Genomic DNA, 71,491 nt, shown 5'->3' with positions numbered 1-71,491 from the left:
AACGCGAGTGGCATCTTCATAGCCAAAAGCAGAATTACAGGTTGGGTGACATTGCTCCCCGTTCCCAAAAGCAGATGCTGACAGCACGCGTTGATGCATATTTACATTTATTTATTTAGCAGATGCTTTTGTCGAAAGTGACGTACAAGCGAGGATCAGAGAGCAGAGGCAGCCAACGTCTCTGGGACAACTGTGGTTAAAGGCCCTGTTTACTGCACCTGCCATGGAATTTTACCCCACAACCTTCCAGAGGGAGGTACATGCAGATGCATACCTCACTGAACTATGCATTGTCCTACATCACAAGAATATATTTTAATTATGTTTGGATTTCCTATTAGAGAATGACACCTGCGTTGTCATCTCCTGACAAAATCTGGAATCTCATCTATACTAATGTGTGCAAAATGTCACTGGTTACTGCACTGCAGGGATGGGCTTCACAACTCAAAATGGGTGAAATTACAGTGGACTGTCAATCTCTGCCTTTAACCCAAAAGGAATCAAGGACAAAAAAAGATGAGTAGTTGGCATTGATGGAGAAAATGATGCCTCAAGAACCATTTGTTGTATTTTTTGAGCCCACTAGATGGTGCTCTTGGCATGCTTTGGGGCAGCGCTGTGGGGCAGCGCTGTGGGGCAGCGCTGTGGGGCAGCGCTGTGGGGCAGCGCTGTGGGGCAGCGCTGTGGGGCAGCGCTGTGGGGCAGCGCTTTGGGGCAGCGCTTTGGGGCAGCGCTGTGGGGCAGCGCTGTGGGGCAGCGCTTTGAGCCCAATTATGAATTGAATGCAATCAAATCAGCAAATACAGCAAATGGCTCATGGGGCATCATTTTTGTCCATCACTAGTTAGTTTAGTAAACTGGGCAATCGATAAGTCCCACCTCCTGCCAATTTTGAGGCTTCACTTCTCCACTTTATTCTATTTACAAATGCTACTGGCCCCTGTACAGCACACTGGGCTAACTAGAGGCAAGCCACAACATTGATGCCTTTCTACCACCAGTAATGCCTCCTCACCTTGATGTCCACGTTGTACTGGTCCATCTCCGACAGTTTTGCCACGGTATCCTTCTCCAGCACATCCAGCTGCTCCTTGAGTTTCCGACAGACGATGTCCTTCTCAGTCACGCCCCTCTTTACGGAGGAAAGTGTCGGACCTGTATACAGAAACACTACCTCTAAGCAAGACCCTTCACCTGCAATTGCTTCATCCTGGGACTGACAATCTACATCTAAGCCCTGCAAGGAAGTCCTCCAACTTGCAGGGAAAACTGCAAGGGGGTTGGTGGCAGGGTTGGCACTCCAGCCACCGGAAAAAAATGTACACTGTTCCATTCCATTCGGACTAGTGTGATGCTGAGGTGTCACCCGCTGCACGACTACACTCAGGTTCTCATCCCTGAGGTGGTTCGTGTGGAGGGTGCAGCAACGCGCTGTATCAGCAGGGGGCCCTTACATTAACAACCCTAAGTGCACCTCGAGGTTATATGGTAAGTATTTTCTTGTTGACATGTGAGAGGGAGGGCTGTGACAGATAACCTGGCCCCCACAATCCCCCACTCCACCCAAACCCTACAGAGCCGAGATGAGTTGGTAGCCGACTTGTGCCCAGAACTTCTGGAAACTCCTGTACTGCTGGAAAAGCCTTCCAGGGGGGGTTACATCTGAAAGCTGGCTGAAAGAACGCCAAGATTCTGCATTGCTGTCATCGAAGCAAAACTGTCGACTGCCTCCAAGCCTTTTACTCTAAGGTGAATAATGTAGCTAAAATATAAAGATGTATTACAAGTGGGTGCATCCAAACTTTTGTCTGGTAGTGTACACCTACATTTTAGAAGCACAAGAAGCATGTACCACCCATGTGCCACCATGACATTTAAGTACTTCAAGAATGACTGCAGGGGGGGGGGGCGCCAGGTAACGCAGGGAGAAGCAGGGAGATCAGACTCACCAGACCTACTGTTCAGCCCCATGTTGCATAGGATCTCCTTGCATCTCTGCTGCTCCACAATCAGCTGAGAATGTTTCCTCTGCCCCTCCTGCACAAAAACAGGCCAAACTCCCTCAGAAAGCTGGAGAATCCTGAAATAAACCCTCCCTGGAAACTTCACCCTATCTATCTATTGCTTTTATAGTAAATTCCCCCCCAAAAAAACTGCACATTCTCCAGGAAAGGTGTGAAGAACAGTCTCTCCCTTGGTTGCCAAAATCTGAAGACTGCTAATCAGACAGGAGTGGCACAGCTGTTGTATAACGCACAGCAGACATAACGCCAGATCACATGGAAAAAGAACCGTGTTGAATCTATTTATCAGTGTTGCAGCTGGTGCTCGTCCCATAGCTGCTGGGATCTTGGACGGCAGCGGAGGAAGGCCGCAGACCTCAAGCTGCCGCTGCAGGGCGTTGACCTCCAGCAGGCAGCTGTCCTGCTTCTGACTGATCAGTTCCAGCTCTCCCTTCTGGATGCTCCTCTTGCTCTGGACGTCCCTGAGTCGGTCAGAGATCTGCTTGTGCTTGTCTCTCTGAAATTAAACAGTGGTCTTATGAGTCCTGAGGGCGGGAATATTGTCGCTGTGGACACAAGCATGTGTACCATTGACATCTGAAAGGAAAACGTGCGTCTCTGATAGTGCGATTTCAACAGCTGGCTGTTCCTCGTTCCTGAAGGGGAATGCAGTCGGTCGGGGCAAACAGGTGCAGGACGGCCTGGTCCTCACCACAGCCTCCAGCTCCAGCTCCAAGCTCCTCTTCTTGGCCTTAAGCTTGATGATGTCCTCTTGTTCTTGGTTCCTCTGATTCAGCAGCTCCTGTCGCCTCCTCCGCTCCCACTCCATCTTCCTCTGACGCTCCAGCTCCTGCTTAGCAGCCTGCAGGGACACACACATGATCACGACCAAACACACACACACACACACACACACACACACACACACGCGCTAATCACAGGTCGCACACGTTCACACACAAGCTAAACCAATAACCAAATACATGCTGTCAAACCTTCCCAGCCATTCAGAGATGTACATAAACGGAGTTTCACCAGTAAACTAGTTTAATTAGTTATAATGCTGTATTTGCCCAACACAGGGTTACAATAATGAAGTTTTATTAACTTCCAGCCAATTATCACAGGGGGGCCTGGAGTCTATCCAGGACAGCACAGGGCACCAGGCTGGGGGGGTACACCCTGGACGGGATGTCAGCCCATCGCAGGGCACAAAACATGCACTTACACTAGAACCTCGCACTGCAGAGAATTTAAAGGCACCAGACCACCTAAGGGCATGTTTTTGGAGGAAGGCCACACAACACTGGGAGAACATGGAAACTCTCAAAGAGTGGAGGTGGGATTCCAACCCCCAGCTCTGAAAGGTATGAGGCAACAGTCCTGTCTGTAAACCAGTTTTTGATCCAGGCTGATACAGTTTGTAAAAACCCTGTAGCTTTGACCTTAAGGACTTCTGGAAATCTAATAATTCAATGAATCTACATGGTGGTGAGTTATTTGTGTTCTCTACTGTGAACACCCATGTACAATAATCATTAAATTCATTTACTATATTAATTTCATTTTCAATTATAAAGCCCTTACTATCCTGTAGATTAGTGATTTCAGCTTTTAGAGCTTTTTTGGAGATAAAACATTGGAAGAAACTTTTAATGTCATACTTGTCATTCATTTTTTAACTCAACCTGTAGACTCCTGCCTTATTTTGAAATCATTAGTTATCTTCCATTTGTGGAAGAGAGCCCTTCTCCCCCGGACTTTATTCTTAATTTCCTTAGTAAACCACCTTGGTTGTAGTTTCCTAGATTTAGTTCTGCTGGTAACAGGTATGAAGTCCTCTTGTCCTTTTAAAAAATTCCCATGCCTCTTCAACCGTTTTGCTATTTAACTTGTTCACAGTTTCTAGTTTCAGTCTCATACCATTAAAGTTTGCCTTCCTCACAATATATTTTTTTCTTTTGGATTTTACTCTTCTGACACGAAAATTAGCCTGAAATTTAACCATGTTATGATCACTACTGTCCAGTGGTTCTAAAACCTCTAATTTTTCAATCCTATCCTGGTTATTAGAAAAAAGAAGATCAAGAATGGCTTCTCCCCTGGTAGGGGTATTAAACTGAGTAAAAAAACAATCCTGTACCACTTCCACCATCTCCAGTTCATTTACAGAAGAGCCAGAGACTGTGTCCCACTGTATCCCTGGTAAATTAAAATCACCCATAACCACCACATCATTTTTATTACTCATAATCCTGATGTCGTCATACAACATTCTGCTTTCCTCTGCAGCTACATTAGGTGTCTATAACAAACACTGACAATTAGGCCATTTGAGTTTTTAGCATTTATTTTAGCATCTGTCATTTCCGTACTGGGCATCTTCCCAGGGCTACGGGGACCTTCAGAATTCATTATGCCCCCCCCCCCCCCCATTATGTACTGGGGATCCCAAAGTGGAGGGGTGGGTTTGGGTCCCATCTAGGATGACTCCTTCTCTTTATCATATTGATTGTTGCGATGAACCAAGGCAGTAGAAAGTGTAACAGGAAGCTTCATCACCATACCAGGTCTGAGGCTTAGAACGGCCATGTCCTCTGCTGGGTCTCACTTTGTCTATGGCCAACAGCTTTTACCTGCTTGTCATGGTTAAATCAGGCATCGCTTGAGGAAGGCTCATGCTGCACCTCACAGGGGCTTTATAACCTAGGGGTCTCTGAAAAGAAGCACTAAGTACCATTATGTGTGTCCAGAGCCCCTTTGCTGTTTAAAGTGGACACACTAAGAAAACACTCACCCAGCCCCGACTGTGCAGCAGAGTGGCGCAGAGGAAGTGTGCTGGGCCCATAACCCAGAGGTCGATGGATTGAAACCATTCTCTGCTATGTTGTCTCTCTTTTCTTATGCCAAGTTTAAGTGCTTCACAGCAAATTGCTGATCTTTCCTTCATTAAGGCTCTTATCCCCAGTGTTCAGAGGTTTTCAAAGGGAGGTGTTTTGCCCCCCTTTCCTCAGCTCTTCTTTGAAATTCTGCTTCTAAGGTCAGCATCCCAGACACCTTTTCACTGATGCTGATGACACTGATAGAGATGGTGAAACATGGCACCAAGATAGAAGAATGAGTGAAGCACCAAGTACTCTAAAGTGTGTTATGATACCCTTTGCTATTTAAAGTAGAAACACTGAGGAAAGACTCAGCTGGTCATTGTTCTACTACCTGCAAGCCGATCATTAGTGCATCTCCAGCCAACCGCCTCTGCTGTTTTACAAAATTCACAGCTAATCAGCTCAAAAATTTGTCAGACTTTTTCATTTTCTGTTGGCATTTATACCCCTGACCGCTAGATGGCAGTGATGTAATCTATCTTCAGCCATCTGACTCATCCACTCCAACGTAAACAGAGTCAAAAACCAAAATGGCAATGCATGCAGGCACAGCGGCCTGGAGCTTTTCAATGCTACGCTTTTGTTGTGTAATATCTGACAATGTGCTACTGGTTTCTTTGCTTCTAGCACCAGAATTTTTTCTTTATTTTTATTCTTTTTTATTTTTGGTCTATGTATCTTTAGCTTTTATATGTATTTTATCTGTATTTATACTCTGTAAGTGTTAGTCTGTAGTTTTATGCTTACTATGGCGTCTACAGGCTTGCTCCAAATTACATCTCATTGTATTTTCACAGTGACAATAAAAGCATCTCACCTTATCCAAGGTTGGAGGTTGGATAAGGGCGCACCGCTAAAGTTTAGCTTTAGCAAACCTAGCTGTTGTGTTCACTGACTTATTACAACCTTAGAACACTAGGTGGCAGTGTCGAAAGGCAGACACTGTAGAGACGAGAAAGGAAGAAGTGTGATGAGTAGAGTGAGACGAATACGAACATCCGTACTGCTGTGCTACCTTGATGTTTTTGATGTAATGCTTGTTAAGTAAATAGCATTTCGTTTAACAGCATTTGTATATTCTCTGGCCTGGTTATTCGAGTGCTACACTACATTTCTGGCGACGAGTTTTGTGTTTTCACCTCTTCTTTTTTTTGCTGACTCACCATGGCTGGAAACGTGCCTGCACCTCCGATGTTTTTGCCGTGCCCGGGAGAGCCCCCGATACCTTTCGACATGTGGATGCGGATTTTCAAGAACTACCTACTGGTAATTAATGCAACGGGAAATGCTTGGCCTGAAGCGCGCAGGAGAGCTACGCTACTCCACTGTCTCGGAGCCGAGGGACAACGGACTTTCTACTCGCTACCAGATACAGGTGACTCCTTTGACTCTGCTGTCACTGCTTTAGAGAAACATTATACACCTAAAGTAAACGTTGTTGTGGAACGACATACCCTCAGACAGCGAAAACAAGCACCTCACGAGACTATTATACAGTATGCGGCCGTATTGCGTGATCTCGCTTCAAAATGTGGATTTGATGATAAAACCGATGAGATGATCCGTGATCAGCTGATTGAACATGTGAATAAGAGAGAGGCTCCTGCTCGAATCGGATCTGACACTGGACAAAACCTTAACACTCGCATCACAAGTAGAATCTGCTGTTCAACAAGCAAAAACAATAGCAGGAAAGGACAGTGTCTCAGTGCAAGCTGTACAACCTCGTTCACAATTCACTAAAAAGAAATACACACAGCACATTCATCCTAATAAGCCATTCAATGCCTCCACTACATCTTCCCGCAGCTGTTTCAGGTGTGGTTCTAACACACATCTGGCTAATTCTTCTCAGTGTCCTGCAGCCAAAGCAACTTGCAAGTCTTGCCATAAAGTTGGACATTTTTCTCGTGTTTGTCGCTCATCCAAGACAAGTGATGTACGTGAGATTCAGCTACCTAAACTGACTGTGCTATACTTAAACAACACTTGCCATGCACCACATACACTTACATGCAAAATCAATATCAGTACTCCTGCTTCTCTTACCAAAGAGCATGAAATGGTTGTTGACACAGGATCAGGAGTATCTATTTTGCCACACCACATCTATGTTCAGTATTTCAATGACACACCACTACTTCCACCTGTTAGTCAGCTAGTGACTTACACAAGGAAGAGAATTCCTGTGCTTGGTTGCCTACAAGTCAAAGTGAGTAGAGGAGTTCTCACTGCCCCAGTTACATTTTACGTGGTGAAGAAGGGCACTTCTCTTTTAGGAAGAGATCTCATGAAAGCCTTAAGCATCTGCATTGAAGGTAACACTACCCTCCCTCCCGTGTTTACCACAAACTCTGCATCTGCTCCCTGTATCCCTACTGCTAGTGCTGTTAGCTGTGTGACTGTTTCAACCGCTTCCTGCATCCCTACTACTCCAGACATTGGTTGTGCACAAAACTTTGTGCATAAGGTGAAAATTGACCCCACTGTTAAACCAGTACGCCAGAAATTACGACGCCTGCCTTTTGCTGTAAGAGCTTCTGTCTCAGCTGAACTTGACCGCTTGCTGAAAGCTGGTGTGATTGAGAAAATTGATGCATCACCTTGGGTTTCGCCTATTGTAGTTACAGGACGGAAAACTGGTGGAATACGAATGTGCACAGATCTCCGTGAACCAAACAAGGCTGTGGTCACAGATTGCTACCCTCTACCTCATGTGGATGAACTGCTTGCAAATTTACAAGGTGCAAAGCTGTTTTCTACAATCGATCTGGCTAATGCATACTACCAGTTGCCTCTTCATGAAGATAGCAGAGACCTTACAGCATTCATCACACATGATGGTCTGTTCCGATTCTGCAGAATTCCTTATGGCCTCACATCAGCCCCCTCAGCCTTCCAGAAAATGATGGCTGACATTCTCAACGGTCTTCCAGGTGTTCAAAATTATTTGGATGACCTTATTGTCTATGGCAACTCCCCTGTTGAGCATGACCAGAACCTCAACGCTGTCCTCCAAAAGCTGAAGGAGGCTGGATTGGTTCTCAATGAGAACAAATGTCACTTCAGGAAAACCTCCCTACGCTTCCTAGGTCATGTCATTACTGTAGATGGCATTCTTCCTGACCAAGAACACATTAATGCTGTCCTGAAAGCCCCTCCTCCATCTGACGCTGTTGCCCTGAGATCGTTTCTGGGCCTAGTGTCCTGGTATTCAAAGTTTCTGCCTAACTTTGCGACGGTTGTGGCTCCTATGCGTGCCTGTGTCAGTGAAAAAGACACATTTACATGGTCTCCTGCAGCACAAAGCAGCTTTGAGGAAGTTAAGCAACTTCTTGTGGACAGTCCTGCGCTTGCTCTTTTTAACCCTTCTCTACGACCGGTAATTTCCACAGATGCAAGTGACTATGGACTTGGAGCTGTCTTTGCACAAGTACAACCTGATGGCACAGAGAAGCCTGTGGCTTTCGCTTCCCGCACACTGACTGAAACGGAGAGGAAATACTCGACTGTTGAAAAAGAAGCACTTGCTTGTGTGTGGGCTACAGAAAAATGGAGAACATACCTGTGGGGACGTCGTTTTACTCTCCGCACAGATCACCAGGCATTGACAACACTGCTCAGCACAAAGGGAATCGGTCGGGCTGGTATGCGGGTTGCCCGCTGGTCTGCACGCCTGCTATGTTTTGACTATGATGTTGTCTATCGACCAGGCTCCCAGAACTATACGGCTGATTGTCTCTCGCGCCTTCCCCTGCCTGCGCCTCCTGACTCTATTTCAGATTCAGAACCCGAGATGGTGGCACATATTTCTGCTGTCCTAAGCTCCCTTCCAGTGGCTGACTTCAACTCTGCTTGTTCTTCTTGTCCTGAACTGTCAGCCCTGCGCTCACAACTTGAAAGTGGTTGGCCTCCATCGGTTAAATCAGTAAGTGGTGTACTAGCCCTATACTATAAGATCAGAGATGAGCTCTCCGTCAAGGATAACTACATCCTCAGAGGCTCAAGACTCATCGTGCCACTCTCCTTACGACACGCACTGATCATGCTTGCACATGAGAGTCATCAAGGAATCGTCCGCACAAAGCAACGTCTGCGCGACCTCTACTGGTGGCCAAAGATGGACTCACAAGTTCAGTCTTGCATTGCTTCATGTATACTCTGCCAGGTTAATGATAAAACAGCTTCTATTCACCCTGCTCCTTTGCAACCAGTCCCGCTGCCTGATGGACCATGGAAGAAACTTGGCCTTGATATTGTTGGACCCTTTAACACTGCAGTTTCTGCTTGAAAACAGGCGGTATTCAGGGCTAACGGGGGTTTATTTGGGACGACAGGACCAGGAAACATTCACCCACGCCGAATCCACAATGACAGACAAAGGGAACAGGTCAGACCAGGACTTAAATACAACGAGACTAAGCAAAGAAATCAGACAACGCTGGAAACGATCAGGGAAGCACACGTGGGAATTCAGGGGGCGTGGCACACATGAGGAGCCGACGAGCAGGGCATGACACATACATACATACAAACGCACACCCACTGCCACCCCAGTCTTGTCTCTTAACGCACACGCGTAGGCCTTTTTGGAAAAAACATCAATCACCGCAAGCAGATACTTTAACCCATCATTGTACGTCGCCAGCCCTTGCATGTCGCATAAATCGGCCTGCCACTGACACATGGTTGTCAGTACAAACACTCTGTTCCTGGGGAAATTCTTTTTAACCGGTTTATGTGAATTTGTACATTTGTACATCTTACTTTGAAAAACTTTCATGTTACATTTTAAAACATTTGTACATCTTTCTTTGAAAAACTTTCATGTCACATTTTAAAACATTTGTACATCTTACTTTTAAAAACTTTCATGTTACATTTTAAAACATCTGTACATCTCACTTTGAAAAACTTTCATGTTACGTCTTACAAATATTTGTGTAACTAAAAACTATGGTCAAGTTATATTACCATTCTTTAAAGTTTTTAATGTGTATTTGCAGCATGGTGCTAAATGCAGCTTACTGGTTGCCATTAAATGTAATTAAATAATCATGTACACCTTCTTTAAAATAACAAGACTATATCCTAAATTCTTACACCCCTGCCTGATTCCACAGTTCCTACCCCACACTTATGTGTCCCCCATCCCACCCTTCCATGACTTGTGAGATAAGGAAAGCACACTTCTGCCTGCCTGGTCGGTCATTTCTAGCCACTATTTAGGTTCTTCCTCAAATCGTGTTGCCTAAATGACTTATATCCCACTCATATTAATTTAAAATTTCGCTATAACAAAACAATCCTTATACATTTTAATAAAAAACGTGAACTATATATGTTTGTTTTTTTGATTGAGCAAACTCTTTTGTGTTTTTGTGTGCGTGTCCAATACAACTGTAGTTTGTATCAACTTTTTTTTTTTTTAGTTTGACCTCCAGGGTGTGTGTGTTTGTCCGCATGCGCGTGAATAAACATTTACTGAAAAACGTATTTATTCAAATAACTAAGACTTTATTCTGTCAAAGTTTTTAAAAATGTGCTTAATAGTACCTAACCGGGGGTGCTCCCCCAGAGACAGTTGCTAGTCCATTTATTCTTTTAAAGACTACTGATTCCAATTTGGTGCCATATGCTTTTATCTTGTAGTCTCATTCTCTCAGAGTTTCTCTCAGACTCGCGCAGCACGGCTCTCAGCTCTCCGGCATCGCTCTCTCCGAGTCCTTTGCGGATTATCCAAAGCCGTGGGGACCTTACCACAGTACCGCACCAGACACAGCGTACGCTCACGCTCCATCAGGTAACCCACCCCGCTCAGCCCCGGCGGCGGCGCCCGACAAAAACCCCGACACTCGTAAGCACTCTCCTCAATATAAAATTATAATTTTTAAAATAAATAATAATGAATAATTAAATAAATTAAAATAATAATAAATAAATAAATCCCTCTCCCGTGACGTCACATCGTACCACCACAACCAAGCCCCGCCCACAAGTGAACTTTTGACCCGTGACCTTTGACCCAACCTGTCAATTTGATGGAAGCGGTATCCTCTATCTCTCTCTAGGGACATTTTTCACACAGTCAACAATGACAAGATGCAAACAGCGTGGGCTGCAGTGAACATAAAATAGATGGAGATACAGCTGGTCAGCACGCTCTCTATGGTGCCTCCGTAGAAGGTGCTGAGGATGGGAGAGGAAAGCTCTCTTCATCCGGCGCAGGAAGTGCAAACGCTGCTGAGCCCGTTTAACCGGTGATGTTGTTTGGTGACCAGTCCAGACTGTCAGTTATCTGCACCCCCAGGAATCTGACGCTGCTGACCAACTCCACAGCACTGTTGAGTGCTGAATGATTGGGCTGTTTCCTCCTGAAGTCCATGATCATCTCCTTGGTCTTCTCCACATTCAGGATCAGGCTGTTGTCACTGCACCATCCCACCAGTCTCTTCATCTCCTCTCTACAGGGCAGGTCGTCACTGTTCCTAATGAGACCCACTAATCTACTTTGGATTAAGCCTTCACCTCTCACCCCCCCATCACAGACTAACAATGCAACTTCTTCTCCATCCTGCGCTGCTTGCTGTACTGCATGGAGAAGGTTCGGATGCTGTCCTTCACACTCTCCCACCATTCGGCCACGGAGGGGAAGGTAGGCTTGTCCTTCTGCCACTCGGAGAAGTGATCTAAAAAAAGGTGTCTAAAATCTCTCTCCTCCAGGATCTGCAGGTTCATTTTCCAATAGCCGCCCCCATATACAAGGGCGTCTATGGAGACAGTGGCCTCCACTGCCAGATGGTCAGTGGGCCACTGTGGGGAGAGGGACACCTTTTTAAAAGCAACGGGGGGTGAAGCTAAAATGTAGTCGATGCGGCTGCTGGCTCCGCGACTATTATGCCAGGTGAAGCCCGGCATGCTGGGGTTGCATGTTTTAAAACCGTCCACAAGTTTAAAGGAATGAATAAAATGGCCTGAGCTGGCATCCTGTCTACCCTCCAACGAGAGCCAGGGCGAGCTGCTCCACCTTGTTCGGAGACCCCTCCTGCATTGGTGTCGCACTCGAAGGGGCCTCCTCCACCTCGACCAGGGCTTCTCCTCCTGCCCCCGTCGCCGGCTGTTCCTGCCCAGTCGTGGGGGCTAGAGCTCCCCCACCATTCTCCGTGCCGACTGCTCTGTTACCCGACAGAGCGTCGGCATATGTAGTCTTTTTCTGTGGGCAGGAACGAGCCAGATGGTCCTCGCCGTTACAGTGTTTGCAGCGACGGGGGCCCTTGCAATCCCTGGCCATGTGCCCCGACTCCAGGCAGTTGCGGCGGCGCAGGTTGGCGCATCCCTCCAGGGTGTGTCCAAAGCTGTGGCACTGCCGGCAGAAGGGAGGCTGTCCAGAATAAAAAATGTATGCCTTATTTCCCTGTAGGTTAAAATAGGCTGGGGGGTGGCTAAAACCGCCTGCCCCATTAGCGTCCGGGCGCAGGCGGGCCTGGAACTGGCGTCGGCCAGTCCAGATCCCCAGCTCATCCCGGATGTCCCTGTGGCCAGGAAGGAGGTCCACATACTTTTTTTTAAAAACAAGCAGACGGACTCGGCGGTAACATGCGGGTTAAAACAGTGGACAGTAATAACCCGCTTGTCGGGCCACCACAGAGGCTCGATGGTATACCGTCTAAGGAGAGGGTGCTGGGCCCCCTCCTTGCTCCGCTCCAGGACCTTGCTGCAGCTGTCATCGGTGGACAAGGTGACCTCAAAGAATTCGAAGGGGCCATTCCGCGGTACGCAAAGAACATCTTCCATACGAAGGCCCAGTGCTTCGAAGGCCACCTCCCGGATGAAGGCCAGCCGGTCGGGGAAGGTGCCCACCTCCCCCTCAGCCCTCCAGCAGAACCGGGCGGTATTCCGCAGGCCCCCGCCTGCTACCAGCCACGGCCCGCTGAAGGGCTTCCTCGATGGTCCGCCGGCCGTTGCCATCCGGGAAGGTCCACCGACGTCGCCGCTGGAGCAGAGTCCTTCCGCCGCCGTGGTCTCGACGTCCGCCGTCCGCCAATCCGGGATGAGTCGAGCAGAGCTAAACTATAAAACCAGCTAAAAATAAAAACACCAGTTCGCCCAGCAGGGCGGCGGACAAGCCACCAGCCACTGCGGGATCCCCAGCCTACTAAAAACAGTAGTAGTTATGACCGACTCGCGTCGCCATAATGAGATTTAGTCGTACTTACGTTAAAAACCAAGGAAGGCACGGGTCGCCCCGTGGCAGCGGCGGTCAAGCCACCTGCTGGTCACGCCTTAGGTTAACCGTGCCTTCCTCTAAAAAACCCGACACAGTCCGTGAAAACCGGTAAAAAGTCAGTAAAATCCACTTGATTTTAGCCAAAAGGCCGAGAAGCGATACCCGCAGACTGCACCCCGCCGACACAAAATCACAATCTAAAAGGCTGAAACACCATGCAAATCAATGCCAACCCAGTACAATAAGAATTTTATTTATCAAACATTTAACAAATAGAACTACCTGCAGAACTATTACCCTTAACACAGGCAAAAGAGCAATTCCACCAGCAAATACAATTATACACCATTAAAATCCAATTACATGGCCAATAAAACAATTAAAATGTTACCTTACATGCATGCCAATAAAAAGTTAAGACAAAAAGAAAAAGTTCAAAAAGGAACATACCCGCAGACTTCCAAACTCTGCACAAGGGTCGGGCTAAAACAGCATCATACACTTTCCTAAAACACATAAAATCAGTAACCTTAGGAATAAAATAGGTCAATCACAAAATAAACAGCACAACAGATAAAATAAAATGTTAATAATGTTAATATTGATGAATATGTGCCAACAGTGATCAACCAAAAAAGTGCTCAGTAAATTCTGTACATGCCATTAAATACAATCCAAACCAAATAAAACACAAGCACAGAAAAAGAAAGCAAACTTACATAAAACCCGAGGTGTCCTTTGTGTGCTTCAGGAAAGCACATCATGTCAACCCTGTAGGATGGATTGTCACCACCTAGACGTACTGGGGCAGCCTAGGATCAAGGCAGTTAGATGGATGTCAGCTTACCTCTGGGGGTAGGTCGTTTAGGTGGATGGCAGCTTATTTCTGTGATCAGGGTGTTTGGGCAAATGTCAGCTTGCCTCTGAGATCAGAGTGTTTAGGTGGAAGCGAGGTTACCTCAGGGGTCAGGGGGCTGGGTCAAAGGCAGCCTACCTCTGGGGTTAGGGCATTTGGGTGGATGTGAGCTTACCTGAGGCGCCTGCGTGTTTGGGTGGACAGCAGCTTGTCTGAGATCAGAGCATTTGGGTGGATGGCAGCCTACCTCTGGGGTTAGGACATTTGCGTGACTGTGAGCCAGGTCATTCTGGACCTGAGGGGTCTGCGTGTTTGGGTAGACCGCAGCTTGCCTCTGCGATCAGGGTGTTTGGGTACATGTCAGCTTACCTCTGGGGTCACAGCGTTTGTGTGTAGGGCAGCTTACTACAGCTAACTCTCAATTAGTTTAACTGAATTTATCCTAAAAAATAATATTCATCTCTATACCTGACACACAAAATACCGTGACTTATATATAATGTGGCATGTTGTAAATGCAACCAGTAATCAGAAGACATGTGAAGACACACAGAAGTGTGACATGTGCTGCACACCAGGGCAATTTCAGAATCCCAAATCAGATCTGTAGTTAACACCAAGCTATGGTAAACCAAGTGGCAACTATATACATGTATGGAAATCACACAACCCGAAAAACATATTAATACACAGGTATGTCTGACTCACTATCAAAAACGATGTAAACTTCTGTAGTAGATTAACAGACACAAAAAACCCAGAGGTACACCAACGAAAACACAGTTTTCCAACTAGCAAGTCGCAATTAACTTCTAAATTATCGAAACCCAGCTACATCGATAAGTACAAAAATTACCACGGAACATACATGTATTAGTTTAATAAAGTTTAAGCAGAAATTATCTAAATAAATCCGGCTTTAGTTTTGTTTGCCGGAGCTCGAACGCCGGACATGTCTTACTAAAAGGGCGCGAAGGGGGCAAAGTAACCATGACAACCGCCTGCGGCTGGCGCCACACAACGTCGTTGACCGCAGTCAGACTCTCGCGTGTTTATGTCTGACCGACTCGCGTCGCCATAATGAGATTTAGTCGTACTTACGTTAAAAAAAAGCTCTTACCAACCTCATTTCACTGTATCCTATGCACAGCAATTTATTTAGCTTTCAACAAACTTAATTTTACAGAACAGAATTTCGGTATTGCCTCATCATGAATATATATTCATTAATTTTCTCTAGTCAACGCACTGAATTACGACGGCCAATATTATGTATTATTTTGACAATAATATAAGTAGATTATTCTTTTACTATATGTAAATTCCTTAATTATATTCCATTGCTACTTTACAAAAGCCTTCAGGAAGTTTGGTGTTTTCATGACAACTAACCAAGTGTCTAACCAGTGTTTACCTGAATAATACAGAAAATTAAATGACACTTGTTAAACTCACCTGGACGTACCTTTTACAGTCGTTTAAACCGTCATGAGCAATGCTGAAATCACTGTTGCAAACAGTTCAGCGCGTAACATTGTCATTATTTTTCATCCTTATTAAACAAGGGCACGTTTTTGTGTAGTCTGTGGTGAAATGCATTTTATATTTTCGTTTTTTGAGACACTCTCCCTCCGCCGTGACGCTCCATGGAACCAATACCTTCGGTTCTCTGGGAGTTAAATAAAGGCCCGCCCGCACTGAAATATGATTGGCTTATATGGCTAAGTAAACCAATCAGGATGCTGTCTGTCTAGCACTGGCTACATGAAGAGTCACACATATAGGGATCCACACATACGCACGTTCTCTCTTTCTCTCTATCCCTCTCTCTCTCGCTCATTTACTTGCTCATTCGTGTGTGCTACTGTCTCGCGTGCATGCTCTTGTTTGCTTGCTCTAGTTTCCAGGATATTTTTTTTTTAATTTAGGGGCATCAGGGAGCCGCTGTCAATATGCGGGAGACTTGGGATGTCTGGATAACTGCTTATTTGTACTATCATGATAACTGATCATTTCCAGGGAGCCGTAAATGTTTACACATATTTATTATTTTATAATATTTCATGTATATTTTCAACTTATTCACACCTTATTGTACCATGCGTCCATGCATACTTTACTGTAAAATCAGACAGATAAACATTTAGAAAAATAATCGATTCTACAACTTAACTTGCAGCTGTCCAATTACACATCCATATTTTATTGCTGCAGATAACTGAGGTAGGTGTGGTATATAACGCTGAAGGTTAGACGTATAGTACAATAACATATGTACAACATGTGGTCATTTCAGTCAGACAAACGTTTAAAGTGGAAAACGAGCTTTATATTTTACCGGCAATTTCCATAGCACGTCTTAGTCGAAGTACTACACTGCCATCTATTGAACAAGTAGGGTTACTGAATCGTGAAATGTTTTTTTAGGACCACTAAAAGAGGATTATCAGTATGAAGGTTTATCAATAAAAATAATTTATTAAAATAAATATTACAGGACTCTCCCTGAAAATAAGGTGTTCTTAGCTTCCAAAGCCAAGGACACATTCTAGTGATTTTCCAGGAGACTGAACCTAACTAACCTGGGGCCTTATGAAAAACAATCAATCAGCTCATGTTGAAGCTCACAAGGTGTGGAGAACAAGAAAGACAAGTAAGGGAGAAAGGCAAGGTGCAGAGCATACACAAGCAATGTAGCGGCACATCAGTTATAGTGTATGATTAAAAATACATCATTTCTCACAGTATCAATAGTGGCCCATTGCTCCTACTGTAGCCTCACACCTCCAGGGTTGTGGGTTCAATCTGCACCCCTGCTGTAATAAACAGTGAAATTATCACAGTAACACTGTTTATCAGTAAAATAGTACAATACTGTAGAAAGTAGGGCAATATTTATGAGAACCTTGCCGATAAAATGCTGCAATGCACTGTAATTCAGTACGTAAACTGCAAATAAATAAACTGTAGAATTTACTCAAATTAAATGATGTAATAATTTGCACTCGCTTTTTTGGGTTGAATTTAGTATACGCAATTCTAGGAAATATTTTAAATAAATCAAGTTAAAGTCTGGGGTGGCATGGTGGTGCAGGAGTTTAGAATGTCATCACCGGTTCATCAGGTGTGGAGTTTGCATGTTCTCCCCATGTCGTTGGCACTGTTGCCTCGCACCACTGGGACCCGGGTTCGAGTCTCTGCCTGGGTCACATGTGTGTGGAGTTTGCATGTTCTCCCCATGTCGTCGTGGGGTTTCCTCCGGGTACTCTGGTTTCCCCCCACAGTCCAAAAACATGCTGAGGCTAATTGGAGTTGCTAAATTGCCCGTAGGAGTGCATGTTTGAGTGACTGGTGTGTGAGTGTGCCCTGCGATGGGCTGGCCCCCCATCCTGGGTTGCTCCCTGCCTCATGCCCATTGCTTCTGGGATAGGCTGCGGACCCCCCGCAACCCAGTAGGATAAGCGGTTTGGAAAATCGATGGATGGATGGATGGATGTTATTCCAAACAATAAGTAAAAAAAACACTTACCGTGTCAATTCTAGGGAAATTAGTTTCAGTAGTTTTGTGGTTGAGGTGACACTTCATCCAGTCCAGACGGTGGATAATTGCTAGGCAAAACATCAGGTCAGCAGGATCACCGCTTCGTTTCACAACTAACATTTTCCGGGCTCTAACATACCGGTCTCGCACTTGTTGCCACTTGTTTTTATGTAGCCCTACCTCTCGGCTCTGCTTCAAGTGGGCTCTGCCTGCAAGATTTCTGACAGAGGGGATAATCCAGATCTGGCAGGTTAAGAATAATATTGTGAAGTTGTTTACCAATCTCTACCTCAGTGCCCTCTCTAAGATGCCAAATAGTCTATCTGCTGGGGAAACCTCTGAATGCTTAGGTTCACCCATCCCTACTGCAGGCACAAGCAGACTGATGGGATGTGCCAGAGATGTGGTCAGAGCATGGCTGCATAGTAATGATACTGTCACTGCCACTGGAGATGTGGATGCAGTCCTTAGTGTCCTGAAGCAGCATTCTTATTTGACTGTGCATTCTGGGATGCCTCCAGCAGATTTTTGTTCAACCAAGTCAGATGCTAGGGAGGATCCTCTGGACTATTGGTTTAGGCTGAATAAGGCAGCAGATGATGCCAAAGGGTTTATTACATGAGATGTTAGGGCACTGCCATGTCTATTAGAAATTGCTCTGTAGGAATATCTTATTAATGCTTTTACATTTATCTGATGCTTTGATCCCTGCGATGGGCTGGCCCCCCATCCTGGGTTGTTCCCTGCCTCGTGCCCATTGCATCCGGGATAGGCTCCGGACCCCCCGCGACCCAGTAGGATAAGTGGTTTGGAAAACGGATGGATGGATGGATGCAACAAATACCAGTTACCATGTTCAGAAGGTCAAGTGCACTCACCCTACCCTTTGTTGGCATTAAGTGGATAACATTAGCTGGGTGATACTGTATGACCGGGGGAGGCGTTTGATGATGGGCATCTACTTTGATAATGCTTGGGTAATAGTACCATGTTTTGTTATTTAATATAAATACTTGACTGAACCAGCTTATGTATTTGGTCTTTAAGAAGTTTTTACTGTTGTCTGGTGTGCTGTCATATAACCTGTCTGACAGAAAGCTGTTTCTCCTCTCAGCACTAGGCGAATGGAAAAAGCCGTGAGCTGGGCTGATGACGAGTACTGGGCAGCCTGGGATAAATGGGATGAGGTGATCGAATGGGGAGATGAAGGATCTTCACTTAAAACACCTTCCTCCAACCAGGCTGGCACCAGTAATGGAGACATGGATGCTGGGGCGGTGAAGGAATATTATCAGAATAAAAAGAAAAAGTCAGACTTTAATCAGAAGTCAGAATTCAAACATATGTATTTCAGACCTTTTTTCTTCTGAGTTGGAGTCAGTCTGATATTAATTGAAACCACAAACTAAGTATTCAATGCTGTAAATGATTCTCACTGACTGAGCAACATTGAAATAATTGCTATAATCATGTTACAGTTTACTATAAAGAGAAATGTTTCTGTGCAACAGGTCAGCAAAAGAAATGGGTGTGCAGAGGCCTAACAGTGAGGATACGTAAATACGGATGACAGTGAACAACAAACCCCACTTCTGCCAACCATAGTTACCCCATCAGTTTGGAGGGAATCAGTGGCTGAGGGGATGAGGAGATCCACTGGGCGGGAGGACCCATTCTCTGTGGCTGAGTACGAGATCCACCACTGGTCCGGAGTGAGATACTGGTCACGAGAGGCAAAGAAGACACCTGTAAATGAAAAATCCATTCTGGACCTTTGTAATGCCCTGCAGTCATTTACTCTCTCTTGGGGGGAAGGCTGACAGGATGTCCAACACCCAGAACCATATTTAAACCTTTAAAATTATAAAATAAGTTCAGTCTGATATTGTGTCAGCCAAATGGTGTCATCAATGTGCATCATAAATATAACACCTAGCTGATGGTGGACCTAAATTTTCCAAATAAACCAGGAATCATATGAATCATGTCAGTGCACTTTGTACTGAATTGCTTTGGTATAGTGATGTATGCAGGGTTTCATCTATTCCCTTACATAGTCATGTGTGACGTATTGCTGTAATGCAAATGTTTTTTTTTTTTTAAACTCCCCATTCATTTGTGTTCCTGCCACTCTATAGCTAAGTACAAACATTAAATGATAAAGGCATAGCGGAAACTCAATGAGCGCATTTGACCGAGATCCATGGATGGATGTCATCTTCTCCTGAACTGTGAGTGATAATGTCTCAGCCCCAAGATGCATTTTACCACAGATCCATTCATGTCACTTTTGCAGGCTTGCTTATAATTTTCTGAGCTTCCATTGTGAGTCAAGTGTCCTGGTCATAAGCTCAGGTCTGCCGGTTGCCCCACTGGCCAAATTCCCACGGCCCTGACTTTCTGAGCTGGATATCGTGGTTTTAAGTCCCATCTGGGGTGATTCTTTTTTTACTTTTCCCAGCTGCCTTCTGCTTTGTGATATAATAAATATTGCAATAAGTTTCATCTTCATTTTCAATTAATCAAACTGTATGAAAACTATATTTGCAGCAATTACAGCTTTGCAGTCCTTTGCCATTAGAGCTGTCCGTTTATGACAATATTAGGGGAAATTTCAATCCTGCTATTCCCAGAGGTGGGACTGGCTTGGTATTTTCTCTGACCTCATGGTGAAGCTGGTCTCACATGAGCTTGATAGGCTGGAGATGTGATGATTCTGTAGGCCAGTCAAGCAGGACAGTTCTCTGGATTCCTCATCTTTCACCAGTGTGCTTTGAATCAGCCTTGCTGCTTGATAGAAGTGCTGACCACAGGGAGTGGCATGAGTTGTAAAACAGAGCGGTAACCTTGCTGGTTCATTGCACCTTGTACTCTGTGTAAATCACCCACCTTACCAGCACCAAAGCAGTCCCATACCGTTTTACTCCCTCTGCCATGCTAGACAGAAGCATGGCAGCTATTCTTTCAAGTTGTGCTTCTAAGGCCAGCATACAAGTTGTATTTTCCCTGTTGCAAAAAACACTGGTAGAGATGGCACAACGAGGCACTGAAGGTTTGAGCCTTTTTAACCATTGTATTGAAAACTGGTTCACTACGCGAAGACAGTGCACATGAGTGACATTTCGTGGTGAAAGTACCACTCCTGATTATATATATATACATGTATGAATGCATTTGACTATGTGTGTGTGTGTGTGTGTGTGTGTGTGTGTGTGTGTGTGTGTGTGTGTGTGTGTGTGCGTGCAAACTGACAGACTGGGAAAATGAATTCAGAAGTTTTGTTTTGCTAAAAGTAAGTTCATTTTTAGAGAAAATTAGTCACAAACGAAAACAAAAGAAACTGATGGATTTTTCTCTCTTTCCTATCAAGTGAAACAATAATAAAAGCAGACTTAGTTATTGAATTTATATAAAGAATAACAAACTATCTGCCATTCTTTACGGTCACTTTTGCCAAGTTTAATGCCCTTTCTTGTCAATGACCATCATGAGCCTGCAAGGTTCTAACAGGTCGAGATGCTCTTCAGCCAAATGGCTGCTTCAATATTAGTTTAAATACTCATGGCCATAGGTGGAAATTAGTGGGAGAACATTTTAAACTGAACTTGAGAAAACACTTTTACACAGCGTGTAGTTAGAGTATGGAACAGTCTTCCTGTTCATGTAGTGCAAGCTAAAACCCTGGGTTCCTTTAAATCAGAGCTAGATAAGATTTAAAAAATTCTGAGCTATTAGTTAAGTTCTCCCCAAACGTGCTTGATGAGCTGAATGGCCTCCTCTCGTTTGTAAATTTCTTATGCTCTTATTATTTTTCAGTCCAAACTTGGTACCTATTTGGAATAATAGATATATTACCCACAGAAATCAGTCCCCGTACCATGAACGTTGGGTAGAGAAGAACATCTGGTCAGCTTTGCATCTATTGGACATCACAGGAAATGTTCTGTTTTTTGAAAACTTTTGTTTAAAACATAATACAGTTTATTAAAAAAGAGTTTGATATTGTTCTAAAATCTATTCCAGCTGCACATTTAATGTTGGTCAGGAACCTTTTAAACAATTCTCCCCTTCTCCTATTTCATAGCCTCCCTCCTCTCCAATACAATGGTATTATTTTATAAGTAGGGTAAATTCCTAAATGAAATTATTAGACATAATATTATTAGACGTTGCTTATGAACTATTTCGTCACCTTTCCAATAAAAATTCAAATCAACCAGTAAACACATTTGCACTAAATATATTTATTATCCAATACCCCCCAAAGTCAGAGTTACACTTTAAAGTATTCAATGCTATATATACCTGTAATTAATTTCTTCATGCTAAGTTTAACTTTGATAATAATACTTGCACCTTTTAAAATAATGACATAGAAACTTTGGACCACTTGTTCTTCTCTTGTTGCTTCTCAACAAGTACAAAATTTCATTTTTTGACTTCCTTTACTTGTAATGATATTATCTTTGGTGTTGTCCTAAATGATGATACGCTTTATCTTTTACTCAATAAAATTATATTGTTGGGAAAATCTATATTCATAAAACAAGTGTCATGCCCGGCTCGTCCACTCCTCCTGTGTGCCACGCCCCCTGATTACCCACGTGTTTTCTCCCGATTGTACCCAGCTGTGTCTAGTTAATTTGCTCAGTCCTGTGTATTTCAGTCCGTGTCTTACCTGAGTCCATTGTCTGTCATTGATGTTAGTTAGCGTTTCATGTCTCCTGCTCCCTGTTTATTTATTAAATCCCTGGTTTACCCTGACTTCCGCCTGTCCGCCTGCTTCCTGCCCGTTCGCCTCGCACGATCGCCGTTCCGTCCGGCTTTGAACGTGACAACAAGATTCTTCAAAACTCCTCCAAACTTTTTTTTATCTTCAAAAAAGAACTTTCTCAGTTCTTCACAGCTTTGACGTTAATGAGGAAAAAAAGCTGCAGTGAAACTTTTGCAAAGGATAAGGGGCCAAACTTTTAGTCCGTAGTACGTGGCGATCGTCAGTCGAATTATGCACTGCTTTTTGGAGCTACAAACGTTCCTGTTAACTTTAGGGATAACAAAAGAATGATGTCATGAGATTCACTGTAATAAAATCACTTTCAAATATTAACGAAATGCAACAAATAAGACTTCTTTAATTCTTATACATGTAGTAAACTGACAGACTGAGAAAATGAATTCAGAAGTTTTGTCTTGCTAAAAGTAAATTCTTTTTTAGAGAAAATTAGTCACAAACGAAAACAAAAGAAACTGATGGATTTTTCTCTTTCTCGTATTAAGAGAAACAATAATAAAAGCAGACTTAGTTAGTTATTGAATTTATATAGAGAAAAACAATCTGCCATTCTTTACGGTCCCTTTTGCCAAGTTTAATGCCCTTTCTTGTCAATGACCATCATGAGCCTGGTATCAGTTCACACACACACACACACACACACTCACTCACAACCTCCTAGATGCCGCTCTGAGAAGTGTAATGTTTGTGATCGTGGTTAATCTTATGCTACATTAAGGCCCCATAGTTAATGATGGGGATTAAATCAGGCGATGAAGACAGCCAGGTTACAATTTCATCACCTTCCAAGCTGGTTTTAAGGTGATGTCATGGTCTGTGCCTATTCTTGAAGTTTCAACTTGTGAGCCTTATGCATTGTATTAAGCTGATGTCTGTGTCAAAGTACGCATGAAAGAAAATTAGACTATTTTGCTGGCTTAGGTCCTACAGGCTTGTTGGCTCAGGGTGTCGTGCTCTTAACATCATGGCTGAGCTCTGCATGTCATATGCATGTTCTGCTGCTTGTTTCCTTGTGCCTGTGTGTGTCTGTGTCTGTCAGTGAGTCCTATGATGCACTGACCTTCTTAGCAGAATATTCCACTTCCTTACAGTATGTCCTATTGTGACTCCCCTATGATCCTGTACTGAATATATTATAAAATGCATGGACATAATCAAATGCTACATCTTCCTTAACTATTCATTTAACATTTTTTAAATGATTTATTTTTCCACTTTTACGTTTAGTGGTCACTCCATAAGAGCTGTCCTTTAACGTGCTGCGCAGTGTCCCTGGATGCTTTGCAGTCCACTGCAAGGCTTGGACTTGAGGAGTCAATTCATTATGAAATGACTCCCAGTCTGAGCTGTGAGCTAATGCAGAATAACCAGAAGCCAGGTAGTGACTCTTGGTTGCTGTAGTTGTTCTCTTCTGACCAGGGAGGTGTTCCACTAAGCAGGATTTCTCAGTTAGCGGAGTTAACTTAAGCTAGAAGTCATGATTGTTCAATAGGAATGCTCCTTACCTCTTACTGGACAATTATGAGTGAGCCAGTGTCTTGTTTAAAAAGAGAAAATCTGTATCCATCTTCTGAATTATTCTGAATTATTCTACTCCTAAACAAACAGTTATCCTCAGAGGCAGCATAACATCTTGGCAGCTGCTCAATGCAGCATTGAAAAGCACTACAGAGAGTAATGAGCTCACAGATGTAATGAGCACAGAGCACGCTGCTCTCAGCAGTTGAGGACATAAATTTTTCCCCACAGAATACTCTGCTTGTGTAGTGTTTGTACTTGGCCTGCTACTGAAGGGGCATAAGTGATAATTAAGTGACATGATAATAAAGTGCATTGCTGGGTGTTTCTTTGCCAATCTCGCATGAAACAGTACTGTGATGCAAGACAGGGAGCTCGCACTCCCTCATTCAGAGAAGGGCACAGAGTGCGGCTGTGGAAACCAGCGCATGTGCAAAAAGGGCATCAGAAATTCTCTGCACCCATCGAGACCCATCCTGGCTGACGGGAAAGCATGGCATGCTGCCCATTTGGCCTCAGTACCCAGTGGACTTCCCCAATTTCCAGCCCTGCCAAAGACTGGTCCTGAAGGAACAGTTGAGCTTGGAATGGCCTAAGGAACTGGAAGCTGTGCAGCCAGGGCACACAAACCATCATCGGCTCAAGGACTATGGAACTTCACAGAATTAAACAAAGAAATGAAATGCATGTTCTGACCGTGATTTTCTGGTTAGAAAGAGATACCTTAAAGGAAAAGATAGATTCAGTATAAAATATATAACAGTTGTTCGTAGATCCTCTTACTGTGGTCCTCAGTGAATGGAACATTTCTAATTGTAATTGATTTCTGTTGGAAGCAAAACAGGCAGTTCATAGTGAAAAGGTTGTGCAGTTACAGGAAGGCACAAGCACAATGTTTTTTGTTGAACTTACATTCTATTTTGTCTGGGGTGTAATGACCTTATAGGAAGAAATGTTACAGGTAAGGCGTGTCTTTAATAGAATACAGTGCTGCTGCAGGAAGTAAAGGGGGGATGTTGCGTTCAGTTAGTAATTGTTCTGTTTTCCATATTACTGTATGGAACCTAAAGAGGGTGCTGTAAGGCTGTTTGATTCGACTTCAATTCCTATTCCAAGAGTCAAGAATGGATAGTATATCCCAGGCAGCAGTTTTCCAGATTATCAACTTCAAAAACTAAAAAATATGATAGGAAAAAAGTCTTTGTAAAATTAAGAAGTATATAATACTTGCTGAATTTTCAGCAAAAGGTAAGACGGACGGGAGGGTTGTTCTCGCGCAGTGACTTAGCGACAGCTCCGGGTAGCGGCTTCTCAAGCCAGTGGTTTAGCCACATGTTTGGGGCCACGCAAGACAGCTGCTGACCGCGGCTGCCCCCCCCCCCACTCCCACCCCCACCCCCGTCATCCCCGACCCTGCAGGGTGTGCTGACCTGACCAGCCTGGACACCATGAGTCCGCAGGAGAGGAAGCGACAGGGTTACGTCCACGAGCTCATTGAGACGGAGGAGCGATACATGGCTGACCTTCAGCTGGTCCTGGAGGTATGATCTGCAGTGGGGCCCCCGTGAGGTCTTTGCACTTCAGTCTGCTTTAAGCATTTGCAGTTTTGAGTTTTTATATTCTTGTCATGGATCTCATGTATAGGGCTTTGAGTGTAGGTTTTTGTGCCAGAACATGTTTAACTTATTTTCCCTAACATTTTGTTATCCCTCTTAACCTTTACTAACCCTTTCCAACTTTGCCCGTCTCTCATTTTTTTTTCTCCAGGTGTTTTACAAGCCCATGTCTGAGTCGGGACGCCTGACAGAAGTTGAAATGGCCATGATCTTCGTCAACTGGAAGGACCTGATTATGTCCAACACCAAACTTCACAAGTGTGTCTTTCCACAAGCTTGTTTCTTCTTGGTAGCTGAAATTCTTGGGAATGAAACGTGATCCGATGCTGCCACCTTGCTCTAGGAATACGAACTGCGAGTATCGTGTCCCACAACAGCAAATGTCATAGGCAGAGTGAAGTCCCAGAAATAGAGAAGTGCCAGGAAAAGGAATTATCTATGCAGTCGATGGATAATAACAAAACAGGCTGCACAGTTTTTGCACTTAAAGATCATGGAAACTGGAATGTTTGTTGAGAATGGCACTGGCCAGCATTCTGTTTTTGAAACTCACCTGAACTTTTACGAAGAAATTGCTTGGTACTGGACTTGGCGGCCTTTGCGGTTTTGGTGATTGTGTTTGTGAATGGCAGGGCACTGAGGGTGAGGAAGAAAACGGGTGGCGAGAAGATGCCGGTGCAGATGATTGGGGACATCCTGGCCTCGGAGCTCTCGCACATGCAGGCCTACATCCGCTTCTGCAGCTGCCAGCTTAACGGTGCAGCCCTGCTGCAACAAAAGACTGACAAGGAACCCGAGTTCAAGGACTTCCTCAAGGTGAGGAATGGTGGGCAGCAGCCCTGGAACAAATGGGAGGGGTAGATAGTTCATTGTTAAAGGCTGTTCCAGAGCGATCGGTAAGCGGGAGAATTGCAGCCGTCCAAATGTCCTCAGTGAAAAAGCGGTAGCGGGTTAAATGGATGTTGAACTGTTCTTTATTTTCTTCTGAAATGAATTACAAAGATATCTTGCGGGCCAATACTATGTTCTATGAGACCTCTGGACTCAACTCTTCTAAAGCACCTAGACTGAAATTTAGAGTGGTGCTTTAGATAAGGACGTAGGCTAGGGTTTCTGACTCCTAAGTGTGTGTGTGTCTCTCTCTCAGAAAATCGCTACAGATCACCGGTGTAAAGGTATGCCACTGTCCAGCTTCCTGCTGAAGCCTATGCAGAGAATCACCCGCTATCCACTCATCATAAAGAACGTAAGTCCTGCACATTGTCACCCGTGGTCCCTCCTTCAGTGTGCGATGTGGGAGGCATGACGAATTAGCCTCATCCAATTTGCCTTGGATTTAGCTCAATTTGGGTTGCTGCTACGTATGACTTTGCCCTGCCAAAGATGCAGTTCGTGTCAATTCCTTTGGGGACCAAATGATAATGGTTGTGACCATCATCATGGTCAGCAAATACAAGAAAGAATGTGCTGTTTTGCTGGAGTTAAATACCAATGAAATGCAAAAACTTCAGGCAGAAGAGTGAGTGTTGGGGAAAGCGCCCGGCGTTTCCACCCCAACTCCACATTTACGAGACACACACAGGTTACAGTTTTACTTGCAAGGGTACCCACACTCTCTGCAATGCAAACTACAGCAGAATGTGTTACAAAGGGTGGTTCCCCTTGGCTTCTTTATTTATAGTCAATGGGGGGCGCAAGAGAGGGAAGTGAGATTCTTATCTAAGTAGGCAGCTGTTAACCACCTACTTAGAGTACAATAGCTAAGAGTATGTGGCTAGAAGATAAGAAATAACGTATACATATATATTTACACTCATTGCTGATCATACAGAAATGATTAACAACTGTTTCTTCAACCTAACAGTCCCTCCTGTTTATCATGACAGTATGATCAGAAGCATCAACATTGTAGAAGTTGCAAAAGCACTTTAGGTACAACCTTCATTTAGACCACATTGTCATTATCCTGGAAAACATTTAATTCCGTTTCTTCAGGTCCGAGCCCTGCACGGGTGCTTTCGGCTCGGCCGTCATTATGAATTATATGTCTTCTTCATCGCCATCGCTGGAAACAGGCTCTGTCTCTATAGTTTGGGTAAGGGAGAGAAACATTGTACTGCGTGTCCGAAAAGCAGCATTAAGAGCTTGATTAATAAACATTTTCAAACATGGTATAACAGTAATAAAACAACAGAAAAATAAAATGAAAAACAAAAGAAGAGGTAGGCATGTTTTCATCAGTATTGACCACCATGTTCCTGTAATAAACCAGTCTAACCAGGATGAGGAGGACTGCGGTCGACTGTCCATGGTCATCACTTTTTGTAAGTTTCGGAGGCGGTCTAAGGCAGATGTCATATTGGGTGAGTGCACATTGTCAGGAATGTAAGTGCAGCACGTTTGGTTCAGGAGGACACATACTCCTCCTTGTGCGGCTGTCAGTAGGTCTAATGCCATACGATTCTGGATTACCATCTGTCTGGTTATGTCTAATTGTTCATTTTGTTTTTGGTTAATCAGTATCGAATCATTCATAAATAGACCTAGTCTATAATTTAGAGTTTCTACGCGTAGCATGAGTTTTCCAATTCCTAGCCCAGGGAACAGGGCCAGCATAACTTTACTGCCTGTTCCCCACAATTTATGTTCAGCGGGCACGTCGGTTCCCCACACACTATCATGGGGTTGTATTGATATCGAACGCCTTCTCCTGCTTCTGAAGAAAGTTTTACTTTCCTGTGCTATCAGGAAGGTGTGATCTGAAACAAAAATAAGAGCGCACACTCCAAACCAGTTCGGTGGTAAGACAAAGTATGCACGAGGTCCACACAACCATGCTACTCCGTCCACCCAATATGTTCCATTACTGGGGCGAAGCATCGAAATTGGAGATCCATACATGCTGTCTACATATGTTAGGTTACAGTTCGTGGTGTTTCCTCCTATCCATCGCGTACCATTATCTTGCTTAAAACAAATGGCATGCTGATATGTCAGTGGGTCTCGGTCCATCAAGACAGAAAAAGGAAGTGAGACATTAGTTTTAGCAACAGCGAAGTCTACCCAGAAATCCTGTATACAGGTACCATTTTGAAACCCAACGTCATCTGGGTAGTTTCCTGTAGCCTCCTGATACTTAATTCGGACCACTGTCATTCTATTAGTCCCAGGTATAGTTATGTTCACATCTTCCCCTGCTAGCGAAAATATAAGGGAAAGACGGCTCTGGTATCCTATTCCTGCGAAAGAAGCAGCGCACTTGGCTTGGGATATGTTCATAGCTTTACCATACACCGTAGGTCCTTCACTATGAGTGGGCATTACTGAACAAACATAGCAATTTGTCACATTTTTCGCTGTTACAGTATCATGTACATATCGGTACCAGTAGTTTTGCATAAATGGATGTGAGTGGTCAGCGGGCAACGGGCGTAGATGGAAGTCATCATGGGTCCATCGCCGTAGGTGCTGTAATGGAGCTGGTGAGAGCCAGGACAACCATACAAGTCCTACAACAAGAATGACCCCTAGAGTCACTTTACCACATCCCCACCCTATCAGGGCCATCCTAAATAGAGTGCAGCTCAGTTGTTTTCTTCACCGGGTTGAGACAACAGCACCCTATTGGTTACTGTGCCTTTGTAGCGGACTTCCACTGCTACTCTGTTGCTGAGGCCTCTGATAAGGGCTTGATGGGTTTACAGTGACTTTTGTGTATCCAGGAAGGTCGTTCTGCGATCTTTACTGCTGTTGGTGTTGTGAGGAGGACTTGATAAGGACCGTCCCACCGAGGTGTGCTCCAATCTTTCCGCAACAGGACCTTGACCAGGACCCAATCTCCCGGCTGCAAGTTATCCTGTTGAGTAGAAACAGAATTTACCGGCAGACTACTGGGGCTATGTTTTTGTTGTGATGTTAGTAGTTTACGCATCCAATCAGCCAGCGTATTTTCTCGGTCTGCTTTTTCTATGTCATTCATTTCAGTTGCTAGGGGAAATGGTCTACCATACACTATTTCAAAAGGTGTTAATCCTGCAGGAGTGGGAGTTATTCTCATCCATAATTTTACTAGAGACAAACATTCTGGCCACGGCCTTTTTGTCTCTTCCATTGTCTTTTTTAGCCTTGTTTTAATAGTGCCGTTGGTCCTTTCCACTAAGCCTGCGCTCTGGGGGTGATACGCACAATGATTCTTAAGCGTAAAACCTAATGCTTGTGAGCAAAGGGACATAGTCTGATTTACAAAATGAGTCCCATTGTCTGATCTTATAATATGAGGTATGCCATAGGTAGGGAAATAATGGCTTACCAAACATTTTGCAACGGTCATTGCATCACAATGCTTTACAGGGTATATTTCTACCCACTTAGAAAAGGTGTCTATAATAACTAGACAGTATTTCTTTCCTTGTGACCAAGATAATTCAATAAAATCCATATGTACAACTTGAAACGGATACTCAGCTGTGGGGAACTGGCCACGTTTTGGTCTGATGTTTCCTTGTGCATTGTGTTTACAACAAATTAAGCATGTCCTACAAAATTGTTTTGCATAATCAGAAAAATTTATAGCATAGAAATATTGTTGTATGATATGTACCATCCCTCCTGTTGAGACATGAGTATTTCCATGGCTCACCAAAGCAGCTGTTTTGTATAAATTTTTTGGTAGGATGGGCTTGTCATTCATATAGTAAACTTTCTCTCGTTGTATTGCTCCTCTTTTGATCCAACTTTGTACTTCTATTTTAGGAGCATGAATCTGTGCATCACATAGCACATCGCTATCTATAAAAAGAATGTCTGCCACTGATAAGGTAGGTTGTTTCAGTGCCGCTTCTTTGGCGGTTTTATCTGCAAAACTATTTCCTGCGGTTTCTGCAGAGTCATCAGTCTGGTGTGCTTTGCATTTGCACAGTGCAAAGTGAGTCGGTAAATGCACAACGTCTAATAATCTAAGTAGCAAATTCGTATGAGTAAGAGATGTGCCCTGTGATGTTCTAAAACCTCTATTTTTCCAGACTCTTGCATGGTGATGGACAGCTGCAAACACATATTGACTATCAGTGTAGATAGTAAGTGACTTGTTCTTGAACAGTTCACATGCCCTGATCACAGCATAAAGTTCAGCCGCTTGTGCTGAACAAGTAGAAGGGAGTGCATTGGCTTCTAACACTTCAGTAGATGTAACTACAGCATACCCAACTTTATTTTTTTCCATATCATTTTTTGATGCTGAGCCATCTACATAAACAACTTCTGATCCTGGTATAAAAGTTTGCAGAATATCTGCTCTTGGTTTTGTTTGTTCTTCTATTGTTGCTTTGCAAGAATGTGGCTCCCCATCCTCTGCGGTAGGGAGAAGCGTACTAGGGTTCAATAGGCCACACCGCTGAAGTTCAATGTTACGTTGTGAGAGCAAAAGTGACACTAAGGTAAGATGTCTTGTATGTGTTAAGAATGGAAGCGGTGTCTGCAACAAGATTAGAGACACAGAATGAGGAACTTTAAGTATGAGGGGGTGACAAAGTACCAATTCTGCTGATACCTTTACTGCTTCTGCAGCAGCTGCACAGGCCTGTAAACACTGTGGAAAGCCAGCTGCTACTGCATCTAATCGTTTTGAATAGAATGCTAACGGTCTCTCTTTTGCTCCGAATGGCTGTGTTAATACTGCTTTCATATAACCTTGATTAGCATCTACACATAGGGTGAATGGTTGTTGATAATCTGGTAGAGCAAGGGTCACATTGGTTTGCAACATTCTTTTTAAATTTGTAAAAGCATTTTCTCCGTCCTCAGTCCATTGTATTTTGTCCTTTAGAGTCATCTCCTTCCCGTATATTAAATTTTGCAAAGGTTGAACTAGAAAAGCATAATCTGGTAACCATTCTCTACAATAATTGCATCTGTTGTTTAGTCTGTGGTTTAGGTGCTTCCTGTATAGCTTGTTTCCTTATCTCTAGCAGCGAGCGACCTTTTTGTGAAAGGTTATGCCCTAAATAGACAACTGTCTTTTTGCAGTACTGCAACTTCTGTTTAGAAGCTTTATGTCCAGTATTGTATAAATGCTGAAGCACAGTTAGGGTAGTTTCTTTGCAATGTTGTTCTGAATCTGCTGCTATTAAGATATCATCCACGTATAGTAATACCTGACTATGTGATGGTATTTCACAGGTACTCATAGAGTATCTAAGGGCCATGGTATATACATGTGGGCTTTCAGAAAATCCCTGAGGGAGTCTAGTATATGTATATTTTTTCCCTTTATAGGTAAATCCAAATAAATGTTGAGAATCAGGGTGCAATGGTACTGAGAAAAATGCATTACTAAGATCCACTACTGAGAAGTAGCTTTTATCAGGAGTCAATGAGTTGAGCAATAAGTGTGGGTTAGGCACGTCTGGTGCTGCATGTTGCACTATGTTATTAACAGGTCTTAAATCCTGCACCATGCGCCATTTCCCTGTATGTCCCTTCTGGACTGGAAAGATAGGAGTGTTGCAAGTGGCTTCAGGAGCCTCTCGCAATATTCCTGATGCTAACATGTCTTGCACTACAGGGGCTATACCTTTCTCTGCTTCAGGTTTTAATGGGTATTGCCGGACGGTGTTCTGATTTCACAGTTACTTTGTAAGGTGGGAATCCCTTTACCAGCCCTACATCAGTGGGGGAGGACGACCACAACCCTTCTGGAAGGCGATCTAGATCTGGACATGATCCCTCCTCCAGGGTTGAAAAAATTTGTCAGGTTGGGTCCTTTAAGTGTGTGGTGGGAGTGGTTTGAACTCTCCATCCCAAAGGAAACCGCCACACATTGTGTTTCTCATCATAGCTCCAACAGGAGCCAGATACGGGTTGGTAGTCATTGTAACTGTGCATAGAATCTCGTAAGAACATCTCTACATCTCTCCACTGCATCTGGGGTGGTTTTGAAAGAGATACGTGTGGTGTTCTCTCTCTAAATACAGCTTGTTGCTTGTTAGATAAAATGACTGAGGCTGCTGAAAACCCAGTGGTGGGGTTAACATACATATATTATACAAGTGTCTTGGAGGGCATGAAACGTTTTGTCATAGACATAATCTGGTCCAAGGGTGTCTTTGTACCACATAGTGACGTGTAAGGCATCGTCAGGCATGAACTGGGCCTGTCTAGGGGACTGCTTTTCTCTAGTTTTCCGCAATAATTCTCGTGTCTGTGCAGTTCCCCCTAGGTCCAGAGACCAGTAATATTGTGGTGTTGTGGTTCCTTGCACAACATAAGCTTCCTCATTTACGATTGCTTTCATGCCAGTGGCTGTGGCAACCACGCTAATGCCCATTTGTACCATAAGGTCTCGACCTAACAAGTTAACAGGACAAGAAGGGCTTATTAACACCTGTGCTTGACATTCAAGTCCAGTTTCCTTATCTTTTACTGCAACTGGGTTTGTTAACTGATGTCTGTCTGTCTGACCTCCTGCCGTTTTTATATTTATGACTGATGAAGAATATGTGACTCCGGGAGGACTGGAGGTTAGGACAGTCCTACATGCTCCAGTGTCACACAGACATTCATATACTTTGCCGTTTATGACTAACTTCCGACTTGGCAAGGTTTCCCACTGCCTTTCTGCTAATAACTGACACACTGCTTGTAAATCTATTTCCTTATCTAAAAGGTCTTGTAAAGTGACCTCCGTTTCCTTTCTTAAAATCACCTCTGTTTTGCCTCGGATGGTGTCGGTAACAGGGGCCTCCGAGGGGGGTCATTGATCATTGTTTTCAATGGAGTTTGGGTTATATGGTTGTTTCCCTACTCTACAATTCCTAGCTAAGTGTCCAGGTTTCCTGCATGTCCAGCAAATGTTATCTTGCTGAGACGAATTCCTGTAATTGTTTCTGAAAACACCTCTCCCCCTTCCTCGGCCTCTTGACCTTCCTCTGAATCCTCCCCTCCCCGGAGGATTCATTTGCACTAACGCTACTACATCTGAGGCGCTGAATATTGTGTCTGTCTTTTCCTGTTTCTGCGCTCTCTGCGCGTGTTGGGCATATTCTAGTGCTTGTTGGACTGAACCAGTATTCTGATGTACCCAATGTTTGTCAAGATATTTTCGCAATTCGGGCTTTAGGCCTGCGACAAAAGCTCGTTTTAGCTGTTGTTGGTACACTCCTACTGCCTCTTCATCAAATGGGATCCCTGAGTTTCCTCTAAATACAACTCTCATTCTATCCATAAAATCCTCAGGTTCCTCTCCATCTTTTTGTTTACATTGCGCTATTCTGCCATAATCTGCTCGTCTCATAAACACTATCTCTATCCTTCCATGTAATTGTTGCATACTCTGTTTTCTACGTACATCTCTTAACTTACTTTGTTCCAACCATGCATCAGAAAAAACATATTCTTTTTTTCTGTCTTTACCTTCTTTCTTATTGGTAGTCTGTAACATCTCCAGTTTTAAGTTTAGCTTTTATACAAAAGTCTGTGAGCTTTTATATATATCTGGAGTGTGGAGTTTTCCTTCAAACCCATGTTTTTTCCTCCATCTACTTATTTGTCCTGATCCTGGCTTATATCCTTCCATAAACTTCTCATCTCCCTCTAGTTCCATTTGTTTACTTTGATTCTTCCCCATTGTTACCTTTTAATGGATACACTACAAAAAATAAAAAATCCTAAAAGCAAGTATCTGGCATGAGACCTCAGGAGGACACTAACACGGCCTTCTACTGCTCCCTATTAGAGCAGCGGTGTTAGTTTTCAGGGATGAAACCCGTCCTTGATCCTTCAGTCACCAGTATGTTGTTGCTTTTAGGGTGGATCGTGTAGGTTAATCTAAAACCTATAAAAACACATCCACATACATCAATATATATATTTCCAACAACGCCTACTTTCTCTCCCGGTTAATTTCGGCTAACCTCAACCACATGCATGTCTTGGCCACCTACTTATTTAGGTGCCGTATCTCTCACTTGGCCACCTACTCACTTAGGTGCCGTATCTCTCACCTGTATAGTGTGCTCTCTGATCCGTCACCGAGGTCCTTCAGACATCACCAGACGTCGAGCGCAGTTCTAACCACCGGCCTGATGACGAATTCACATCACAGGTCTTTCTTGCACCCGACTTCGAGTGGCTGTCGACAGACTTCGGTGTCGCTTCTCTCGGCGTACTGGAGACGTCTTCGGGGTTCCTCGGATCCGGCTCGAAGGACCAAATTCTATGTTGGGGAAAGCGCCCGGCGTTTCCACCCCAACTCCACATTTACGAGACACACACAGGTTACAGTTTTACTTGCAAGGGTACCCACACTCTCTGCAATGCAAACTACAGCAGAATGTGTTACAAAGGGTGGTTCCCCTTGGCTTCTTTATTTATAGTCAATGGGGGGCGCAAGAGAGGGAAGTGAGATTCTTATCTAAGTAGGCAGCTGTTAACCACCTACTTAGAGTACAATAGCTAAGAGTATGTGGCTAGAAGATAAGAAATAACGTATACATATATATTTACACTCATTGCTGATCATACAGAAATGATTAACAACTGTTTCTTCAACCTAACAGTGAGTATGGGTATTGTGAAATGTTGGATGTCAACTGTTACAAAACGTGCTGCACCAGTTTATTTATGGATGGATGGATGGATGGATGGATCTGATTAACATCAAACCGCCAGTAACTTCACTCTACCCTGAACTCCACAGTCCTTGTCCAAAGACAGAGTTCATTCTTAGGCAGGTCCCAGACCTATTTCCAAATCTCCTGCTCCCCAGATTCTCGAGAACACTCCAGAGAATCACTTGGACCATGGACACTTGCGGGAGGCTCTGGACAGGGCCGAGGAGCTCTGTCTGCAGGTCAACGAGGGGGTCCGGGAGAAGGAGAACTCCGACAGGTTAGAGTGGATTCAGAGCCATGTCCAGTGTGAAGGCATCACTGAGGTGAGCACATCTAATGCAACTATATCACGAAGCTCTTGTCTATAGCCTGGGTTTTATATAATCTACAATATTCCCTCCTGAAGTTCTTAACAAATGTTTGTTTACATGCACAGCCTCTAACAAAGTCGTCTACAGAGTTAATCCTACTACAAGTTAGGGTCTGGATTTTTGCAGCTTTCCTACAGTTTACTGGACACTTCCAATTGTTCCATTTCCCTACAGAACTTGATATTCAACTCCTTGACCAACTGCCTGGGTCCCCGAAAGCTGCTACACAGCGGCAAGGTCTATAAAACTAAGAGCAACAAGGAGTTATACACCTTCCTCTTCAATGACTTCCTGCTGCTCACCCAAGCAGTGAAGCAGTTCACCTCATCAGGGACGGATAAGCTCTTCAGTCCCAAGTGCAACATGCAGTTCAAGATGTACAAGAACGTGAGACTCTTTTTCATGCTGGGGAGTAATGGAGGGGGCTAGCAATACCAGACAGTTACATTTACGGCACAAAATCATACATTGCGTTTTAAATGAACTTTTCATATCCATACAATTCGGAGTAGAACTTTCTAGAAAGAGGTGCCATTTCCTTAGTTGTATGTTTAGCCCATTTTTACGGGCTTTCTCTACTGTGTGTACTTCCAATTTAATGCGAGTCTATGACCCGATTTTGGTCTTCTATCCAACCAGCCCGTGTTTCTAAATGAAGTTCTGGTGAAGATGCCCTCCGATCCGTCTAGCGATGAGCCAATCTTCCACATCTCCCACATCGACCGTGTTTATACTCTCAGGACAGAGAACATCAATGAGTGGGGAAGGAAGGGAGTTAGAGAAGAGACTAAGGAGAATTGAACAAGGAAGCTGTGGCTTCAGTCCACAAGGAGGCTCCCTCGGTGTCCTGTTCTGGTAACAAATCAGGTGTTTCTTCTTATTTAATCAATCAGGACTGCCTGGGCGCAGAAAATCAAAGCTGCTTCAGAACATTTCATAGAGACTGAGAAGAAGAAGCGAGAGAAAGCTTACCAAGGTGAACTATTTTATTTGCATTTAATCCTTTTCAGTGTCTTAGCATAACCCTTCAGTCCAGTTTGATTATGTAATGGTTTTATTCATCTGTCTACAAAATTGCTTGTCCTTTTCCTATTTAATTTAGTTATATGTATGTGTGTGTGTGTATATTTATGTATCTGTAATATAAAATCCTCTAAGTCACCAGTATATATTCATTACCCTATTCAGTGTTTCAGAACCCTGACCCCATGTTTTAGTCCATGTTGGACGTTTCACAGCCAGAACCTACAAACCCCATGAGCAAGAATTTGTTTCTTCCAACCAGTTGAGCATAGAGAGTCAGTCAAAGGCTACTCAACTGGTTTGTAAAAACAAAATCTTGGTCTGAGTTTGTAGCTGAGCACTGGTTTTTCCTGAATTTGAGTTTCCCTCTTTTACACAGCCTGTCCTTCCAGTGAACACATCCGTTGCAGTTTAAGAACCTACTACTTTCCCTTTTGGTTGCTGTACAGTCTATTTATGCAGACCTTCATTACTGAACCCTTGATAACCCTATCATAGACTGCAGTGCCCCATTAACTACAGTTTTTTTTTCCAGTTGCTGTATCTTATTTCTGCCAATTCCTTGGGAGTTCCTTGCATCTTAACTTCTTTATTATGAATCTTATTTATTGTTCCTTGGTCTTTCGACTCATGCATCACTTGCTGTATGCATTTCCAGCTCGTTCCCTGAAAACCAGTGGCATTGGCCGCCTGCTGGTCACTATTTTGGAGGCCACAGAGCTCAAGCCCTGCAAGCCCAATGGTGAGGGTCAAAGGTCAAGTCCTATCTCCCGAAACTCCAGCCGCTAACCCCCTAATGCCTTGTACCTCATGTATGGCTTGATGGTTGGGTTTAATGGTTTTTTTTGATGGCCTACACCCTCCAGGAAAGAGTAATCCATATTGCGAGGTGACCATGGGGGCACAGTGTTTCACCTCCCGGACAATAAATGACACAATCAACCCCAAGTGGAACTTCAACTGTCAGTTCTTCATTAAGGACCTGTACCAGGATGTTCTATGTGTCACCATCTTCAAGAGGGACCAGTTCTCTCCCGATGGTTAGTCCTTTCTTCAGATGTTTATTTCTCCTCTTTTTACACGTTGACACTTCCTGAAATTCGTCTTGGGAACAGTTCTGATGTTAAATGTGCTGATGTTAAATTTCCCTTAGAAAAATTTGGGTGTCATATTTGAAGTTTCGTCTTGTTTTTTTTTTTTTTAATTTAACTTTTAATTTATTTTTAATTTATTTATTTATTACACGTCATTTTAAGTTTCTCCATGGGGTATCACTGTGGTTTCATGCTTCAGGGTTCTGGTTCCATATCCTCCCCCTGGTTCTGTGTGTGTGAGTTTGAACATTCTCTTTGTATTTGTACGGGTTACTCCTACAGCCCAAGAACACATACAGATGAACTACGTTCTCTACTTTATGCCCTGGTATATTCTGCAGTCTCACTGCAACCCTTCTACTAGATAATTTCTTTTGTGTTTGACCGTTTATTTCTTTCCCCCCCCTATTGCTTAATTTCTTTCATTGTGCCACAATGGCCTGTGTTCTATTACTAGCGTTTGATGGTGGCCGCTTTCATCATGGCTGCTTGTATCATTGTTAGACTTCCTGGGCCGCACTGAAGTTCCTGTGGCCACCATCAAGAAGGAGCTGGAAAACAAGGGAGCAGCGACAAGGCGCCTGCTGCTGCACGAGGTGCCGACAGGCGAGGTGTGGGTGCGCCTGGACCTGCAGCTGTTCGACCAAAAATCTCTCAAATGAGGCGACGCGGATTGGTGCCATGCCATACGCCCCCCGCCCCGCCCCCGCCTCCACCCCGCTTCCCAAGACAAACGGACAGAGCTGAGGCTTCCTGACGAGATGCTCATTCCGATCCCCGGAACCAGCGGCAAGCATCAGCAGAGCAGGTTCTAGGCTGATGCCACGGGCAGTCCGGCTCCAGCACAGACAGGGTTCTGCCACGTTCACTCGCCAGGTGGCGTCTGTGAGCTGAGAGCTGTATGCCAGTGCTGCTGGAGACCGTCTGGACTCCTGAGTACTTCTGATAATGTGGACGTTTGACACAAATGCAAAATATAGGAAAGCCCTTTTGGGACTGATTATTGTTTACCACTGGATATGGTAATATCTCAGGTTTTTGTTTTTCCTGTCAGTTGTTTATAAAACCAAAAATATATTATGTCAATATCTTATCTTATTTTAATTATACAAATTCGGTACCTGTGAGACAAACCAACTTTACCAAGGAACAAATTTTTTTTTTTTTTTTAAAGAAAAATCTTCCCTCACTGAAAGCAAGATGGATGTATGCAGTGTATGTTGTACTGAATACTAACACAGGACTTTGGTAAAACTAAGTTTATTACAAGAATCACACTACCCTGTAACTGTCAATAGGTCGTTTTTTTGTTTCCCCTAACATTATTTAGTGTCAGCAAACCACAGCACATACAAATGTTTGGAAACATATTGTCACTCCTAGATACATCACATTTTACTACTAAAGACGTTATGTTGCTTCATGTGGATTTAACTAACAGTTCCTTAATTGCTTATGCATTCATTCCACTGTTAAAATATTGTTATATGATTTTAACATTTCCACTCAGAAAATCTTAATTCATAAAGGTATGAATGGAAACTAAAACAGGTAATTCTGAACCTTATATGTAAGACACACATCAGGTCAGGGTCAGGGTGCTGCTTTGTCAGGGTGCTGCTTTGTCAGGGTGCTGCTTTGTCAGGGTGCTGGTTTGTCAGGCTGGTGGTTTGTCAGGGTGCTGGTTTGTCAGGCTGGTGGTTTGTCAGGCTGCTGGTTTGTCAGGCTGCTGGTTTGTCAGGCTGCTGGTTTGTCAGGCTGCTGGTTTGTCAGGCTGCTGGTTTGTCAGGCTGCTGGTTTGTCAGGGTCAGGCTGCTGCTGGTTTGTCAGGGTCAGGCTGCTGGTTTGTCAGGGTCAGGCTGCTGCTGGTTTGTCAGGCTGCTGCTGGTTTGTCAGGCTGCTGCTGGTTTGTCAGGCTGCTGCTGGTTTGTCAGGCTGCTGCTGGTTTGTCAGGCTGCTGCTGGTTTGTCAGGCTGCTGCTGGTTTGTCAGGCTGCTGCTGGTTTGTCAGGCTGCTGCTGGTTTGTCAGGCTGCTGCTGGTTTGTCAGGCTGCTGCTGGTTTGTCAGGCTGCTGCTGGTTTGTCAGGCTGCTGCTGGTTTGTCAGGCTGCTGCTGGTTTGTCAGGCTGCTGCTGGTTTGTCAGGCTGCTGCTGGTTTGTCAGGCTGCTGCTGGTTTGTCAGGCTGCTGCTGGTTTGTCAGGCTGCTGCTGGTTTGTCAGGCTGCTGCTGGTTTGTCAGGGTCAGGCTGCTGCTGGTTTGTCAGTGTCAGGCTGCTGCTGGTTTGTCAGTGTCAGGCTGCTGCTGGTTTGTCAGGCTGCTGCTGGTTTGTCAGGCTGCTGCTGGTTTGTCAGGCTGCTGCTGGTTTGTCAGGCTGCTGCTGGTTTGTCAGGCTGCTGCTTTGTCAGGGTCAGGCGGGTGCTGGTTTGTCTGTCAGTGTCAGGCTGCTGCTGCTTTGTCTGTCAGTGTCAGGCTGCTGCTGGTTTGTCTGTCAGTGTCAGGCTGCTGCTGCTTTGTCTGTCAGTGTCAGGCTGCTGCTGCTTTGTCTGTCAGTGTCAGGCTGCTGCTGCTTTGTCTGTCAGTGTCAGGCTGCTGCTGCTTTGTCTGTCAGTGTCAGGCTGCTGCTGCTTTGTCTGTCAGTGTCAGGCTGCTGCTGCTTTGTCTGTCAGTGTCAGGCTGCTGCTGCTTTGTCTGTCAGTGTCAGGCTGCTGCTGCTTTGTCTGTCAGTGTCAGGCTGCTGCTGCTTTGTCTGTCAGTGTCAGGCTGCTGCTGCTTTGTCTGTCAGTGTCAGGCTGCTGCTGCTTTGTCTGTCAGTGTCAGGCTGCTGCTGCTTTGTCTGTCAGTGTCAGGCTGCTGCTGCTTTGTCTGTCAGTGTCAGGCTGCTGCTGCTTTGTCTGTCAGTGTCAGGCTGCTGCTGCTTTGTCTGTCAGTGTCAGGCTGCTGCTGCTTTGTCAGGGTGCTGCTTGTTTGTCAGGGTGCTGCTTGTTTGTCAGGCTGCTGCTTGTTTGTCAGGCTGCTGCTTGTTTGTCAGGCTGCTGCTTGTTTGTCAGGCTGCTGCTTGTTTGTCAGTGTCAGGCTGCTGCTGCTTTGTCAGGCTGCTGCTTTGTCTGTCAGTGTCAGGCTGCTGCTGCTTTGTCAGGCTGCTGCTTTGTCTGTCAGTGTCAGGCTGCTGCTTTGTCTGTCAGTGTCAGGCTGCTGCTTTGTCTGTCAGTGTCAGGCTGCTGCTTTGTCTGTCAGTGTCAGGCTGCTGCTGCTTTGTCTGTCAGTGTCAGGCTGCTGCTTGTCTGTCAGTGTCAGGCTGCTGCTTGTCTGTCAGTGTCAGGCTGCTGCTTGTCTGTCAGTGTCAGGCTGCTGCTTGTTTGTCAGGCTGCTGCTTGTTTGTCAGGCTGCTGCTTGTTTGTCAGGCTGCTGCTTGTTTGTCAGGCTGCTGCTTGTTTGTCAGGGTGCTGTTTGTTTGTCAGGCTGCTGCTTGTTTGTCAGGCTGCTGCTTGTTTGTCAGGGTGCTGCTTGTTTGTCAGGGTGCTGCTTGTTTGTCAGGGTGCTGTTTGTTTGTCAGGGTGCTGTTTGTTTGTCAGGGTGCTGCTTGTTTGTCAGGGTGCTGGTTGTTTGTCAGGGTGCTGCTTTGTCAGGGTGCTGCTTTGTCAGGCTGCTGCTTTGTCAGGCTGCTGCTTTGTCAGGCTGCTGCTTTGTCAGGCTGCTGCTTTGTCAGGCTGCTGCTTTGTCAGTGTCAGGCTGCTGCTTTGTCAGTGTCAGGCTGCTGCTTTGTCAGTGTCAGGCTGCTGCTTTGTCAGTGTCAGGCTGCTGCTTTGTCAGTGTCAGGCTGCTGCTTTGTCAGTGTCAGGCTGCTGCTTTGTCAGTGTCAGGCTGCTGCTTTGTCAGTGTCAGGCTGCTGGTTTGTCAGGGTCAGGCTGCTGGTTTGTCAGGCTGCTGGTTTGTCAGGGTCAGGCTGCTGCTTTGTCAGGCTGCTGCTGGTTTGTCAGTGTCAGGGTGCTGCTGGTTTGTCAGTGTCAGGCTGCTGCTTGTTTGTCAGGCTGCTGCTTGTTTGTCAGGCTGCTGCTGGTTTGTCAGGCTGCTGCTGGTTTGTCAGGCTGCTGCTGGTTTGTCAGGCTGCTGCTGGTTTGTCAGGCTGCTGCTGGTTTGTCAGGCTGCTGCTGGTTTGTCAGGCTGCTGCTGGTTTGTCAGGCTGCTGCTTGTTTGTCAGGCTGCTGCTTGTTTGTCAGGCTGCTGCTTGTTTGTCAGGGTGCTGCTTGTTTGTCAGGCTGCTGCTGGTTTGTCAGTGTCAGGCTGCTGCTGGTGTGTCAGGCTGCTGCTGGTGTGTCAGGCTGCTGCTGGTTTGTCAGGCTGCTGCTGGTTTGTCAGGGTGCTGCTTGTTTGTCAGGGTGCTGCTGGTTTGTCAGGGTGCTGCTGGTTTGTCAGGCTGCTGCTGGTTTGTCAGGCTGCTGCTGGTTTGTCAGGCTGCTGCTGGTTTGTCAGGCTGCTGCTGGTTTGTCAGGCTGCTGCTGGTTTGTCAGGGTCAGGCTGCTGCTGGTTTGTCAGGGTCAGGCTGCTGCTGGTTTGTCAGGGTCAGGCTGCTGCTGCTTTGTCAGGGTCAGGCTGCTGCTGCTTTGTCTGTCAGTGTCAGGCTGCTGCTGCTTTGTCTGTCAGTGTCAGGCTGCTGCTGCTTTGTCTGTCAGTGTCAGGCTGCTGCTTGTCTGTCAGTGTCAGGCTGCTGCTTGTCTGTCAGTGTCAGGCTGCTGCTTGTCTGTCAGTGTCAGGCTGCTGCTTGTTTGTCAGGCTGCTGCTTGTTTGTCAGGGTGCTGCTTGTTTGTCAGGGTGCTGCTTGTTTGTCAGGGTGCTGCTTGTTTGTCAGGGTGCTGCTTGTTTGTCAGGGTGCTGGTTGTTTGTCAGGGTGCTGGTTGTTTGTCAGGGTGCTGCTTTGTCAGGGTGCTGCTTTGTCAGGCTGCTGCTTTGTCAGGCTGCTGCTTTGTCAGTGTCAGGCTGCTGCTTTGTCAGTGTCAGGCTGCTGCTTTGTCAGTGTCAGGCTGCTGCTTTGTCAGTGTCAGGCTGCTGCTTTGTCAGTGTCAGGCTGCTGCTTTGTCAGTGTCAGGCTGCTGCTTTGTCAGTGTCAGGCTGCTGCTTTGTCAGGCTGCTGCTTTGTCAGGCTGCTGCTTTGTCAGGCTGCTGCTTTGTCAGGCTGCTGCTTTGTCAGGCTGCTGCTTTGTCAGGCTGCTGCTTTGTCAGGCTGCTGGTTTGTCAGGCTGCTGGTTTGTCAGGCTGCTGGTTTGTCAGGGTCAGGCTGCTGGTTTGTCAGGCTGCTGGTTTGTCAGGCTGCTGCTGCTTTGTCAGGCTGCTGCTGCTTTGTCAGTGTCAGGCTGCTGCTGCTTTGTCAGTGTCAGGCTGCTGCTGCTTTGTCAGGGTGCTGCTTTGTCAGGGTGCTGCTTTGTCAGGCTGCTGCTTTGTCAGGCTGCTGCTTTGTCAGGGTCAGGCTGCTGCTTTGTCAGGCTGCTGCTGGTTTGTCAGGCTGCTGCTGGTTTGTCAGTGTCAGGGTGCTGCTGGTTTGTCAGTGTCAGGCTGCTGCTTGTTTGTCAGGCTGCTGCTTGTTTGTCAGGCTGCTGCTGGTTTGTCAGGCTGCTGCTGGTTTGTCAGGGTGCTGCTTGTTTGTCAGGGTGCTGCTGGTTTGTCAGGGTGCTGCTGGTTTGTCAGGCTGCTGCTGGTTTGTCAGGCTGCTGCTGGTTTGTCAGGCTGCTGCTGGTTTGTCAGGCTGCTGCTGGTTTGTCAGGCTGCTGCTGGTTTGTCAGGGTCAGGCTGCTGCTGGTTTGTCAGGGTCAGGCTGCTGCTGGTTTGTCAGGGTCAGGCTGCTGCTGGTTTGTCAGGGTCAGGCTGCTGCTGGTTTGTCAGGGTCAGGCTGCTGCTGGTTTGTCAGGGTCAGGCTGCTGCTGCTTTGTCAGGGTCAGGCTGCTGCTGGTTTGTCAGGGTCAGGCTGCTGCTGGTTTGTCAGGCTGCTGCTGGTTTGTCAGGCTGCTGCTGGTTTGTCAGGCTGCTGCTGGTTTGTCAGGCTGCTGCTGGTTTGTCAGGCTGCTGCTGGTTTGTCAGGCTGCTGCTGGTTTGTCAGGCTGCTGCTGGTTTGTCAGGCTGCTGCTGGTTTGTCAGGCTGCTGCTGGTTTGTCAGGGTCAGGCTGCTGCTGGTTTGTCAGGGTCAGGCTGCTGCTGGTTTGTCAGGGTCAGGCTGCTGCTGGTTTGTCAGTGTCAGGCTGCTGCTGGTTTGTCAGTGTCAGGCTGCTGCTGGTTTGTCAGTGTCAGGCTGCTGCTGGTTTGTCAGTGTCAGGCTGCTGCTGGTTTGTCAGTGTCAGGCTGCTGCTGGTTTGTCAGTGTCAGGCTGCTGCTGGTTTGTCAGTGTCAGGCTGCTGCTGGTTTGTCAGTGTCAGGCTGCTGCTGGTTTGTCAGTGTCAGGCTGCTGCTGGTTTGTCAGTGTCAGGCTGCTGCTGGTTTGTCAGGGTGCTGCTGGTTTGTCAGGGTGCTGCTGGTTTGTCAGGCTGCTGCTGGTTTGTCAGGCTGCTGCTGGTTTGTCAGGCTGCTGCTGGTTTGTCAGGCTGCTGCTGGTTTGTCAGGGTCAGGCTGCTGCTGGTTTGTCAGGGTCAGGCGGCTGCTGGTTTGTCAGGGTCAGGCGGCTGCTGGTTTGTCAGGGTCAGGCGGCTGCTGGTTTGTCAGGGTCAGGCGGCTGCTGGTTTGTCAGGGTGCTGCTGGTTTGTCAGGGTGCTGCTGGTTTGTCAGGGTGCTGCTGGTTTGTCAGGGTGCTGCTGGTTTGTCAGGGTGCTGCTGGTTTGTCAGGCTGCTGCTGCTTTGTCAGGCTGCTGCTGCTTTGTCAGGCTGCTGCTGCTTTGTCAGGCTGCTGCTGCTTTGTCAGGCTGCTGCTGCTTTGTCAGGCTGCTGCTGCTTTGTCAGGCTGCTGCTGCTTTGTCAGGCTGCTGCTGCTTTGTCAGGCTGCTGCTGCTTTGTCAGGCTGCTGCTGCTTTGTCTGTCAGTGTCAGGCTGCTGCTGCTTTGTCTGTCAGTGTCAGGCTGCTGCTGCTTTGTCTGTCAGTGTCAGGCTGCTGCTGCTTTGTCTGTCAGTGTCAGGCTGCTGCTGCTTTGTCTGTCAGTGTCAGGCTGCTGCTGCTTTGTCTGTCAGTGTCAGGCTGCTGCTGCTTTGTCTGTCAGTGTCAGGCTGCTGCTGCTTTGTCAGGCTGCTGCTGCTTTGTCAGGCTGCTGCTGCTTGTTTGTCAGGCTGCTGCTGCTTGTTTGTCAGGCTGCTGCTTGTTTGTCAGGCTGCTGCTTTGTCAGTGTCAGGCTGCTGCTTTGTCAGTGTCAGGCTGCTGCTTTGTCAGTGTCAGGCTGCTGCTTTGTCAGTGTCAGGCTGCTGCTTTGTCAGTGTCAGGCTGCTGCTTTGTCAGTGTCAGGCTGCTGCTTTGTCAGTGTCAGGCTGCTGCTTTGTCAGTGTCAGGCTGCTGCTTTGTCAGTGTCAGGCTGCTGCTTTGTCAGTGTCAGGCTGCTGCTTTGTCAGTGTCAGGCTGCTGCTTTGTCAGTGTCAGGCTGCTGCTTTGTCAGGCTGCTGCTTTGTCAGGCTGCTGCTTTGTCAGGCTGCTGCTTTGTCAGGCTGCTGCTTTGTCAGGCTGCTGCTTTGTCAGGCTGCTGCTTTGTCAGGCTGCTGGTTTGTCAGGCTGCTGGTTTGTCAGGCTGCTGGTTTGTCAGGCTGCTGGTTTGTCAGGCTGCTGGTTTGTCAGGGTCAGGCTGCTGGTTTGTCAGGGTCAGGCTGCTGCTTTGTCAGGGTCAGGCTGCTGCTTTGTCAGGGTCAGGCTGCTGCTTTGTCAGGCTGCTGCTTTGTCAGTGTCAGGCTGCTGCTGCTTTGTCAGTGTCAGGCTGCTGCTGCTTTGTCAGTGTCAGGCTGCTGCTGCTTTGTCAGGGTGCTGCTTTGTCAGGGTGCTGCTTTGTCAGGGTGCTGCTTTGTCAGGCTGCTGCTTTGTCAGGGTCAGGCTGCTGCTTTGTCAGGCTGCTGCTTGTTTGTCAGGCTGCTGCTTGTTTGTCAGGCTGCTGCTGGTTTGTCAGGCTGCTGCTGGTTTGTCAGGCTGCTGCTGGTTTGTCAGGCTGCTGCTGGTTTGTCAGGCTGCTGCTGGTTTGTCAGGCTGCTGCTGGTTTGTCAGGCTGCTGCTGGTTTGTCAGGCTGCTGCTTGTTTGTCAGGCTGCTGCTTGTTTGTCAGGGTGCTGCTTGTTTGTCAGGCTGCTGCTGGTTTGTCAGTGTCAGGCTGCTGCTGGTGTGTCAGGCTGCTGCTGGTTTGTCAGGCTGCTGCTGGTTTGTCAGGGTGCTGCTTGTTTGTCAGGGTGCTGCTGGTTTGTCAGGGTGCTGCTGGTTTGTCAGGGTGCTGCTGGTTTGTCAGGGTGCTGCTGGTTTGTCAGGCTGCTGCTGGTTTGTCAGGCTGCTGCTGGTTTGTCAGGCTGCTGCTGGTTTGTCAGGGTCAGGCTGCTGCTGGTTTGTCAGGGTCAGGCTGCTGCTGGTTTGTCAGGGTCAGGCTGCTGCTGGTTTGTCAGGGTCAGGCTGCTGCTGGTTTGTCAGGGTCAGGCTGCTGCTGGTTTGTCAGGGTCAGGCTGCTGCTGGTTTGTCAGGGTCAGGCTGCTGCTGGTTTGTCAGGGTCAGGCTGCTGCTGGTTTGTCAGGCTGCTGCTGGTTTGTCAGGCTGCTGCTGGTTTGTCAGGGTCAGGCTGCTGCTTTGTCAGGGTCAGGCTGCTGCTTTGTCAGGGTCAGGCTGCTGCTTTGTCAGGGTCAGGCTGCTGCTTTGTCAGGGTCAGGCTGCTGCTTTGTCAGGGTCAGGCTGCTGCTTTGTCAGGGTCAGGCTGCTGCTTTGTCAGGGTCAGGCTGCTGGTTTGTCAGTGTCAGGCTGGTGCTGGTTTGTCAGGCTGCTGCTGGTTTGTCAGGCTGCTGCTGGTTTGTCAGGCTGCTGCTGGTTTGTCAGGCTGCTGCTGGTTTGTCAGGCTGCTGCTGGTTTGTCAGGCTGCTGCTGGTTTGTCAGGGTCAGGCTGCTGCTGGTTTGTCAGGGTCAGGCTGCTGCTGGTTTGTCAGGGTCAGGCTGCTGCTGGTTTGTCAGGCTGCTGCTGGTTTGTCAGGCTGCTGCTGGTTTGTCAGGCTGCTGCTGGTTTGTCAGGCTGCTGCTGGTTTGTCAGGCTGCTGCTGGTTTGTCAGGCTGCTGCTGGTTTGTCAGGCTGCTGCTGGTTTGTCAGGCTGCTGCTGGTTTGTCAGGCTGCTGCTGGTTTGTCAGTGTCAGGCTGCTGCTGGTTTGTCAGTGTCAGGCTGCTGCTGGTTTGTCAGTGTCAGGCTGCTGCTGGTTTGTCAGTGTCAGGCTGCTGCTGGTTTGTCAGTGTCAGGCTGCTGCTGGTTTGTCAGTGTCAGGCTGCTGCTGGTTTGTCAGTGTCAGGCTGCTGCTGGTTTGTCAGTGTCAGGCTGCTGCTGGTTTGTCAGTGTCAGGCTGCTGCTGGTTTGTCAGGCTGCTGCTTTGTCAGGGTCAGGCTGCTGCTTTGTCAGGGTCAGGCTGCTGCTGGTTTGTCAGGGTCAGGCTGCTGCTGGTTTGTCAGGGTCAGGCTGCTGCTGGTTTGTCAGGGTGCTGGTTTGTCAGGGTGCTGCTTTGTCAGGGTCAGGGTGCTGCTTTGTCAGGGTGCTGCTGGTTTGTCAGGCTGCTGCTGGTTTGTCAGGCTGCTGCTGGTTTGTCAGGCTGCTGCTTTGTCAGGGTCAGGCTGCTGCTTTGTCAGGGTCAGGCTGCTGCTTTGTCAGGGTCAGGCTGCTGCTTTGTCAGTGTCAGGCTGCTGCTGCTTTGTCAGGCTGCTGCTGCTTTGTCAGGCTGCTGCTTTGTCAGGCTGCTGCTTTGTCAGGGTCAGGCTGCTGCTGCTTTGTCAGGGTCAGGCTGCTGCTGGTTTGTCAGTGTCAGGCTGCTGCTGGTTTGTCAGTGTCAGGCTGCTGCTGGTTTGTCAGTGTCAGGCTGCTGCTGGTTTGTCAGTGTCAGGCTGCTGCTGGTTTGTCAGTGTCAGGCTGCTGCTGGTTTGTCAGTGTCAGGCTGCTGCTGGTTTGTCAGTGTCAGGCTGCTGCTGGTTTGTCAGTGTCAGGCTGCTGCTGGTTTGTCAGTGTCAGGCTGCTGCTGCTTTGTCAGTGTCAGGCTGCTGCTGGTTTGTCAGTGTCAGGCTGCTGCTGCTTTGTCAGTGTCAGGCTGCTGCTGCTTTGTCAGTGTCAGGCTGCTGCTGCTTTGTCAGTGTCAGGCTGCTGCTGCTTTGTCAGTGTCAGGCTGCTGCTGCTTTGTCAGTGTCAGGCTGCTGCTGCTTTGTCAGTGTCAGGCTGCTGCTGCTTTGTCAGGCTGCTGCTGCTTTGTCAGTGTCAGGCTGCTGCTGGTTTGTCAGTGTGCTGCTGGTTTGTCAGGGTGCTGGTGTGTCAGGCTGCTTCTTTGTCAGGGTCAGGCTGCTTCTTTGTCAGGGTGCTGCTGGTTTGTCAGTGTCACTGACACTGAACAAATAACCCAGTGCAAAAGACTTTGGGACTGACCACAGCCAAAATAACAAACAAAATCCCCAACTATCAAGTGCGACCCACAGCTAATCTCACCTAAGTGCAAAAGAAAAGGAAACCAAAAGACAAACACTCCACCTCACTCCCTAACCAAATAAACAGAGTCCAACACACACTTGCAAAACAAAATAGCAGTCACTCCCTATGCAGCAATACAATCACACATACATAACTTACACACAAGTCAAAGCAACAAGGGGGCTAGTGAAGACGTAAACCAAAGAAAACCAAGCGGGGAGACAGCAAGCCAAACTGAGGTCGCGGGGGGGACCGGAGCCTGTCCTTGGAACAACAGGCGTAGGCAGGAACCAACCCTGGGCAGGAGTCAACACTCTGCAGGGCGCAAACACTCACAACTCAGATTTGCCAATTAACCTACCCTGCGCACTTTTGGACTGTGGGAGGAAACCGGAGCCCCTGCTGGAAGTCTTTCCCCATTCACCAGATTATATTGCCAGAAGACTGAAAATTAGATATCAAATACTAGAGTGACATAACAAAAAACAAGTTTGCTTGTAATGAGACGCAAAACAGAAGATTATCTCTTTTTATATTTTGAGAAAACATTTTAACATTTATCCAATTGCAACAATTTTCTAGGAGAAGGGGTGTGTTTTTTGACACAAGTGCCAATATTTTTGGCCATGACTGTAATAGTTATTTGTGATTTGTAATAATTATTTAATTTTATCGATCCATCTACTTACCTACACTAAAAAATGTACTGTTGGATGTAATTAATTTTAAGACTAGTGGTTACATGAAATTACTTTCTAAGAACATTTTATTTTGTAATTCAAATTTTTCTTATTTTTCAAACCAAAAAGTTACAGCACTCTTCAGCCATTCACATTTATCCAAGCGTCGACCCGGGACTCGGTGGGCTGCTGTCTGCCAAAGTGTGCTGTCAAGAACAAAGCAAATTGTTGTTAGGAAGACTATGTAGATAGGATTGCTTATCAGTAAAGTGCTTTAAAAATTAGTGCTACAAACAATACTCAGGACATGCTGGACACGCATCCTCATCTGGGCCTTCAGCCAGCACTCAGAGCTGTCGCTGAAACTGGCCCGACCTGTGTCCCTACAGTCTTGTCTGGGATGTCGCCATCCAGGGTCACGGGGTGGATTCGAAGGAGCTGATGGAATGCTGCCTGGAGATCCATCTGCTGGTTGGACGCCAGGGCAGCATCCCGTGCGGCGCCATGGGCAGAACAGCTGGATCCTTCCTCTGCGGAGTCAGCGCTGGGATAAAAAAAAACACACAAAGTTTTACGGTTATTGTTCAGTGGTGAGGGCTTTGGTTTTGTGTCTTGATGTTGGTAAGTGAATGTTGACAAACGGAAAACATGCCTACCTTGAGTCACCTGCCAGCTTCTTCAGCAGCTTATTGGCCAGCACCACATTCCATGACTTTTATCCGGTAGTGCTTGTCAGCCGTTGCAGTGGAATGCGTGAGGTAATCGGCCACCAAGGACGACTTCTGGTCACTCAAGTCCTTGGTGGCCGTCTCAAAGATGCGCCGGGCCGTTTGGCTGGTGACTGGATCCAGCTTGTATCTAAAATACAAAACGAATAAGATTTATTAATACGTCTCGCACAACACATGACAACATGTATCACTAAATGCTGCTTAATAGTACCTAACCGGGGTTGCTCCCCCCAGAGAGAGTTGCTAGTCCATATCATTTCTCACTTAAAACATGACAGGGCTTTTGGCGTTGGAAAATAACGCATTTACTTAAAATAACACATTGACAAACACAACAAATGTTTTTATCCCTTAAATTATTAAAATAACTAAGGTATTAGTCTAACAAAGTTTTTAAAATGTTTTTGAAGTACGTAGCTAAATACCGCTCACTAGTTCCTGCATCTATTAAATTAATAATGCGCTGGGTGTGTTTTATTGAAAATAAAACTAACAAAATACAACTAAATTATTTTATTAATTAAATCTTATTGGCTTAAAACTTTATACTAATTTGTCATACCCCCGTTTAAGTTACGGCACTTTACCCTGCTGATTAAGCAATTGAAGTTAGATCCTTCATCCAGCCCCACAGGCCCGCAGCGGGGCGCCCGGGGCTATGCTAGAGTCCCAGAGCTGTGGTGTTAGACATCGACTTTTATTTCCATTAGACATATATTATTTTATACTATTTACGAATAAAACTGATTAACAAATAGACGTAATGTGCATTCTGCCGGGGCGTGAATGCTGTCTGTCTGCTTGTCACACTCAGGACCAGCGGTTAAACGAGAAGTTACACGCACTCTGCAACAATTTGTCAATTGACGCTTCCTTCTCATAGGCGTATCACTCACGGCTCCATAAGCTCTCGCGCTTACGACCCGTTTCCCACTGCCGCGGACATTAGCTGATCGACATGTCTAGACATGCAATACGCATAAATCCCCCCTAAAAACAGGATTGCTGTGTTTTTACGGTTATAAAATAGGACATTTTGTTAAAAATAAACCGTTAACAATACACAACTACTGCTTTTACCATTCAAAACTGCCCGACTCTCCTTTCTAGCTAGAAAAGCTCGACGCGTCCGATGACCCCTTAAAACGTATTTAAAATGTCGCATTGATAAATTCATATAATGTATTTTATTCTTTTAACGACTACTGATTCCAATTTGGTGCCATATACTTTTATCTTGTAGGCCGTAGGATTATAGGCCGTGGTACGTCTGGGCTATTATGCTTAAATTCTTTATTAATTAATGTTGGCTATGTGCTTTATAACACGTTTTATACTTCCTTTACACACGTTTACTTATTGTATACACACTTTAAAGTTCCGAAAACGACTTGCCTCACCTGTTTTCAATAAAAGACAGATAGCGGTGTGTGGATATCGTGGCTGCACGCACAAGCGCGACATGGAGTTATTTTAACAAGGATCTCCAGCGTTATTCCCTGATTCTTGTTTGATTTGATTTGATTTGATTCAAACCCTTTATTGCTGTTGCAATATACCACAAGTAACAGGCCATCGCCCGACCTTACATATACAACATCACAGTAGGGGGTAGACCGGCCGGGAGACAGGGGAGGAGAGAAGAGAAGAAAAGAAACAGAGTAACATGAGGAGAGAGGAGGAGAATAAAAAAGCAGCCCCCAGACTGTACTCCAGTGGGGAGGACATTGTGGGAACCGAAAAAAACACCTCAGCAACATAAGCACAACAAACAACAACATAAAAATGACACGACTTGCAACGGGTGAGGGAAAAGGGGTGGTGGAGGTAGTCCAGCAGAGACAGACAGCCATCCGGTCCTGCAGCCATGTAGGCGCTGGTCAACAGACCCGCCTGTTCACGCTGGGGGTATGAAGCGGCGAAGGCGTTGGATGGGGGGGAGGGAGCGGTAAGTCCTTGGGATCGGGGGAGAGGAATGCAAGAGAGTCTCACTGCCTTGTCCTTCAGGGGGAGTTGTTAGTTCAGCAGCGGCCTTGGCCGAGGCCAGTGCTGATTGGGGGGAGCCAAAACCTGATAGAATAGGGTTGTTTGGGTTTTTGTACGAGAAGCTGTAATTTCCAGCTCCACTAATGTCCACGCGTTGTTGTGGAGATGCTTAAGATGTTTTATTTTAAATAACACATTAGCCGAAAAGAGTTTCATTGCTTAAAAACGATGAGGTTAAAGAGGCTTATTTTAAATAAAAGATCAGCATGTGTTGTCATACATCTTTTCAAGTTCTGGTTATACCTTTTGATTAACCATACGTAGATAAATTTAGCTAATTGTAGCTAAGCAATCCGGGGGGGGGGGGGGGGGGGGGTTAGAGATCGACTTTTATTTAAATTAGAAATAGATTATTTTACACTATTTACAAATAAGCATATAAAATATAGAATTGGTGTGCATTCTGCCAGAATGGCGGCATGCTTCTCACAATCCAGGCCAACGGTTCGCCTCACGACAACAATTTCCCCTGGTAGCCATTTGACAGCAGCTTCACGCAACGAGCTGGCTCAATAAAGGAAATGCTGTGTGGATCTACGCGCGTGCGCCACACGAGAGTGAGAGCATGCATTCGTTTAAACAAGAATTAACCGCGTTATTTCCTGATTATTGCTATCGAAAATGCTCAGAGCGCTTTACTTTATTATTCACATTGACAGAAATGTGCTTCATTACTTAAAAACATTACGGTTATAGGGGTTTTATTTGCTAAAACAGGCGCTCCGCCAGCGTAGCCATTTTTAAAGGGGCGTCGGCGTGGGTGCGCATGCGCCAAACGCCGGACTAGCGATCGTCCATTCCGACCCGCGTTGTTCAAACAGGGCAGTCGCATGTGTCGGAGCTCCAGGATCGTTTCGTCCTATTTCTTCTAAAAGTTTGCCGCTTACATGCTTTCTCAAACCTGGTAAATATAACTAAAGTCTTTCGTGTTGGTTAAATGTAATGAGTGATCGCTTCTTTTAAAACGACGGGCTTGTTTGTTGTTTTCGCTTGTTTAAATTTGCTGTTCTGCTGCTTCTTTCGGGCATGTTTGTTTAAATTCACACTGCTTTTCTTTTAAAATAACACTAAGGGTTTTCTTCTTTAACACACTTGGTGCTTTCTTCTTTTAAAACATTTGGGCGCTTTCTTTTAAAATACGCCGCGGCGCTTACTAACAACACAGGGCCGGACGGACGCCCCCTCTGAACGTGTATGCGCTAGCTTGCCATTATCCTGTTCTATGTTTTATTATTATTATTTACCTTAAAAACGTAATTAAAAAAGCACATTAATAAAATACATGTAATGTATTTTTATTCTATTAAAGTTTAATCTCCCAAACCCCCCTATCTGCAACACGTGGCATAAGCATGTATTGATACCATATATGGGCATAAACCCTCGACCAATCAGCATCAAGGATAAGCCACTTCCTCTTATGACGTCAGAAGCGGAGAATTAAGCTCCGCCCAAGGTACCACATAATATTTTTTCACATAAATATATAAAATGTACATATACAGGGGAGAGGGAAAGCCCCCCCCCCCAATCAGGATTACATATAGTTATATTCTAGCCAGAGAGAAAATGTATAATACTATATTTTTCGTGTTTAATCAGCTCACTGAACACAGGCATTTATTTTTGTCAAACATACAGTACTGTGCAAAAGTCTTAGGCAGTCCAAAGAAATGTTTAAAGCTGTTTATCTGGGTAGCAAGTGTACTTTGGCTTAGAACAAAAAATACAATTTAACATTAGAACGTGTGCAAATTAAGAGTAACACAATAAAAACTAGTAATAATTTCTTCTGTGTTCTAAAAAGTTACTGATATCTAGTTGGATGGCTAGATGAACACCACATCAGTTCCCAAACTTCTCCTCAGGGGCACCTCAGCCGTTCCATGATTTTGCTAAATTTCACCAACAGCTCAATTAAATTATTAAATATATTGGTTAAAAAAGTCAGTGCGAGATTGACTAGCTGTATGAGGTCTGCTAGTGGCCAAGTCAAAAAATACATGGCTGCACTGGACGGTCGCTGCAAATACTAGGATGATTTTAGCAGAGGTTCTGAAATGGCGAAGATGACACACTTTCAGAGTGAAAAGGATTATAAAGGTTAAAAAGCAGAGATTTCACCTTTTTGCCAGGAGAACCAGCAACATGTCACAGTGACACTGAGGAGTCACTATAAACCCAAAACCCTGGATAGAGGGACTGAGTGAATCTGTGCAGGGGGGTCAGTCCATCAGAGAAGACTCTGTAGAAGGACAGAGCACCAGCCCCCCAGTCCAGATACACTCCTACTCTGCGGGAGCCTGAGGGCCGTATGGGTATGAGAGTCTCTTTATTATTGTGCCAGACAGAGTAACTGTCAGTATAACAGCACAGAATCCATGACTTGTCATTGTATCCAAGGAGACAGTCCCTCCCTCCTTTCCTCCTGATCCCTTTATAAGTCACTCCTATCCAGGCTTCATATCCATCCCACTCAGCCTCCCAGTAACAGCGGCCAGTCAGACTCTCTCTGCACAGAACTTGGGGGCGGCTGTCAAATCTCTCTGGATGATCAGGATATGGCTGCCGCTCTGCCCCCTCTGTCACCTTCCTGTTCCCCCCTGACAGAGACAGGCGTCTGTTTGCTGTGTTGGGGTCCAGTCTGTTTGCAGGAGGAAGAATTATTAATCCCATCAGGCCGCCTGTTTCTGTACGATATAAAAACAGCACAGCTTCCCCTAACGAAGCGGGAACTGAAGCTTATGAAACAGCTCAGGAAATGTCGGAGGGAAGCGAGCTAAACTAACAGCTTAATTAGTGAAATTACGGGGAAGTAAAATTACAAAGCAGCGATATTCATCAGACATATTCATCACAAGCATATTTACCACAAAACGGCACCAGAGATCAATACTAAAGTCAGTGTCTTTCCTTCTAACTGCTAATTCCGGCGCGTGCGGCATGAAAATGGCCATCAATAACAGAATATTTAAGTAATATTATTACATATTTAAAGTGACATTTAATAAAAGTTTGGACCTGGATTCTGATACAAAAGCTGTTTCCGGCGCCGGAGTTGCGCTCCATGAGGATTCAGTATTTACAGCGATTGCTAAAGATGGTCTTTAGTCACAGCAAAGCCGGTCTGAATGCATTTCAAATGCATCGGCTTATTTCCATGAAGCATATGTCATACTGTATCTACTGATCCGGGAGAAACGCTGCAGTGTGGAGCGGGGCGGAATAGGTGCCGCGCAAAGCCGGCAAACTAATGATAATACCGTCTACAAACCATCAAAAAAAGCGGATTAAACTACACAGTGAGACGTGCATCATGAAAAACAGAAAGGTTCTCATTACCTCATTAAACAGAAAAATATTGCTCAGAAAAACGGGATTATTATTTTATTAATTCGAAAAAACAGACTTGATTTTTTTCCCAGATGAATGCAATACGCTTCCATAGCGAACCGCTTACCACGCGCGTGACTCTAGATACGGCGCCGCTACCGCGAGGCGTGAGCCCCGCATCTCGCGCACGTGGCCGCTCTAATCTGTTAACATGGGCGCCGAAATGAAATTTGATATTTTCCGCCGCACATGATGCACATCCAGTGTGTCCTGGGCGCTAATTTCTTTTAGCACCGTGGATCAGGAGAACTTTTTAATATTCATGAGTGAAGCCCTACACGATTGGCTGGCTGATTAATATTTATGAGAGGGGCACTACCTCATTGGCCAGTTAACATCGACTTGTGCTGCCTGTTTCTTCTACCTAAGCAGGGGTGTCCAAATCCAGTCCTGGGGGGCCGGTGCCCTGTGTAGCTCAGCTCTTTCCCTGTTCCACCATAAATAATTCAGCACAAGGAGATGAATCAGGTGTGTTAAATGAGGGGAAACCCAAAAATGTGCAGGACTCTGGCCCTCCAGGACTGGATTTGGGCTCCCCTGGTTTAAGGCATTCAGTGACCAATCAGTAATATTCTCTCATGAATATTAATGAGTGTTACAGAACCACCCTGTAAAAATGCAAATTCACATTTCGCACATTTGCACGGAAAAGATGGCGGCAGGTGCAGTATTTATCAGAACAGTTTTGGTCACGTTGGAAAAAGGAGTATCTGTCTAACATCGCAACAAGACAGAAATGGCACTCTCCAAGGAGAAACTTGAAGGTTGGAGATGTTGTGATGGAGAAAATGGATGACTTGCCACGCAATGAATGGAGATTAGCACGTGTAATGGACACAACAACTGACAAAGATGGACTTGTAAGAAAGGTAAAGCTTCGTTTTGGAGAAAGGAAGATGGACAAAGGACAATGTTACAGTAAACCTTCTGTAGTGGAACGCCCAGTGCAGAAACTGGTTTTGCTATTGGAGACTGTTTAATTACATTCTGAAGTTTAAGGTTTATTCTGTCATGTAAACTGTGTTTTCATACAATGTAATGTTTACAGGTCAACGGTTACAGGTCATTTCTTCATTAGGAAATCATTATCACTCCGTTTGGTTCCCATTTGAGCTCTAATGATTTGGTGGGAGTTTAAATGACCGTATTAATATTTCGTTTATTCCATTTATTAGTTACAAATGTTATTCCTTGTTTAACTGTATAAGACGAGTGATGCCTTTTATTGTGAAAGAACGGCTTTTATTTTGAAGGAACATAGAACAACAAGCTGCCGTAAACCAGTGTTGCAAACCGCACAGTAGCGGGAAAACTTCATGGAAGTCGAAGCAAGGTGTGTTCCGTGAAAAAGGAATAGTTATATTACGATTCTTTTTTGGTTAATTTCTTAAATACCAGTGATGGTTTTAGCTCCTGGTTGATGAGGAACAAGGTGGGTTTTGAAGGTTGATTTGTAAATGTATATATGTTTAATATTTCTGTTGTAAGGTGTTTTGCCGAGTAAAATGGACTACGTTTTTGCTCACTACAAGGTGCTAAAGAGCACGGATAAATTAAGCGTGTTAAAGGGTTATAATTTACAAGCTGCTTTGTTTTATTTGTCATGTAAGGTCACGGACAATTTGATAATGATTTACTTTAGTTTATTTCGTGATTCAAAGGTGTTTAAAAGCAAGTGTGACGGTGCGTCACGACGTAACGTGGCTGCGTATAGCAGGGCAGTGGAGTTGGCGGGAGAGAGAGGGGGAAAGGAGGTTTTTTTTTGGTTCGTTCGGGTGATGTAGAGTAAGTAGGGAGAATTCCTTAATGTAGTCACACAGGACCAGATTAGTCTGAAGGCAGGTTCGAGCCACGTTGGTGCTCCGGAGAAGGGAAATTGCTGTGTGTTACCAGAACGACAGAGGAGAGCTGCTCCCGGTGCCGCGCAGTGGGAACCGGAGCTTGGAGGAATCGCGGTAGCTTCCCTGCTATACAGAGACGACTCATCAGCTCCAGTACCAAGGACGACGCAGGTGATATTTAATAAAGTTTATTTCGGCGAATGTACATCAGGGTGATCAGCAACTTGGCCAAGAAGTAGAAGACTTCTGCTAACGTGACGGACACTAAGCGGAGTTTTAAAAGATCGCTGCTGCACACCCCATTTTCTGCGCACGCTACCACCTGGCAGGGCAGGCCCGCTATGTTCTAACTGCATGCCCGGATGCCTGATTTCTCTGGCGGTCATTTTTGGAAGTAAATGTACTGAACAGACTTTCGCATGGGAGTGTTGATGTTATCGGACGGATTATTACAATGTGCCGGTGGTATAAAGTGCTAAATGAATAAGGTTCATTTCTGTTATGAGGTTGTTGTGCATGTTTAATATGAATGTGTCCTGTTGTAAGGTTACTACGAACGTGTTATATGAAGGGTAAAAAATATCCCGTCGGAGGTAAACGGGAGTTCTTGCTTGAAGCCTCCACCGTTAGACACTGAGCGCTCAGTAGGGTGACTGGGGCTGGGGTTTCATTAATAGAGGGGAGTCAGGTGGTTGGTGAAACTCAATTTGGTAATTGCAGTCCTTTGTTTTATGTGAGCTTTGGTTCTTTCCATCTAATAATTTAGTAATCTTACAGAGAATAAACTGCCTATGTGTTCAATTTACCCTATCCTGGTGTACAGTGGTTACCCTGCTTCTATTATTTAGGCTCTCTCCGGAGTAGGGGCGTCTCACCTGCTACTGCTGGGTACTTCGGTCGGGGGGTGGGGGTACGGTGTGGGTACTTAAACATCACGCTATCCCCAACAGTACTACACTCCAGGTTGGCACCGTGACGCTGATAGGGAAGTGCTGGAGCCTTAGCCGATCTGCTCACGTAGTGCATGTAGCAGACTAGGGAGGCGATTGGTGAGGGTACAGGGACCTACATCCTGCTGTACCTTCTCCGTTTGGAGGATTGGGCAGCCTAGACCTCTACTACGCAGGCTGTGGCCCAGTCTGTTACACGTTGTTAAAATGGTTTAATTGAATATAATTCAATGATATGGGGGGGAGAGAAAGGCCAGCTCCATTGACACTACTTTATGGTCCGAGATACCAAGATCATATACCTGTAGATTACTGATGGGGGCGAAGTTTGAAATGACCAAGTCAAGTGTGTGACCCCTGGAATGTGTGGGGACATCAACATGTTGTTGTAGGTTGAGGGAATCTAGCAGCTCCAGGAAATCAGCAGTGAGATAACCGGAAGTGGTCTTTACTCTACTCAACTCTGATCTGAGGATCTTTGTTTCTAGTGTCGACGACATTCCTAGGCTGTGAGATGCCGACTTCCTGTTTTGATGCTAATATGCTAGCATGATTGTAGTCTCCACAAGCAGATCAGAAGATTGGACACAGCCAAGCCTCTCAGCTCAGGCACCTCAAGCCCCAGGGCACTGTGGGAGCTGAGGTGGACTTACCAGGCAGACAGACTCGGGTGGTGACAGGGGGCTGGGGGGCTGCAGGGGACCTCCTGGGGAGAAAGGACAGATGAGCACCTTCAGTGTGATAGCAGTGAGACCAAACAGCCCAGATTCCCTAACAGTGACTCCCCCAGTCTAGAGGGCCTCAGATGTTCTCAGAGATCAAGGCAGACTCGTGAGGCTGGTAAAAGTGCTCTTTCAGCAGACCCCAGAGGCTAATGGGACTGCAGTACATCACCACTCGCTTGGGTGCTCCTAGAGCCAAAAGTACTAACTTACTTTCAGGATTTTCTACAACACATGAAGATCCAGCATCTTATACGGCGCATTAATCACCCCTTACTTTACTTTCTCATTTTAATAGAGAATGAAATCCTGATTCCTGGTCCTGGAGATGAAGTGTGTGTATAATGAAGCAAGCATGCGCCAGGGACAAACTGAACTGTGTCCAACAATTACAGACTTTTCCCTTTGAACCCAGACTGTTCTGAATGAAGGACTTTAAGCAAAGTTTGCTTATACGGGCCAGTCGATATAATTCTTGACACTGACCCAGTTTTTAGAATTTTCAGCTTCACTGCTTATGTGGTGTGTGAGAGAGGAGCTTAAAACCACATCAGACCAAATGTCATTTTAGATTCATGACACTGGGTCTAATACTACACGCTGTTTCACTTCTGTAAGTTACGTTAATGCATAAGAAAGTGCTTTCGACCAATGTACCGGAATCACATTTTTTATTGGAAAATAATGGAACGTGTGCATATTCGTGCTTTTGCAAAAAGCAAAACGAAGAATGAAGTACAAGAATGGAGGTGGGTGAAATTCACCATGTGCTTTGAGGTGAAAACACGCCTGCCCCCTAGTGGTCAACAAGCGGCATCGCAAACATAATGGTGAAGTCCAAAATATTCAGACTCTGACACATAATAAAATTGTTTAGTCTGGAGCTTACAACAAAACGGAGAATATCATTTACAGTTAAACCAATATTATTTCAGAGTGATGAGCCACGTACTTGCTGGAGCCACACTGCACATTGGTCAGCACGGTGAAGTTGTTCCTCACGCTACGAAGGCTCGCAAGCACCTACGTGAGAAAAACACAGAACATCAAGACTCCTAAAAAATAAACACTGCAAAGGCCAACCTTCATAAATTCATATTCTTTGCCCCAATGTCATATTTACCTGAGCAAAGGGTGTTACAATCAGGTCATCCCCATGTCTGCGAATGAAATAAATTCATAAAATTCATGAAATAAATTTCCATTACACAGAAGCAATATTAAACTGACAGTATTGTTCAGCCAGTCAGCCAAACAGAAACAGCACCTAGATATGATTCTATGTATATAAGCATAAGGTACACCCTGATGGTATCACCGCAGGTCACAAACACGCAAACAGTTAGCGATTTAGAGATTCCAATCCGCCTAATCGCATGCGTTTGAGCTCCAGAATGAAACCCAGATGGCAGAGGGGAGAACATGCAAACTCCACACACGCAGAGCACAACCCACAGCCCTGGAGGTGCGAGGCTACAGTGTTACCCAGAAACATAGAATAAAACAATGGAACATCGAACGAAACAATGAATGGACAACAAAGACAGGTTAAAACAATGAATAAAGTCTCTCGGGATTCCTCTGTTCTAGCCGAATTATTCTGACCGTTCTGAGTGACGGAGTAACTTAAGTAGCTAGTATGTGATTCCCACAAAGACACATTATCCTTCACTTTGTCTCCATACCGATAACACAGAGTGATAATATACAGATGAAGTTTCCATCAAAGTGTTTAAAGTCTATGAACTACTGTTCCAGGACCTCAGAGAATGGGCCACTCCAAGACAAAAAGCAAAGATACGCAAATGATTGATCATGAAAAAGGTTATGTAGAAACACAACAAGATGTCAGACTGGGTGGCAAGTGGGTTAACCGGCTAGGAAGAGTCTGAAGAGCTTCTGAATTTGGGAAGCGAGCACACGGTAAACAATTTTTTCTAGGTGTGGCTCATCACCCTCCGGCGAATATTCACTAACAGCCACCATTTCTACTAGAGTGGGGTCCGGGAGAGAAATGGACGAGAGGGCAGAGGCTGAACGATCGAGGTAGGGTTTAAACATGTTTATGTGACAAACCCTGGACTTCCTCCTATGATCTGGGGTTTCTATCACATAGTTGGCAGCGCTCAGCTTAGAGTGGATGACATAGGGATCTTAAAACCGAGCACAAAGGAAGGAACTGGACAAAGGGAAGGACTGCTCTGTAGCAGCTTTATCGAACTGTGCCTTCATTTTTACTTGCAAGGTACCAAGGGACGTCCTAGCTAAGGGTCTAACAGCAGACAATCACTGCTCCTGAAGCACTTTGAGGGGACCTCGAACCAAATGACCAAACACGAGGTCAGCAGAACTAAACCCAGTCAAATCCTGGATGGTGTCGTAGATAGCAAAGAGGAGGAGGGGCACACCCTCATCCCAATCTTTCCGTGCATCTATACAGAAAGTGTGGCGCATGTTATTAAATGGTAAGTGCTGGATACTGAGTACCAAACTTCCAACTCACAAACCACTTGGGCAAATAGTTTTGATGTGAAGTTGGTACCTTGATCAGAGAGAATTTTATCACTATAATGTGGGATCTAAGACTGCGAATGGGGATAGCTTCTGGGAAACGAGTCAAAGTGCACATTAATGTAAATAGATAAATATTGCCCGAGTGAGTTTTTGGTAAAGGACCGACATAGTCTATAAGTACATGTTTGAAAGGTTCACCGATCACAGGTATGGGCCATAACAGAGCTGGAATAATTACCTGATTTGGTTTGTCCACTATTTGACAGGCATGACAGGACTTACAATACCTCTTTGTATCCGAGTTTACCCCAGGCCAGAAGAAATGACTTTAGGAGACTGGATAACGCCTTTTTAATTCCTAGATAACCCGAACATGGATGATCGTGGTCGAGGGACAACACATATGTCCAATATTTCCCAGGGACTACTACCTGATATACCGAAGACCAATCGAAAGGCATATTCGGAGGGGTCCACTTACACATAAGCACTTGATCACGTAGGAAGTAAGCAGTGGGGTGATTCTTGAAAACCGTCTCCTCGACAGAGGCGGCACGACAGGACTCCAAGGAGAGATTAGCTCCCTGAGCCTTAACCAAGGCTTCCTTCATAGAAGGAACTTCAGGGGAAACAATAACAGGGCGAGCAACAGGGGTGTCAAAATCACAAAATGACGGGGTGGCTGAAGGAGAGTCATACATAAATGTATAAGCTAGGTCTATGTCCGCAAATATATGCCTTTGGGCACGGGTGAACACACAGGCTGTAAACACGTTCTACAGAAACATCGTTTGAACATAACATTGGTTCGGAGATGACTTCAGGTAGAGGAACAACTCTTTCTCCAGCAATGTCATTCTCCAAAATAAATTATATTCCAGGAACAGGTAGGCGAGGCTGAACTGCCATATGGAAGAACCCAGAGAAATCTGGAGTAGTTAGGAACACATTATGCAAAGGGACCGCCGTCACACACAGGTCGATGCCCTGTACAAGCACATTTGTACCATAAGCTGACGTACCATCGAGAGGGGCAATTCCTTCCAATAGAAATGACTGGGCAGCACCCATATCTCGCAGGATAGTCACCGGATGTTGCATATCAGTCTCGCTAAGCGAAACAGATCCGGTGAAGGCAAAAGGTTTGAAAGCTGACTCCACCTCTTGGGTCAGGGGTGCAGCACTATTCCTACTAGCCACAACTTGGCTGGTCGGGCTGGGGGATTTGCTCAGCTTCCGAAAACTCTGTCGGTAAGACTCAGGTACACATTCATACTCCCTTAAAACTGTAGCTTTCACAATGCCAAAATCAAGGCTTTGTTCTAGTGTGAGAGCCGAACACAATTCCTGCGCTTTACCCACTAGCTCAGATTGCAGCAACAGTGACTAGAGATGTCAAGGCCAGTTAAAAGTCGTAGCGATCGATTCAGAAATAGAGAAGTAGGCATCCACCTCATTCTCACAAAACACAGGAACAAGACCGATATGACGACTGACATCAAAGGCCGAATTTCCAACTCCAATTTCCTGTGAGACTGGTAAACCTGAGGGAGAACGGAGGCTAGGTCGAGGAGTGTCTGGGGCACAAGCTCGGTCATGGGCGGACAGGCCTGAATGAAGGGTTATACCTGGTGAGTGTACCTTACACGGAAGGGGAACAGGGTTTTATTCACCCTTCACAATGCCACCTCCTTATCAGCCACTATTTCCACTGCCTGGACACGGAGTAGCTGAGCCTGGTACTCCTACCTTTTAATCTTCAGTTCCAGCTTCCTAAGCCAAATTGTCAGCAGCAGGTCCTCCCTGTCTGAGTGAGGATCCCTGAAATCCATGCGGATCACCAGCCCCAAATCGTCCGCTGCAGCCGACAATCGCACAGGAGTGAATGCAACACTCGGTGAGCCGCCCAACTCGGGCAGGATACCCTGCTGTATCAGCTCGTCCCATAGGACCTATCAAATGCAGCATGAATAAATAACCAGACAGGGATGCAAGAATCAGAGTTGAGGAGAAGCATGAAATGGTCTGAACTGGGAGTGAATCCTTTGATATGAACACACTCACTAAAAGTAGCTTGATAGTAGCTCATAGAAAACAATACTTCACACAGAGGAAGCTGACTAGACTGCTCATATAGGCTATATAGAGAATACAACCAAATCAAAACTTTGGACACAGAGACTTGAGGTTGAAGAGTTCAACCTCACATCACACAATGGATAGACCATTTTGTCATGTCCTGCCCTGCCCACCATGTCTGCCTAATCCTCTTGTATCCTCCCTGATGTGTCTTTAACCTGCTGGAGTCAGCTCTGCTGCCCACGGGATGAAAAAGAAATTTCACCAAACTCTGCAAAGTTTTGTCATTGAAACATTTTAAAACACCCCCAGAAACTTGAATGGTAAACTTTTCAAATATATATTGGTAGAAACTAAATGTATTTTTAGAGCTTTGTAAGGAGAATAAAAAAAAAACTTCTTTTCAAGATGGCGCCACGAGAGTGGCAGCTAGTTACAGCAGCTCTGACCACCTTTTAACCTATCTTATCTATTTTCCTTGTTTTTTTCACCTTTTCTTTCAACTAATCACAAGTATGCTAGTCAAAGGCAACTTGTGAACTTACTTTTTTGTTTTTTAATCCTTTACGGACTGTTTTACCCGGTACACGGAGATTCTTCAAGCAGCGGCTTCATTGTTTACACCCGGGATCAGCTGTTAGCGCTTCGTAACCAGCCGATACACCCCAGGGAAAGACCAGAGATCCCCAGGGAGCTGCGGCGGAGGAGACGGGGCTGCAGAGCTGGAGTTAAATGTCGAGAGCGGAAGAGAAGGTACAAACCATCTGTACCCTCGATCATTATGGGGAATGTTAGATCTCTCCCTAATAAGATCGATGAGTTAACGGCGCTGACAAGACTTCAGAGAGAGTACCGGGAGGTGAGCATGATGTGCTATACAGAATCTTGGCTGACACACCTCACTCCAGACTCACACGTAACTGTACCGGGATTCCACCTGGTGAGAACGGACCGAGATGGAAAGGAGACCGGCAAGAAGAAAGGTGGGGGGATTGTGATGTATGCGAACGAGAGATGGTGTAAACCGGGGCACATCAGTGTTAAGGAGCAATGCTGTACACGGGATGTGGAGCTATTGGCGGTCAGCATCAGACCATATTACCTGCCGCGGGAATTCACGCAAGTCATCGCGATAACTGTTTACATTCCGCCGACGGCAGATGCGGCAGCAGCATGTGAGACAATTCACACAGTGGTGTCCCAGCTACAGACATCACACCCCCAAGCCTTCTTTTTCATCTCTGGGGATTTTAATCATGTTTCCTTGTCCTCAACTCTCCCTACTTTCACCCAGTATGTGGACTGCTGCACCAGGGAACACAAAACACTGGACTTACTGTATGCAAATACTAAGGACGCTTACAGAGCATCAACCCTCCCCCCACTGGGTCGTTCAGATCACAGCCTGGTCCATTTGGTTCCCTCATACATACCTTTAGTATGCAAACGACCCCCCACTACAAGGTATGTGAGAGAATGGTCTGAAGAGGCGAGTCTGGCACTGAAAGACTGCTTCCAAACCACAGACTGGGAGGTGCTATGCAGCCCACACGGGGAGGACATTGACAGTCTGACGGCCTGCATAACAGATTATATCACCTTCTGCATGGATAACACTGTACCGACTAGGAAAGTACGGTGTTACTCCAACAACAAACCATGGCTGACTCCAGACCTGAGGACTCTGCTGGAGCAAAAAAGGAGGGCTTTCAGATCCGGAGATCGAGAGGAAATTAGGAGAGTCCAGAAGGAGCTAAGGAGAGAGATAAGGCGGGGAAAGAACAGATACAAGAGGAAGCTGGAGGAGCAGCTCCAGCAGAGCAACACAAGAGGGGTGTGGAAGGGACTTAATATCATCACCGGACGGAGCAAGGCGAGTGGAGGGGATCCGGAGTCTGGCGACCAGGATTGGGCTAATAGATTGAACCAGTTCTTTAACAGGTTTGACTCAGTAGCCCAACCCCCCCCTATCCACCAGAGCTCATCACACCTCCTTCACACCTCCCTGCAACCCCCCACAGTAGTCACAGCACCGGGGATACTGGCGGCACCCCATCTGCCCCCTTTGTCCCCCAACGGCCTTACTGCCCCTCCCCCCCATGCCGTTCAGCAGGAGTCACCCACCCACAACCTACACTGTGGCCTCTCCATCACAACTGACCAGGTGCGGAGTCAGCTGATGAAGATGAAAACCAGGAAGGCCGCAGGTCCAGATGGAATCAGCTCCAGACTGTTGAGGGACTGCGCAGGTCAACTGTGCCAGGTCATCACATACATCTTTAACCTCAGTCTCAGTCTGGAGAGGGTCCCCGTTCTGTGGAAGACGTCCTGCGTGGTACCGGTCCCAAAGACAACGCACCCCAAGGAGCTGAACCACTTCAGACCTGTTGCCCTGACTTCACACCTGATGAAGACCATGGAGAGGATTGTACTTCACCACCTTCGCCCGCTAGTCAGGAGGGATCTGGACCCGCTGCAATTTGCCTACCAGCCGAACATCGGGGTGGATGACGCTGTCATCTACCTGCTGCATCGGGCCTTCTCTCACCTAGAGACGGCTAGGAGCACTGTGAGAGTCATGTTCTTTGACTTCTCAAGTGCCTTCAATACAATCCGGCCCTCAGTGCTGAGGGGGAAGTTAGAGGGAGCGGGAGTGGACCATCAGTTGTCTGCGTGGATTACGGACTACCTCACCAGGAGACCCCTGGATGCGGTCTAAGCTAACATCCATTATGGACAACACCTCCCACCCCCTGCATGAGACTGTACGAGCTCTGAGCAGCTCATTCAGCAATAGACTTCTACACCCACAGTGTAGGAAGGAGCGCTACCGCAGGTCATTCTTACCAGCGGCTGTCAGACATTATAACAGTTTAGCGTGAGTATTTTTTACTCATATATGTTTAACTGACATATCACATGCTGTAACCAGGATCATTCACACCCCACCCCACCCCCGCACTTGTGTACATATCTCTGTACATTTTGTACATATCTCTGTACATCTTTATTTATTTCCAAAACTTTTGTACATTTGTATTTATATCTTTGTGTATCTACCTGCTCCTATTGTGCTATATTACGTTTTTGTGCAAGAGCTCTGTAACACCTAAATTTCTCATTCGTGGGATAATAAAGGTTTATTCTATTCTATTCTATTCTATAGATTGTACTTGCTCCCTGAGTGGTGTGCTGATTAGTGCACCATGAGGGGAATCCATCGTTTTGCTGGGGGACTTCAACGCTCATGTGGGCAACGACAGTGTGGCCTGAAGGGGAGGGTGATTGGGAGGAACGGACTCCCTGATCGGAACCTTGTTGGTGTTCAGTTGTTGGACTTCTGTGTAATGCATGGTTTTTCCATAACGGACACCATGTTCAAGCATAAGGGTGTCCATAAGTGGACATGGTATGAACATGCGCGGGGCTACAGGTCGATGATCGATTTTATAATCGTTTCATCTGAACTTAGGACTTCTGTATTGGACACTCAGGTGAAGAGAGGGGCAGAGCTGTCAACTGATCACCATCTGGTAGTGAGTTGGCTCAAGTTGTAGGGGAGGACAGTCAGACCTGGTAGGCCCAAGCATACAGAAAGAGTCTGCTGGGAACGTATGGCTCCTGTACGCCAGATCTTTAGCTCGCATCTCCGGCAGAACTCCAACTGGATGCTGGGGGAGGTTGGGAACATTGAGTCTGAATGGACACTGTTCTGCACCTCCATTGTGAAAGCAGCCATATGGAGCTGTGGCTAGCAGGGTTGTCGATGCCAGTCGTGGCGGAAACCTCGTACCCGATGCTGGATACCAGAGGTGAGGGGGACTGTCAAGCTGAAGAAGGCCTACTGGGAATTAATAGCCTGGGGGTCTCCGGAGGCAGCTGACAGGTTCTGGCAAACCATCCGGAATATCAGAAAGGGGAGGCAGCTCCTGGTTCCTACTGTTTACATTGGAGAGGGGGTGCTGTTGACCTCACCTGGGGACATCACCCACAGGTGGAAGGAATACTCTGAGGACCTCATGAACCCTGCCTCGGATACATCTATGAGCACTGCCTTTGAGACATCTGAGGACACGAGGCCCGAGGGGGCTGGAGTGGACTTGCCCATCACTGGGGCTGGGGTGGGCAGGGTGGTTGAAGAGCTCTGTGGTGGCCGGACCCCAGGGGTGGAAGAGATTTGCCCAGAGTTCCTAAAGGCTCTGGATGTTGTGGGGTTGTCATGGCTGACATGCCTTCTCAACAGCGCGTGGAGGTCAGCATGGTGGTCCCCTTATTTAAGAATGGAAACCTGATTGTATGTTCCAACTATAAGGGTATTACACTTTTCAGTCTTCCTGGGAAAGCTTGGCAGGCCGAGGCATCACAGCAGCAGAGAAAAGATGAGATGAGATGATTTTACACACAGCTGCTCTTATATATAGCAGCAGCAACAACATTCTGACAAACATGGCAGGGAAACCTGGGGTAGTTACGCAATAGATGATAAAGCACACGCGGTTAAAATAAAACAATTCACATAAATCAACACAGTAAAGTTGGTTTTATGTTGTTTATGTTGGCTGGATATTTGCTTTTGCCATCTCTATACTTTAGAAACAACATGTGATGCCACCAGTCCCTTAGGAGAGTCCTCACGGAACCGGCAAACCAGCATTACAAGTACAGCCTTTTGCTAGGGACCGTCTACAAAGTGCATTCATTACAAATGAGGGAACCAAGCATCGATACTGGAGCACATCTGCTATGATTTTCTAACAGTCAAATCTGCTCATCAGAAGAAATCATAAAAACGATGCAATAATTTCACATATATAATATGTAATAAGATATAATTGCACTTTTTATTCATCAGAATTTAATCCATTGCATGTTATAAACCCTATAATTGTCTCTTTTTTACATTTCAAACTGATATTCTGATGGGTGGGTGAAGTAACAATGACATTACTTTAACAGTATGCAAACCATTACAGGTGTGTTGTGCATCTCATCAAAATGCATTGTGTAAGCCACTGACTTTGTGTCACTCCAAAATTATAACACTTTAGTAATCAAACCACCTGAGATTTCTGAATTTTTCAGTCACCTATGTGAAGCCAACCCCTATGTCTATAAGCTCCAGAGCTCAAAGTCTTGGCTAGAAACATTTTTAATGTGTTGATTTCCATTTTCTCAGCAGCTCTGAGAATAGGTTTTTGAAACGTGTATTTTTAAAGTTGATTTAAATAAAAATAGAAGAATGCCATACTGAATTGTCTCAGATTATTTGTTCTGAGTTTGTGTTGGATGAAAACATTTGCAGCACTTTGGGGTAAATGTTTTTTAGATAGGTGAAATACTTTAAAAGGCATTTCAGACTTGATATGAAAAATGGCTGAGAGGCCTTAGACTCCAGAGGGTTAACGAGCAATGCCTGGTGCTCATTTAGTCTTACCTCTCATTCCTGCCCCGTGTTAATCGCTCCCATCGCTCTGCAGTGTTCCGCAGGTCTGTCATTGATGTTGGTGGCTGCTTCAGTTAGTCTGTTTGAGACTCATTGCAGTCCTCTTTGTTTTATGCTTTTGTATTTATCCTTTATAAAGCCCCTTTTGTTTGGGACCTTGGCTGCTCCCACTTGCTCCATTTCTGCCCATATGACACATTTTGTGCTTGAGAGTTCAACAGCTAATGATGAAGTCACTGTGTGATATTACTTAGAATTCAGTTTATTTGGTGGTAAATCAATTACTGCAGGAAGGAAGAGTGAATTAACGTTGCATAACTGATGGTCTAGTGAGTGTGAAGTAATCACATGAAGTCCTGGTGGTTTCATCATTGGTTCATGTTGAGCAACAGGAATTCGTGTATTAAATAATGAGTAACTAGTTTTAGCATTACTTAAATAAGCAGTATTCATCTAGCTATCCAATTAGATATTGATACACATGGACATTTGCTTTGCAGGGACTGCCATGTTATTCAGTGTAAAAATAATCACCATCAGTCATTTTTATATGTCTGGGGTTGATCCTAATTAACTTCTCCCTGCTCACAAATCCAGTTTCTTCAGCTAGTGCAAGGCAGGTCATTCCAGTTCCTCAGTATGTCTTGTACTATGCATATCTCAATGCAGTCCTCATTTCCTCCAGCATCACTGGTCTGCCCAGTCATCCATTAACTATCGAACAAGAGACTGAAAGACGGGAGGCACTAAATACTCATTTACATGCGCATTTACTTGTAACTGCTTATCACTTCTCCCCAAAACAGTTGGTGCTTATTGTGCATCTACATTTGGTAGTGTCCATTCAAAGTTTTCTAAATATTGCGATCAGCATGTGCCTGAGTGTGTCGTTACTGGATTGTAATTGTCCGTTGACTATTGACATGACCTGCAATGTGTCTCTGACCACAGAGTATGTGATGGGGAGGCATCCATGTCCTTCTGGAGACTGCATTTTACGCTTTCCGGAAAGCCTGCTTGGACTGTGCTGCCCATCTAGAGGAGCAGCAGCAGTGGTCCAGAGCCTCAAGACTGAATTAGGAAATCTACTACGGCCTCAGACTGTGTCAGTGAAGGACTTGGAGATTCTGAGAGTGCTGCTGGACATTATCCCGGTGTTTTATAGTTCTGAAAGACTCTCGGTAAATGAAGGACATGGGACTTTTGTATCCTCAAGATGCCTTCTTTCTTCCAATAAAAATGCTTTTCATTGCTGCAGCGTCTGCCTGTGTCTGACAGAGGGAAGGGGGAAGTGTGCAAGCTGGCCTCTTTCTCTAATCACTGTGTCTGAAACTTTTCTTGAAGTGGATGAGCAGCTTCCCTCCAAAAAATTAAGCTGTCTGACATCCAGACTGAAATCAACAGTTTGCAGGTGGTACTGGCCGTTGGTTCGGGGTCATCCAGGCTAACTCTGAAGTATGCGGTAACGCCATACAATTTTTTAAATTGACATGTCTTTGCATAAAACTTCTGGAGGGGGGGGGGGACCTTACCATACATCAAATTGACATTATGTCTCTGCATAAATAAGAAAAGTTACACATACAAGAAATCGGTGGAAAACTACACGTGTGTGTGCATGTGTATGTGAGCTGAAAATTGCTCTCCTGGTATACTTTTCCCTGCTCTTTCAGAATCTGGCAAGACTTGAAAATGTCATATTTGACCCTGGGATTTTATATTGAAGGAGTTGAGTCATATTTTCAGCATTTATAGTTCAGATATGCTTCTTTCAACTGGTATAACGGGTTTCATTCCCGTCACTAACTATCTACAGTCAACCATGACCCCGAAGTAGGGGGTCCTGTGGGGGATTTCTCACCTGCGACCATTTTCAGATGGCAATATGTCAAAGAATAAATGGTTATTTTAGAATGAATTTGCATCTGCTTACAGTATCTTCCTCAAATAACAAAACTATAGAAGAATATTGGATGTAGGTGTGGTGGTGACCCCACAGCAAGTGAACCAAAAACTGATGTTTGCAGGTCCATAATTTTGAAGTGCTTCCCCAGAGCTGAAAGAGCAGGGAAAACTATACCAGGAGAGCAATTTTCAGCTCTCTAGCATGCTTAGAAGCGAAGGTATGGTCTCCTGAAAACCCTTACAAATTATATGCATGATTCATAAGTGCAAAAAAGGGGCGTGGCACCCAACTTTGAAAGGGCCGTAACTTTGGACTGCATCAGAATTTTTCAATAAAACTTGGGGAATTTTCATTGTTCTCTATAAGGATCAACATATCAAGTTATCAAAATCAGGAATGATGCCCATGGAGCCCCTGCTTGATTTGGCATGGACTGACCCTCCTGTCAGGTGCCTGTCATGGTAATCACAGACTTACCTCTTCCAGCGACAAACTTCCTCGTCTTCCCTTCAATGCCCATACATACAAGAAAATCGCGCATAGGAGAAAATGGGGGGGGGGAAATTCAGCAGCGGTCTTCCTTGGATGTGGTAGCCGTTTCTCAGGCTCCCTGTCCAGAATTGAGCCCTGATTCCCCATGTACAGTGCATGTTTGTGTAATGTTGCTGCTATTTTCCCTGATGGCATTGCTTTGACCTCTGTGATGCTTTTTTTTTGTTCATTTCTATAGAATGAAAGCACAGTTCTTTGAGCACAAGTTGTTTTGTGATTAAGCTAAAATAAAGGGAAATGCAGATCTGCTCAAGGTGTGACGTCTGGCTTTCGCAGCGTGTTGTGGGATGGGTAGCTGTCTGTGTACCACAGAGGTGTGAAACTGCCATCAAACAAAAGCCCTGGCAGCAACAGGAGGACAGAAACGACCTATAATGATCATAATATTTTGTTGCATTACTCATAATCATAATCAGTTATTTTAAAGGTTATTTTTCCCAGCACCTGGCCGTTGCTTAACAAAATGTTACTTTGCTGCAGTTTCCTCAACTGCTTTTTTATGACCCTGAGTAGGACTAAATTGTAT

The 71,491-nt window shown here is 45.7% G+C and overlaps 1 protein-coding gene and 2 long non-coding RNA genes across 3 annotated transcripts; 2 read left to right on the top strand and 1 right to left on the bottom strand.

Annotated features, from left to right (window-relative positions):
* Nucleotides 1–26,174: 26,174 nt before the first annotated feature.
* Nucleotides 26,175–35,233, top strand: LOC125728547 (uncharacterized). Its single transcript, XR_007389174.1, has 3 exons — nucleotides 26,175–26,257; nucleotides 26,589–26,687; nucleotides 35,205–35,233. It is a non-coding gene; the product is annotated as an uncharacterized LOC125728547 (long non-coding RNA).
* A 1,840-nt stretch (nucleotides 35,234–37,073) lies between these two features.
* On the top strand, nucleotides 37,074–38,231 carry LOC125728548 (intersectin-2-like). The gene is made up of 3 exons (XM_049005443.1): nucleotides 37,074–37,185; nucleotides 37,310–37,483; nucleotides 38,042–38,231. Exons 1-3 carry the CDS (start codon nucleotides 37,074–37,076, stop codon nucleotides 38,197–38,199), a joined length of 444 nt encoding a protein of 147 aa, XP_048861400.1. The 3' UTR covers nucleotides 38,200–38,231.
* Nucleotides 38,232–58,418: 20,187 nt separating this feature from the next.
* Nucleotides 58,419–59,633, bottom strand: LOC125728546 (uncharacterized). The gene is made up of 3 exons (XR_007389173.1): nucleotides 59,595–59,633; nucleotides 59,424–59,494; nucleotides 58,419–58,455 (listed from the first exon to the last, which is right to left on the bottom strand). It is a non-coding gene; the product is annotated as an uncharacterized LOC125728546 (long non-coding RNA).
* Nucleotides 59,634–71,491: the final 11,858 nt, after the last annotated feature.

This window comes from Brienomyrus brachyistius, unplaced genomic scaffold, assembly GCF_023856365.1.
Source record: "Brienomyrus brachyistius isolate T26 unplaced genomic scaffold, BBRACH_0.4 scaffold313, whole genome shotgun sequence".
Lineage (NCBI taxonomy): Eukaryota > Metazoa > Chordata > Actinopteri > Osteoglossiformes > Mormyridae > Brienomyrus > Brienomyrus brachyistius.
Note: the sequence above shows the minus strand (reverse complement) of the source record. Positions and strands in the feature narration are given on the sequence as shown.

What these genes read in the sequence shown, in the direction of transcription:
- LOC125728548 (XM_049005443.1), top strand. Translation starts at nt 37,074, where the DNA reads ATGCATCACTTGCTGTATGCATTTCCAGCTCGTTCCCTGAAAACCAGT. An exon ending in CAAGCCCTGCAAGCCCAATG is followed by an intron (nt 37,186 to 37,309) that starts GTGAGGGTCAAA and finishes TACACCCTCCAG; the next exon opens with GAAAGAGTAATCCATATTGC. An exon ending in GGACCAGTTCTCTCCCGATG is followed by an intron (nt 37,484 to 38,041) that starts GTTAGTCCTTTC and finishes TATCATTGTTAG; the next exon opens with ACTTCCTGGGCCGCACTGAA.